At 39.8% G+C, this 72,089-nt stretch overlaps 1 non-coding gene and 1 pseudogene across 1 annotated transcript; both read right to left on the bottom strand.

The window, feature by feature from the left end:
• Positions 1-16,943: 16,943 nt before the first annotated feature.
• Positions 16,944-22,356, bottom strand: LOC128114103 (60S ribosomal protein L10a-like; annotated as a pseudogene).
• Positions 22,357-22,366: 10 nt separating this feature from the next.
• LOC128115081 (U6 spliceosomal RNA) lies at positions 22,367-22,470 on the bottom strand. Its single transcript, XR_008219978.1, has one exon. It is a non-coding gene; the product is annotated as a U6 spliceosomal RNA (small nuclear RNA).
• Positions 22,471-72,089: the final 49,619 nt, after the last annotated feature.

Consider the following 72,089-nt stretch of genomic DNA (forward strand, 5'->3'; position numbering starts at 1 on the left):
TTCTGCTAAAAGAAGCACCCCCAGGGAAACATTTTCATAGTGTCTATTACTGTGATAAATCAGATAGATTTTTTAAGCGGTGGCTATGTATAACTGTAGACTGGGTCACATCCATGAAACAGCTGAGTTTGGCCCCAGGGACATCATTGTCTTGGTCAGCAGCTTCGCCACTGACAGGAGGGAAACCTGGGCACCTTCGAGTCGTCCTTGTCTCTGTACTCACTGACATTCCTGTCAGTTGTAGCTGAGTGAGGTTGCATGGAGATTTTTCCCCCTGCTGGGGCAGGAAATTAACTTTCAATTGGAAATGCTTCCAGTTGCAAAGTGTCTCTTGCCTATTAGCACCTGTCCTCCACTGCCACCAATATGAAGGACTTGTTGTTAGAACAAAAGATAAATTCTGGATGCCGTTACCTCCCACAACAGTCAACTTCTAGGACAGATGTCTCAAATCAACAGAGATAAATTAAACAAAGTATGTACAAGATCTGTACGTAGACGACACCAAAGGTTGTTGTGAAAAGTTGGAGAAAGGGGTGGAAGATGGCAGTCCAAATGCTGAACACTTTCTCAGATCTGCACACGTTGTAAATGAAACACATGATGCGTGGCTGCAAAGAGCAGTGAAAGCCTTCAGACTTTGTCCTATGATAATGAAATCAAATTAGCGAGGATGGGGAGTTCACAAAATCACTCCCACAGGAATGCATGAGAGTGCAACAGAGACTTTACACAGAGAGTCTAGAAATCCTGGTTTAGATTCATAGAAGAAACACTAGACCCTAACATTGCTTCCTAGGCATCATGGTTGGGAAGGGTAGGACTTCCCTGCAGCAGGGCTTCAAGGCAAAGAGAGAACATATGCTTTAGAACGAGTGCCATAGACAAAGAATGTGGCGCTCTGAAAATTATAATCTAGAAGAGAAACTCTGCAGTCTGGAGCCAGAGAAGGATCCCCACACATCCTCCCGTGGTCACTGGTGTGGTAGAACCATCTTGAGAGATCTTCAGTAGAACTCTTCGCTGCTAGTGGTTTTAGGGCAGACAGAAAGAAGCTCTGCCTTTTTTTTATCTCTCAGTCTCAAAGGCTTCCCCTGCCCACTCATTAAGAAAGAAATCACCAGAGGGATCTGTTTGTAATTTTAATGCAAAAACAGCAAGAGCTCTGGTGGAAAGTATGGCCATGCTACAGAAGGAAGTGGAGAGAGCTCATATTTGCGAACTGTAGCCTGACTTCTCAAAAGAGAGGAATGAGACCAAATGAGTATGAGCATGAGCTAGGAGGCTGCCATAGAGACAGGTGAGGCATGGCCAGAGCACCCAGGATAACTCAGTGTTCATATCCTTACAGCCTCTACCTCATGTGTTATGTTATGTTATGTTATGTTATGTTATGTTATGTTATGTTATGTTATTTGTATTGTATTGTATTGTATTGTATTGTATTGTATTGTATTGTATTGTATTGTATTGTATTGTATTGTATTGTATTATATTATATTATACACCCTCTCAAAGCACCAGTTACATTTGCTGGAAGCTCAGCAGCTACTAGAACATTTCCCATGCAGACACCTGCACTGGCAGAGCACCACTTTTGGTCCTGGGCCATCCAGCTGGGAGGTGTGCAGGCTCAGCTGGCAGGAGCAGCCTGTGAGGGACTGCTCCACTCACCGCATCCAAGGACCTGAATATCTTGAATATGGAAAATGCTGGCAAGAATTCAGCCCATCAGGAGTCACTGCGGCCTGAGTGCCAAGGTGAGAACAGCAGAGTGTTCTCAGCCTGTAACTAGTTCATATCTGCCTGCCCCCCAACACCCAGAAAACTGCAAACCAAGGAGTCCAGGGTAAAAGCAAAAAGCCCATCCCCAAGCTCTTAAGAAGGAAGACATAATGACTGGTCTTGCCGAGCTTGTATTGGTTTTAGTTATCTCCTCATCCAAGCTGGTGGCTAGGTCCTAGTCATTATTTCAATGAGTACTATCTCGGCCAGGCAAAGCAAAATCACTCAGAGCCAAAGCCCTTGGCACTCCTCGTAGGGCCGTAAAACTCAAAAGGACCCTTTTCTGGGAGTCATAGTAAAGGAAAATAAAAACATCTTGAAGAAGCGGGGAGAGAGAGAGAGAGAGAGAGAGAGAGAGAGAGAGAGAGAGAGAGAGAGAGAGAGAGAGAGGAAATGCCCTTCTTATCTCAAATCATGTGCTGAAGGTAAAGTAAGCGATCTAAACGCTTGGCAGGAACGCCTCTGGACATCCAAACAATGTAGCTAATCTGCATCCGGAGCCCACGGAAGGGCACTCCTCTGGGCAGACTCAGCCCGGCACATATAACTTGATTAGATAGTCCATTGTCCAGGAGAAAATCAGTCAGTCCATGCCAGGGAACAGGGCCTGGCAAGCAGAGTGCAGAATGGCTTAAGCTCCCCCTGTCCTCTGAAGCTAGCCTTTTGTCTGGTATGTAAGTACACCATCGTGCAACCCCCAGGGAATGTGTCAAGACCCCCCGAGGGATGATGACTCTTCAGTAGACATACAGGGGAGACACCTGAAGTATCTTTGCCACAAGCTTATATATCTCCGTGCCCTAGGGAGCAGAGATGCTGAATGCTACGGAATCACAGATTTTGAAGCAGAATCATGCTATCCATCCGCTGAGACTGTGACAACCCAGCACCGAGAAGCCTTTCTCCTGATCCCACATATGTGATTTCTGAATCCCGACATGATCCCGGGAGAACCGATAGCCTCGGTACTGATGAAGTTTCTTTCCCTGGAAGCCTTGAGGGGTGAAAGCCAAAATCCGTTTTTTTTTTTGTTTTTTTTTTTACCGATGGTGTCCACTCTGAAAGCGTGGTCAGGGGGCCTCTGTGTGCTCCATGTACTGGCTGCTGAACCTCAAGTCCTTTCTTTAATATTTTTTTTAAACTTTATTTTATGTGCATTGGGGGTGAAGATCCCCTGGAACTGGAGTTACAGACAGTTGTGAGCTGCCATGTGGGTGCTGGGAATTGAACCCGGGTCCTCTGGAAGAGCAGCCAGTGCTCTTAACCGCTGGGCCATCTCTCTAGCCCCCCAAAATCCATTTTATCTGATGTAAAGTCAGTACTAGAGCCAAGATGTTTCTTATAACTTGAGTTTACCTCTTATACCTGCCACTACTGAATTATAGAATTATAGTTACCCTTGAGAAATAAGCCTATAAACACAACCTTCAAAATGATGGTAGATTCATTCCTAACTGTGTTCGTGTAAGTGGATTTTCATTCCCTCCATAAGAATGAACATCAGAATACAACCTGAACCTTGATTTTAATTCTGTACATTTTGATTAACAAGATCCCTAATGAGAGGTTACAACACTCACCATATGAAATCCCAGGCATCCATAATCATTAGTAAAGGTTTGGCATTTCCATGTGGCCATGTAAGCAGATTCCTTGTGAATAGTTGATCTTTATTCTGCTGCATTTTTAGCATAAGAAGCAACAACATATGAGATGCTGTGGCTGTTTTATTAACAGATCCTCTGAACTACTTGTGTCTGCAACAGAGATGTTTATTTTGTTAACATCCGATAGTGCTTCATTTAGTAACAGCACAGAGAGCTACCTGAATATTATGTAGTCTGACTTTGAGATGACCAACTTCACCTTGGCTGAAATTAAAGATTAACTTTGTAATTCATCGAGGAAAATAAAAATTAAAAAAAAAACAAAGTCAGAAACATCCAAAAACAACTGAGAAAAATTAAATTAGTTGCCTGTTATTTAATCTAGAATAAATATGATATTTTCAAAAGTGTTTCCTTGTGAATAGAAGTTCAGATAGAAAAACAAATATTAATTTAAAACATGTGATACCTAATATCCTATAACTCTTCCAGGAAAGTTCTAGAAGAAATATTGTCACATTATAACAAATAAAATCAAATACATTGTAAAAATGGCAAAATTTTGATGCGCTATGTGTTATAGATTTTAGTACCATTTCCTCTAAAGAATTCAAGCATATGAAAATGGATTTTCTTCCACATATTCCTTTTTCTAGAATTATGAAAAACCTCTTAAATTCATAAACAAGGAAAGTGGAGCTCAAAAGTTTACATGATTCTATACCACAGCCAAGTACACTTTAGTGGCTTCAAGATTTTCTTTCATCATAGAGTGTCTTTACCTTCTTCTCCATGCCTCAAAACATTTCTTATACTTTCATATCAAACTAGAGCGTTGCTTTTTTCATGACTGCTCCCCACCATCTTCAGGTAAAATGAATGACTGAAGCCATCTCTCCTTCTGCAGAGTCTCAATCCCATTCTTAGAATTTTGAAGGGTCTACTTAGCTTATGTTCAAGTCCAAGCCATGCTTGTTCCAAGATATACCAGAAGTAGTAGTCATGGTAGTTGCAGCATGCATAACTCTTCAATTTCTATATTGTCCAGCTCTTTAAAGGTCACATAATTAATGGTTGGAACAAACAGAGCAAAAATGTGGGAGAACATATCATGACACTATGACAAATGAACACTTTAATTTGCAGCTAAAAAAAATGTCTCAAGACTAAGGCACAGAAAAGGAGGGGAAGGTGATGTAAGACAAAAAGAGTTCAACCTTCACGAAATTCTACTCCGTTTTCACAGTGCATCTAGGTGCCACTGTGTACCCAGGTGACTCAAGGTGTGTCAGTCAGCTTCAGCAAAAGATTCAATAAAGGGCAAGTCAGAGACAGATAGCTACCGAGAAAATCGATCTATCTTCCTTAATCAAAAGGGAAAGAGTAGCAGAGCCTTCTGGAGTGAAGTAAGATTCAGTGAAGTGCCAGCCTCAAATGGTGGAAGCCTGATGCTTCCTGTTCTCAACCATGAACTTAAGAGGGGTAAACAATCTGCTCATGTGCGCTAGCTAGGCAGAAAGTCAAACTTTGAAAAGTGTCCCCAAAACACAGTGACCTAAAGAAAACGAAATTTGTCTTTCTTTTTCATAAGTAGTTTTAAGGCAAGTGGTTTGGTTTGCAGGTATCTCTGCTTTATGTTGCCATTCAGACACTAACTTCTTCCATAATTTGTATGGTAAAGGATGAGAAAAGGACGCACCCCTGTACCCAATCTGCCCGCTATTTTTACAAATACTTTTTATTACAATACATACATGTCTGTTTGTCATCTTCATCTATTTGTACGCTGCAGATGGGGACTGAAAGGTCACAAAGCTCTTGTGATCTCCACAGAAAGTATTCGCATCAGATTTCCGAGCAGCAGAGTCTGGGCTGTGAGCACACTGAAGCTCACACCCGTGAGTGGAGAAGAGCATATTGTCAGCATTTCAAAAACCCACCCTGTCAATCAGCACACCAGCTCCTACACATTCTCCTACAACAGCCTGACTTCTACATTTTCATGTAGTTGGAGACGGTGGGAGTTGCGTTCTTGGCTACACAGCTAAGAGGCCATCCTCAACCACGATGAAACAAAACACAAGGATCTGGGGACAGTTAGCCGTCTCCATGGCATAATATATTTGTTTCGTCTATTTGCTTCAACTTTGATCATTCATGTCATGTCACAGTCAAATGGTCACCTTTTACTGCACATAAAAATATACTCTCACTACACCTGAAATAAACACACTTTCTAGTATTGCCTGTTAGAACCCTGGGGAACAGTTTTGTAGGAGAGGGCACATGGAAGCACTCTAATGAATATTGAGATAATCCAAAGATAGGCCTTTTTTTTTTTTTTAACCAAACCACACAATGACAAAAGCAAGTAGGCCACACACAAAACAGTTTGAGAGCCCTATTTACAAAATATTGACGACATACGAAATACGCCCGGAACTTCCAACCAAGTTCCACATCAAAAGGAAGGAGAAAGGTAGGTAGAGTCAAAGATTTGACAAATAGTCACAGTTTCCAAAGGAGATTATGCGGTCCATTTACTCCACTGTTCCATAAGATTAGAACTCTAAAAGGTATTTAAGCTGATCTTTCTACTAGGTGGTTCCTACAGCAAGTTTTACTCCCTTCTTTGATTTGATTTGAAGAGCCCAAGGCAATGTACATTCCTCATCGCTCTGCTCCAGACAGTTCATAATCCCATGGGAGATTTTCTAAGACTTGTGTTATAAAATGTAATCGAGTGAGTAATGAAGAGTCAGATTTTCTAGTCTTCCCTTCCACGTCCCAGCATACGAACGTGTATTCCTTCCACACACCTGTTCACATTGTATCTCTCCCCTTCCTCACTCAAGCATGCTCTGTGGGGAAAAAGGGCTGGCTATCTGAGGCTAAGCCGAAGTCCCTCTGAAGGTTCTAAATGGACAGAGGAGTCACGGCAAGAGAACAAGAGACTGATCGCCTCCATTTGTTGTGAGCGAGACAGCGGAGGAAGCAAGTACGAAGTGGTCTGGAAGGTGTAAGCTGGAACGTAAGGGAGGAAAGAGAGGGAGGTAAGAAAGCAAGCATCCCAAGGAATTGTGCAAGGAAGTAGAGATGGTCTCTTTCATTGAGACTGCATGTCGTTGTCTGGAGTATAGGGGATTTTAGCTGGGAAAGTGTGGAACCCAGCCTGGAAAATGAGCAAGTCTCTCTAGTAAGCACAGTAACTGAAGGTTTCTGAGAAGAAGGGTGATTTGATGTGAGAGCGTCTTTAGAAGGATTGTGCACAGAGTGCTCATCACTTGGTGAATGGGTTGGTGGCAGGGAGCCTACTTCAGCTCGTTAAAAACCCTGAGAACATGACAAAATTGAAAGGACGGGTATCGTGAGGGACAACTTGAAGGAATTATAGTCCGGGTGCTGAATGAGATCTCATTGGTAGTTTTAGAGATGCTATAATCAAACAATGATGAATTAAGAAAGAACACACCAGTTAAAATGATAGTCCTGGGGCTAGAGCTAAGACGACTTGGTGGACTAAGTCCCTGCTGTACTAGCTGTTCAGATCCCTAGTGCCCAGACCATCTGGTGCTGTGGCTCTTCCTAAATTGATTCCTTATATCCCTGAAGAAATAGGACACTGAAAAAGTGCTGATTTCTCAGATGTTGGAGACATGCAGGTGGTTGTTTTCAAGCAAGTAAAAAAAAAATGTCATTTCTAGTACAGTACATCAAAGTCCTACACAATCTGATGGATACTATGGAAAGGTCAGTAGATGATGCTGTTACTGCTTTCAAAGTTCTCCTAAGATATAAGTATTCTAGAGCTGGAGGTGGAGCAACATAAACTGAATTGGCCAAACAGTTCATATCGTAGAAAGAGATGTCCTGGAGTAGGGAGTATGTTATTATGAAGTCTACTGAGGCACAGGAAGCTACTCTATGGCGCTGTCAGAGAATACTGGGGTTAAGGGCAATAAAGCAATCTTCAGATTTTATGCAGTGCCCTAAGAAGAAAAGGAATACTGGATTAGCTATTGAGGCTGACGTTCCTGCTGTGAAAGACATTGTAGAAGCTAGTACTCTAGATATTCTCCTGGGGAAGTATTGGACCTTTAAATGGGCCAGGAACCCTACAGTCACTATACTGAGATTGGTTCAGATAAGACAGAACCAGCCAGCAGGTCCAAATGGCCAAAATCACTGAATGGCTTCATTTCACTGTAGCTGGAGATTGTATTTGTAGTATAGGAATTGCCTAATGTTTCCATGGTCTTCTGAAATCAGGAAATGGTTTTGTGTTTGCAGCCTCTGCTGAATGATGCAATAGGCATGTTACTGTTTGAAAAATGGCAAGGAATACAGCTAGCTATGTGGTTGTATGTACATTTGTGGTATGAATATCACACTTAAAGAAAAATTAAAGTCTGAGAATCAGTTTAGGTTTCTTGGGTTTTTGTTTTTTGAGACAGGATTTTTCTGTGTAGCCCTGACTGTCTTGGAACTCACTATGTAGACCAGGCTGGCCTCAAACTCAGAGATCCATCTGCCTTAGCTTCCTGAGTACTGGGATTAAAGGCATGCACCACCACCACCCAGCAAGTTTAAGTTTTTGCCATACTTCATAAATTATCATTTTGTTCTGGCTTTTAAAGTAATATTTTGGAAATTATAATTACATAATTTTCCTTTCTTCTTTTTCCTCCCACTAACCCTTCTCATGTGCCTACATTCTTTTTCTCTCTCAAATTCATGGATTCTTTTTTTTTGTTTTTTTTTTTTTTTTTTTTTTTGGTTTTTTTCGAGACAGGGTTTCTCTGTGTAGCTTTGCGCCTTTCCTGGAACTCGCTTTGGAGACCAGGCTGGCCTCGAACTCACAGAGATCCGCCTGGCTCTGCCTCCCGAGTGCTGGGATTAAAGGCGTGCGCCACCACCGCCCGGCGAATTCTTTTTCTTTAATTGTTGATGAGAGAGAGAGAGAGAGAGAGAGAGAGAGAGAGAGAGAGAGAGAGAGAGAGCGTTCTAAATATATACACAATCTGCCCAGTTCGTGTAATGTCATTGATATGTTTATGGTTTTAGATAACCAACTGGAGAAAGCCATTTCCTCCCAGTTTCAGAAGTGGGCAGAAATACTGTGAGAACCAGAGGAGCAAGGAGTTTGCTGTGACATTTCACCTCCTAGAAATGTGAGAGAAACTTCACTTGTGAAGTCCCAACTATGATGATGCTGATAGACATGAAATGGAGATGTCTCACGAGGCCTCAACCCTAGACAGAGAACTACAGGCAACTAAGCAAGGCTGACAAAGATACTGGTTTTTATACAACTCTAATTCCCTCATGAAAATACTGAGTCCTGAGACTGAATGATAGTTTATTATCTTTCCCAGAATGCTCTGGCAGAAACAAATGAAAAATACCATTAGTTGAGGACTGTGAAGAAAAGGAATTGCCTTTCAAGAAAGATAACAACATCAGGTATTTCTTACAGCACTGCAGATATTCTATGCAAAGATCCTAAGACATCATTTTATAAATGGTGAGTTTAGTGGCTGGCATACATACAGTGCACCATATTAGTGGAACTTCACTATTTAAGGGATCTACACGGTCCCAGCAGCAAGGCATACTTTCATCAAGAGGATATGTTATTGCAGCCCATCTTTACCTGAAGCCTGGGTAGATTGGATCCTCTTCTTTTGTTTTGGGGCTCCAATGATAGCTTGCTGAAGTGAGTTTGGTTTTTAAGGATCTAGATGAGTGGAGAGTCTGGCTACATTTTAAAATCTGTGCTTCATGCTTGGCAATGAACAAAACATATTTGCTTGAGGGGGAAGAGAAATAATACAAATGGGGCAATCTAGGGCTCTGGAGAGCAGGCCTAACATGTTGGTATTGGATAACAAGGCAAATCCTAGATTACTAGATTAAGATTTCTTTTCAGTTGAGTGATCCTCATAGACGTCTTTGTATTCATTTTCTTCATTTTTGAATCTTTGAAGTAGATATTATGTTTTAAAGAAGAGAAATCAAAGTCACAGAAAGGTTAAATAATTTTCTCAACTCCACTTAGCTAATAAAAGGTATAGGTACCTTCTATGTAAACAATTAACCTTCCAAGAATTTCTAACAGAACAAGACTTTCAACATCAGTGTATGAGCTAGAAACAGATGAACAGCCCTCAAAGTTTCTTGGTTGGTTCAGGAGAAGATAAAAAAAAAAAAGTTTGGCTTTTAAAAATAGTTGATTCTTGATGAGATTCATCTGAAAAACCTTCATATACATATTTGAAAAGCCCATCATTCCATTTATTAGCAAGTGACTTTAAGAGGCATTTAGTGTTATTGTTTAAAGTTGCCTTCATGAGCTGTGAATGTAGTTCTGCTGTAGGGTGCTTATGATGCTCAGAGCACCTAACTCCATTCTTAACACTCTTCCATCACCTCCACAGCCGGACGAGGAAGAAGAAAAAGAAAAGGAGCCCCACTACTGTCACTGTCACACCTTCATTACCTTCTAAAGGCCTCTCAGGCTCAGTGCTGGGTGGCTGAGTAGCCCACCTGTCTTTTGATGTAGTATGGCGTTAACATAGATACTCGGCCTCTTTGCTCTTTTCTGATTTCTTGGTTTCAAGCTCCAGAGATCCGATTAAGCTAGTTCAAGAACTAATAGACTGATCTTTGGTGTGACGGGGTCACATGGAATGTTTCAAGTACCAGAGACCCGATCAAGCTAGTTTAAGAAAAAACAGCACTGATCTTTGGTTTGACTGGGTTCCATGGCATGTAGAAAATAAAGCAAACAGAAACTGCTATGCCAGGGTTTTATTTGGGAGGTACAAATTGAAAAAAAGTGGATGAGAAAGGGGAGCAAGCACGTGGAGGCTGGTGGGCATTAACAGGATGTGAAATATTGCATCCTGGGCCCTGGGAGCTGTGACAGGGACACAGCTGGCCAGGGATCAGGTTCTGGGGCTTCTGATGGGTGACGCACTGCAGAGGCTCAGAATGGAGGGTGTTTCATCTGCCTGACTCTTTATCAGGGATCATAGCTTCTTCCACAGGACTTTAGCTCTCTTGCACTGCACCTTCAGTGTTTGCTTAGATTTTTCTAGTTCAGCAGCCTGGAGTGGCCAAGGAGGCCTCCCAGCAGTCAGGGCTGTCTGGCGGGTGAGAGACAGAGAAAATCTAAGGAGGCAGACAAGATTTATGTTACAGCGACATTCTGCTGAGTGCTAGGATTTGATTATTATATTACAACTTCATCAAAATCCTTTGAGACATCGATTAGATATGACTTTGCAGGTTAGAGGTCTGAAAATTAAAATAAGGAGGAGACTGAGATGTTTATGGGAGCTGTTGGACCCAAGAGCTTATACTTTGGTAGGCAGATCTTGATTTTGAAAGCTCTCAGAGAGTTTAGAGCAGTGGTTCTCAACCTTCCTAGTGCTGTGACTCTTTAATATAGTTCCTCACGTTATGGTGACCTCCAACCACATTCCATTGCTACGTCATAACTGTAATTTTGCTACTGTTATGAATCATAATGTAAATATTTGTGTTTTCGGTGGTCTTAGGAAACCTGTGTGAAAGGGCCATTTCAACTGCCAAATGGGGCAAGACCCATAGGTTGAGAACCACTGGTTTAGAAAGCTTAGTAAAGTGATATAATTCCAGGAAAAATATACAGTCGGCTGTCCTGAGAAGTAGGACTGGGCATTTCCACTGCTTCCAGGACAACTGGAGAAAGCATTCATACTTTCAGGGGATCTCTGGTAGTAGCTTGCCCACAAACAACAAAAAATTCTGATAAATATTATAAATGAATTGATTAGAAACTATCTGTAGACCACAGGACACATATTTGAGGCTCAGGGAATGTGGGTATCTAGAAATCCTTAGGAGCATGCTAAGTGTCTACCGGCTCTGGAATGTTCTGTTTCTGTTTTTCCATAACATGGTCTGAAATTCAAAGCTGCAGGAAAGAGAGCAGGTTGTCTAAGAGTTTTTGAGGTGCCAGCCTTTAGGCTGCACACAATAACAGAGACATCAGATGGAAGAGCCTGGAGTGATGTGGGAGTTTGCTTTCCCAGATGTTGGAGTTCACCAGATGGAACAGACAGTTACACAGGAGGATGTAAGATGCTGTAAGGACTGGCTGGGGAGGAAAACTGATCAGACACAACCACAAATGTTCTCGTACCCTTTTCATCTGTGTGCTTACCACAGCACACAGATCGTCGTTTGTTGACTGTTTTTGTATTTGCACATTTCTATAAAGATGTGGCCAGCCTCAATGCATTTCAAAGTAAAATATAAATGACTTTCAGGTCTTCTGTTCTGAATTATTTATAGCATGACTCCCTTCTTTTTGAACGGTCTACATCTGATCATGGAAAATGACAGTATTATAACCTTCCATCAGACAAAATGTTAGCTCTGTATTCCTTTATTTACAGACACTTTGTGTGTGTCTGTCTCGTATTTACCATTGTAGCGGATGCTGTGGGAGACAGCAAACCCCTGGGCAAGATGGCATTACCATTTTCTGGTTGGTATTGGATGTAGGAAAAAATAAAATAGAACAGATAAAGGTTTATAAAATTGCATAATTAGATAAAAGTATGTCCACGTGAATAAACATAGTATGGTTGAGAGGATAACTTGTGCTAATATGTGGAGAGTAAGATACAGAATACATAATTAGATCTGAAAGGATATATTTGATCTGGAAAAGAGATAGGTTTTGTGATTGGCAGCTAGTTGACCTACATCTAGACTATGTTCATCTAATTGACAATGTCTGCTATTCATTTGTTCCAGGAGATAGGACAGAGATTGATTTAGGCATCAGTTGCTCTTCTGTGTATCGCATGAAGGATTCATTCCAGGGTCGTTCCTCTTGCTCACGGCCCTGTTCTGTGGCCTTGCAGAGAGATGCTGTTTCTCTGCCCTTTGTCACAGTCACAGACTCAGTCCACCTGTCTACTGCTCTCTTTCCACCGTTAATGTCATGAAATGCCTCTGGCAGCATAAATAACTTTATTACCAAGCTGTAAAGTAGAGCAAGAGATTAATATTGTATGAACTGCATTCCATTCAACATTTTTTCTCTAATGGGAAGAGACCTCAGGATAGTCTAGAAAATACATCCTTAAAACTGCTGAGTAGCACGTATTGAGCGAATGGCATTAGCACGCCCTGTAGCTGGGGGAAATTTTGATTGCAAGGTTGTTTTTAATAAATTCAGGTTTACTTCTGAGGTCCTCATTTTCTTCAGGAATTCAATTGATTAAGGCAGCCTAACTCTCAGGAGTAACTACAAGAAATTAGATTTGACTGTGAAGTCTAAGCAAGGCCCTGACTGATGATATGACCCTCTCAGCGTCATCAGGAGGCCAGCGTGACCTGCTTTGTTATGGGAGGTAATTGACATGGAAAGCTTTTGAAAACTGAGGTTTATAGGAGCCAGTACAAGCCAATGATGTTTTGTTTCATCCCAGGTATTTCAATAAGATGTTAGTTGTCAGGTCTTAATGCTGTGTTACGAAACCCAAGTTTAGGGAAGATATTAACCTCCTTTGCAATAAACAGAAGTTAAGCCAGAAAGGATAAAAATAAAATTCCCTCTAGATCAGTGTGATTGCTCTTTAAGGAACAGAGGAAGAAAAGGCTTTTCAGAAATAACAGACTCAGCTTCGTTTGATGTGAGTTTATTTCTCCTGGGCCATTTAATAACTACGTCTTAAAATTTCTTCTTCTTCTTCTTCTTCTTCTTCTTCTTCTTCTTCTTCTTCTTCTTCTTCTTCTTCTTCTTCTTCTTCTTCTTCTTCTGGCTTGAAGATTAGAATTCACTTTACCTTTTATTGTAAATTACTTCAAACAAAACCTTCATCAAAATTAAAGATACTGGGGTCCAGTCCTGAATTTTCCTGCCCAGTGAGTTTTAGCCTTGATATCCCCAGTGGAAGAAACACTTGACTGGCAATATTGATTTGTACAAGACCTTTCCTGAGGGCTTCCCAGGGAGTGCTCCATTCCTGGATCATTAGCCCGGAAAAAATTCACCCTCCTCTCTCCTGCTGGAGCATGGATTCTGCAATGCAAATGAGCATAAGGTTTTAGGGATAAATCAAACTTCTGGTCTAGTTTATGAATAAAGTAATACTTCTCACTTGTTCCCGTGTCATTATCAGAAGCACACCATTCATGAGACAGTTCTAAGCACTGTGACCTACAAGGTAAACACCTGGCGTGAGTCAGCAGCTCTCAGAAGAAATGGCTTTGCTTAGTGAGACCAGAGCTTTGCTTTCAAATTCTGACTTTGGCAATGACAAAAGAGTATCACTTGGAGGGCATATTCTCACTGGCATTTCGTTGCAGGGTTATGGCTTGGAAGTACTCTAACCTTTAATGCCCATGTTGGATCTGTCAGACATTATTAATGCATCATGAATGAATTATAATACAAATGTTACTGTGATACAAATATAAAATTCCCATTTGCAGTCCCTTCCAGCCATTGGGGAACTAGGCTATAAGTCTTAGAAAGGTCTGGGCTGTGGTCTTGTTTATTCACTCTTCTGTCCTCAAAGCCACACAAGGAGATGTCCAAAAATTTAGTATATTATTATATATAAGTATTTATATTATTGTTAAATGTGTTAGAAACTCAACTTGTAGGTACTTAAGCAAAAAGGAAGTAAGCTGTTGGGTGTGGTCAACCCTAGAATGAAATGTATGTGCCTGGCCTTAGGAGTGACATTGAGGGACCCGAATCCATAGTCCTTGTCTTCACCACTCAGTGTCTTTTATGAGGTGAATCACGACCATAGGTAGCTCATAGCTTTTATCAGTGCATTAGCACCAAGGAGCTGTCACGTCCCTTCTTTGGCTTGGGGTTTCTTTAAACTGCTCTTAGTGAGTATGTGGGTTAGCTCTTAACACAAACTTCGAGGCACAAGAGAAGAAAGAACTTCGGTTGAAGTATTTCCTCCACCAGATTGGCCTGTGGGCATGACTGTGTGGTGTTTTCTTGATTTATTGTTGATGGAGGAAGGCCCAGGCCATCATGGATGTTGTCATCTCTGGGCAGGTGGCCCCAGGCTGCAGAAGGAAATGAGCTGAACAAGCTTGGAGAGCAAGCCCCCAAGCAGAGTTCCCCCGTGGCCTCTGCTTTAGTCTCTGCTTCCAGATTCCTCCCTCACGTCCCTGCCTAGGCCTCCCTGGATGATGGACTGTAACCTGTAAATCAAATCAAGTCAGCCCCTTCCTTCCTATGTTGGTCTCGTTAGTGTTTTATCATAGCAATGAAAAGTAATGGGGACACTGGGGGCGGGGGTTAGGGACCCAGACAAAGCTTGTAAGGAGTTCTTTTATCAAGAATTTGTTAGTTTATGTTTTAAAAGTCAGTTGTGAAAAGTTTAAAAAAGAGTGTTCATAGACATTTAATTATACTTTTAGCTTGCTAATCTTTTAATGAGAAACAAGACTTAGGGGCTGGAGAGATGGCTCAGCAGTTGAGAGCACTGACTACTCTTCTGGAGGACCCAGGTTCAGTTCCCAGCGCCCACCTGGCAGCTCACAACTGTCTGTAACCCCAGTTCCAGAGAACCTGACACCCTCACACAGACATACATGCAGACAAAACATCAATGTACATAAAATAAAAATAAATAATTAAAAAAAAGACTTTTCCTTCTGTTTGGAGAACCGTCTGATCCTGCACTTTCTAGCTATGGTTTCTTGAGGATGGAGACAAGATATAAAGGCGCTGGCAACCAACCCTCATGGAGATCCTTTCTAGATGTTTAAAATTGTCTCCTTAGCCGAATATAGTGGCATTGCCTGTGATCCATTTGACAGGCTTGTTTGGTTATCTTTATTTGGTGTTACGATTTCCCATTGTGAGGTTTTCCCAAAGCTTTCAGGATACGTTTGGCAAGAACCAAACTTTGATTTCTGTCGCACTCACTTTCAGATTTAACGGAATTGTATGCTCACCCCAACTGGTAAAATTGGCAGTAATATGTGGGAATGAGGCGGTAAGGTTGAGGAGCAAACATCTCGAAGGGGTAAGTGGGGTTGGCAGATGCTCTGAACAGTGATGGATAGCCACCGTGGTCACTGTGACCTAAGTGTCGCTGGTCTTTGAGACAGTTTGAGACACAATGTGGTGGGCTGTGGTAAAGACATGGGAGCAAAGGAGAAGAAGTCGAATTGGAGCTTAGGACAGCAAAGGGTGGAAGGTTCTGGTAATAGATCAGTTCAGATCCTGAGCCACTCCCAGTTGTCCAGGGTTCCAGATGTTAAACACCAAAAAAAAAAAAAAAAAAAAAAAAAAAAACCCACAAAGTTCATGTATTGTAAATGTTTAGATCAAGACCATTCATACACACCAGATGCTACTCATAGGTCACCAAAGGCCTTATTCAAAAGCCACCTAAGCAATAGGGCTCATTGAAAATTGCATGAATGATGAACACCCTGTGAGAATATTTATGTGACTCTATGAATACATAGTGTTTGAAGATAATGCCAGCATCTCAGCATTGAAGTAGTTCTAAATGTTAAACTATGGCCAAACGTTTTCCCCCATGTGAGCCTCCCCACTCATGTGCACCTGGATAGGGCATATTAGGATGAATGAGAAGCAACAGTAACCAGGATAGATCAATAGATCATCTCATCTCATCTCATCTCTCTCTCTCTCTCTCTCTCTCTCTCTCTCTCTCTCTCTCTCTCTCTCTCTCTCTCTCTCTCTCTGTGTGTGTGTGTGTGTATTTTAAAGAACTACAACAACTAAACAACAGTGGGAACTGAAAAACATCATGCAGGACCTCACAGAATTTTAAAATAAATGTGACAGAGAACCCACAATTCTCCTTTCTGAGAAAAGCCACTGGCAATGACCAGACAATGCTTGCATTTTTTCCATTCTTTATACTGCTTTCATGTAAAGCTGTTATCCTGTCTCAAGGCATTGAGTGACCTTAGATGTAAACACCAAATTATTTGTTTGCCCATCAAATCCGATAATAAAACACAGAAAAAAAAATGTCCTTAGTTGAGGACCTTGGGATATTGAATGATTTAGCCCTAAAAATGAAATTGTGACTTATGTTAAATATGAAAAATGGTTAAAGAGAATACCCACTACAGGAGATTTGCACAGATTCTGATCTAGATAAAGCATCCTAGCATCCCACAGGTTCTGTGGCTCTTCTGCAAGCTCCTGCTACCATCACTCATTCTGACATAGTCTAAAGGGATTTGACCAGCAATGACTCTCCCTCCTCTGTGTTTTTGTCCTGGCAGGTATGGCTCTCAGTGATAGATGTCACAAACATGCACAGCCAGCATGGACGTAAAAAGGCTGTGGTGTCTCAGAGGGAAAAAAAATAGCAGGGAAAGTGATAAAATGTGATGAACAAGCTTATTTTCTCACAGTTACTAGTCACTTCACTCTTTTAAAAGAAAAAAAAAGGAGTGTATGTTGGGAAACATTATTAGAAAGAATAACCTTTAATTGAGGGTGATGTATTTGACAGTAAATTGTGGGTGGGTTTTAAGGGGGATGGATGCTGCTTTAATGAGCTCCCATAAACTGGGAGGAAAAAAATCATGACACAGTTGACAGTTTTCCAGCATGAAAACTTTCCTTTTAGCCCAAACCACGCAGTTTGATTCTTCGGGCTTGACCAGGCACTGACAGGACTAATGTGTTGGCTTAACACGATTGACTGGGTGGATTAAAGAAGATTTGAAAATATACTTGACATGTCCAAGGGTCGTGCATACATAAAATTTGTTTGCAATGTTTATTTTTAGTTGTCTTTTTTTTTCTCGACTAATCTTGCTCTTCCTATGGGGTGAAAGCCTTTATTTAAGTTCTAAAATTATAGGATTAGTTATTGATCATTCACATGCAACAAAATAAGAAAGCCAATGCAAAATGGTAGATGAGGTAGAAATGATGAAATGTGAAGGTCACTCTTGGAGATGTAGCATTAAGATTTAGACTCAGGCAGCCGAGGCGGGCCTAACATGACAACGTGCTTGGCTGGGCTTAAGAGATGCAGCTGTACACCTGTCCTCAGCATGACTTGTCTGCTTCAAGCTGAGAGTTTTCTGATTCAGCCCAGTTCTGCATCTACTCTGCTGTCTTGTGTTTGGATCCCCAAATGGCATAAATGGAATCACAGAGAAACATTTTTGTTATAGATGTGTTTTTCTTTAGTCCTACAAGTTTGAAGTTATCACTCTCATTGAAGTAATGCAATGTTAATGTTGAATGAGAAATTGTATATTAGTGCTTCCATTCTCCAATACTGGTTTTGGTGTTAATTCATCTGTTTTTAGGTATATGTAGCAGTTTATTGAAGAAAGTATTCTTTTGTTGTTGTTCTCTCATATATTAAATCCTCACTGTATTTTCTCCCCCCTCCTCTCCTTCCAGTCCCTTCTCCCCATCTTCCCTCTTCCCCAGATCCACTTCTTCTCTGTTTCCCTTCAGAAAAAAAGAGCAGGCCCCCCAGGGATACCAACTGAACATGGCATAGCAAGCTACGATAAGACTAGGCACAAATGCTCATATCAAGATCGGACATAAAGGACCATAAGGTATATGTAGAGGACCTAGCGCAGGCTCCGTGATTGTCGCTTCAGTCCCTGTGAGCCCCTATGAGCCCTGCTTAGTTGATTCTGTGGGCGGTGTTCTTGTGGTGCCCTTGACCCTTCTGGCTCCTACAATCCTAAAGGAAGTATTCTTTACTGTGACCTCTAGTAAATAATTTATCAAATGTGAACTTAATACATTTAAATTTATAACAGATGTTTATGAGATGTCCGTATTATATATTATTATGTTATATATATTTATACAAGTATTTATATAATATTTATATTAGTTATATAAAGAGTTTCATTTCACAATGCAAGCTTACCTTATTACCACTAGTAACATTGTTGAACAAGGATCCATAGGGTGTGTAGAGTTCCTGTATTAGTGTGTGGACACTGTTATGACAGTTCAATCTCACACAATCCCATAGAAGAAATATAATGTCAATTAACAAAAGTAACGTCCTCATCTGATCACTTTGTGAAATCAGAGTCTGGTCACGGGACCCTAATACAACACCATAAGTCTGGGATGCTGTGGGATGGTCTGTATGTCAAGTGTGTTGCTAATTGGTCAATAAATAAATCACTGATTGGCCAGTGGCCAGGCAAGAAGTATAGGCGGGACAAGGAGGAAAATAAAGCTGGGAAGTGGAAGGCTGAGTCAGAGACACTGCCAGCCACCAGGATGACAAACAGCATGTGAAGATGCCCGTAAGCCACGAGCCACGTGGCAAGGTATAGATTTATAGAAATGGATTGATTTAAGCTGTAAGAACAGTTAGCAAGAAGCCTGACATGGCCATACAGTTTGTAACCAATATAAGTCTCTGTGTTTACTTGGTTGGGTCTGAGTGGCTGTGGGACTGACAGGTGAGAGAGATTTGTCCTGACTGTGGGCCAGGCAGGAAAACTCTAGCTACACTGGGACTTAAAGGTTTTTGAGGCATCTGATTGACTTTAGGTAGTAGTGTAAGGTTATAGAGTATCTCAAAGAGAAGAAATTTTAAACAGGTCCCTATCCAGGGCTCTTGGTAGTCCCAGGCACTGCAAGGAGAGGCATCTATCATGGACAAGGGAGGTGTTAAGAGCACTATTCACTCATTCCTTCCATTTTATTCTTTAACAATGTAAAAATCTCTTTTGGTGTCTCTAGATTGACAATACCCCATCTTTAGGTTCCTTTCTTTCTCTTTCTTTCTTGTTTTCTTTTTCCTTTCCTTCCTTCCTTCCTTCCTTCCTTCCTTCCTTCCTTCCTTCCTTCCTTCCTTTCTTTCTCTTTTTCTTTACCAAGGCTGTAATTGAGCTCACAAACACCCTACCCCCAATCACAAGCAGACCAAGGGGATGATAGCACTAAGGTTTATTGGGGCATCCTAGTACAGATGCTGGGGCTTTCCCATGGTGCTAGTTCTTCTTAAGCAAGGACACCAAGAAATTGGCAGCCAGATTATCATCAGTCCTCTTCATGTGCCCAACAGCAATGGCCAGACACAGCACCTTCTTCATCTGGACCTTGATCATGGACTTCACCTCATTGACTTTGGTCACCATGTTTTCATTGCATGTCAACAGGGAAGAGAACTTGCCAGCCTTGCTCAGGTCTGGGTCCAGAATACATGGGATTTGCTTGATTAGAGACTCAGAGGCAGCATACTTCTTGGTCAGCTTTTGGACCAACTTCTTGTTCTTTGTAAGCTTTCTTCAGCACTTCAATGTCCATGCAGGGGATCTCCACAGCCTTGGCTTCATCACAGTGCTGGTGGTCCCCAGGACACAGAGAACTTGGAGTGAGAAGTGTACTTAAACCTGATGGTGCTCCAGAAGTGTTTGTCCTTCTGTGGGTCATAGCTCTTCAGGCTGACCTGCAATGCCACCATTTCCAGAAACTTGTGGCACTTGCTCTGGTTCCTGTGCAGGACTTCCAGCACTTGTCTAGTAAAGGGTATTGTGAGAGGCTTTGCTGTCCATGGCTGCTCAAGCCACAAAACCTGGAAAAGAGCCTTCCATCTTTTCGTTCAATGTCCTGGAGAGAATTTGGTCAACTAAGTTTGAATGAATTATCTAGCTCTATAGTAATCAGTTATGGACAAGGAAGAAGAAAATAGGATTTTATAACCCAGATATGAACATTTCCATTTCAACAGCCTTCGTCAAAACACAAATCACAACAGGTGGACACCCCCATGAGGCAAACTGCTACTCTTAAGTGGCGTTGACTCTAGGTACAAATATCTTTGGGAATTTGAACCCCAGTTTTGAGCTCAGATTTCAAGGAACATTGACAAGTAAAAGTCTGAGAATCCAACAAATGAAAGTATGATTACTCAGAATTGCATGGGGAGTTTCTGGAAAAAAAATAAGGCTAGAGCCAGGTCTATAGCATCACGATACTTATTCAGTGCAATAGACTTAGAACCCTATTGGTGTTAAAAATTGGCTCAAAATGTAACAAGTCTCTTCATCATCCTCATTAATACGATGCTCTCTGAAAAGGAAGGCTCCCTGTTGCTCATTGGGCACTGAAATGGCTTGTTTGATCCTTGGCTCTGGAGCTCATCGTCAACCAGCAGTCTGCAATTTCCTGTGATACTCCTTTTTCCTTTTTATTAGGAAGGAGAAGCATTTCCCTTATTTCATCTTCAGATATTTTTTTGTGTGTGTGTGTCCTTTATAATTCTTCAACGTGATTGAAGAGTGGTTCTGTGGTGACAGCTGTAAAGCAATTTGTGAGCCTTCAAAAAGATGCAGTTCAAGTAAAATTTATTTTTCTGTGTTAACAAAGTAACACACGACACCAAATATATCCTGCCCAGGTCTCCTATCCAGAACCCTGGCTGTTCCAGAAAGATGTCTCTGAAACTGTATGTTTAAAACATAGAAAAGATACTGGTAGCACTAAAGAAAAAAACTTTTATTTATTTATTTTTTTTTGTAAGAGCTAGTGGGATTATGAGAGCTATTGATTGGGAATATTGGTCCGACACTAAACATAGCATTATTCTTTTTGGGTCTCTGTCAAGACCCTGGTGTGAAGACTTTGCAATGAACAGTTGAGAACTCTGACTTGGCAAAAATCATTGTAGTAACCATTTTCTACATTTTCCCCATAAAATTACTGCAACAAGCAAGAGTACTTCAAGGAGGCATAATGATGCAAACCTGTAATCCTAGCACCAAGTAAGCTGAGGCAGGTGAATATCAAGGTCTGGGCTGTTGGGAGGCCCCACTGGTCAGAGGTTGCAGTCTACAGTGGCCTGGCAACTCTCTCCGAGCTTGGTGCAACATAGAAGGACTCCTTCCCAGCAGCGGAGGCTCCCTGCTCTCTCTCTGACCTTATTTGGAGAATGTCTCTAGGTCCAGATGCCTGACTTATCTCAAGTATGACCCTTGACACAGTTCCCTGTGGAAGCTTGCCCCCTGCTGCCCATATGTAATTAGACTTTATGACAGGCCGGTGTTTCCACATATGATAACTAAGACTTGTACTAGGAATCTTATGATAGGTGTATGCTGTTTAATGCAGATTAGGTTGTGCCCCAGACACTGCCCTCACCCTTGAGTAAAGTTGAACTGCAACTCTAAAGCAGAGTCCTGGAAGGCTATTTCCATCATACCACAGGCAGGACGAGGCCCTGCTTATCACTTCTGCCTTTTCTGCCCTTGTGGTCTGGCAGTCAACAGACTACAAAGAAAGAAGAAACCCCCACAGGGCCAGTTTGGGATACACATTAAAACCCTGTATGAAGAGATAATAAAAGAAAAGAAGAAAAAGTAAGCTCTAAAAGTCTCTCTTCTCTCCCTCCCTTCCCCCGGCTGTGTGTATTGTGTATATACATGCACATCTATGTGTGCATTCCAGAACATGCATTTTGTTTCCTGATATAAAGTATGCTCCTTTCAGCAAAAGGAGGTTCCAGGAGACACTGAGATGTAAGGAACTCAGTTACTGGTCAGAGAGGAACTTCTGTGGAGGCACCAGTTCTGTTTGGTTAGAAGTTAGTATCTGGTCGCCATCATCATCATAAAGAAATCCCTGATTTCTCCTTCAAAAGTCTTAGTTCAGTTTTAACTCTCCTCTGATGTTTCTTCCTAGCATCCTGCTCCCGACAGGAAGGGCTTCAAATGATTCTTTATCTTCCAAACCTAACTGGATATAATTCTCTCACATACACATTGTTGTCCCTACACAACTGAATCTTTTGAGGTTTTCAAAAATTAACTTGGGCTGTTCTCTCTTTAAACCATCGTTCAGCCTAATGAGGCACCGAGAGAGATGATAAAGGTAGATTTTTTTTTTTTGTTAATGAAAATAAGCTTGATTACATCAAGTAATAAATACAAAGATACAACAGTTTCGGCTGTTTAAAAACATGGAACGCTTCACCAATTCGTGTATCATCCTTGCGCAGGGCTGTCCTAATCTTCTCTGTATCGTTTCAATTTTAGTATATGCACTGCCGAAGCTTGGCAAGGAAGATTTTTTTTTTTTAACCAAAGAATGGTCCAAACAGACTCAACACTTTGCGGGGGAAAGGAGAGAGTTCTGAAAATGTTCTTAAGCTTTTGGGGGCTCACTGATCTCTGTCTTCAGAGAAACTTGCTGTTCCCTCAGAGGCCTCCTCAAGCCTCCCCTGGATTGTAGGCAGTTTGTCATTCAACTAGCTCTCTCTGTGGAAACGTTCTCTCCCCCGTTTAAATGGAGCAGGGACACAAGACAACCTGCTTGAGGAAGAACATAGAGCACGTGGCTGAAGTGGGTACTAGCAGAATACAGAAGTCTGTAGGTGTCCAGACAAATTATTGATCCCAGTTCACCATAAATATTCCACTAGATTCAGGGGGTAAAGTTATTGCTTTTTGAGAGTAGCCTCCTAGAGGGAGCACACCATGAGGGATTGGCTTTTCAAAGACAAATATTAGATGATTCCCCAGGGTGGGGAGGGATGACTCCCTTAGGAAGTCATTACTTCCATGTTAAGCTCTCAACAAACCATTCCCGGGCTTTAGTCTAATTAAAGTGTACACATTTTAGGGGGTGTAAAATAGAGATGCTGACATGCCCGCAGTTATGCTGCTGACACAATGTTCCGGGTGTACTTGATATAAATGGTGCTGACATAAGCCTTCTCCTTGAGAACAGCTGCTGGAGGTGCCTTCTGGCCAAATCCCCAGGGGTTAGCTCAGAGCACTGTCTAGGTTGAAAAGGGAAGCATCTTCTACCAAGAGTTAGTACCTAGTCTGAAAGTTTTACCTACTGATTTCTTGGTTACTTAATTTGCTCATATTAGTGAGTCCTTCTGTTGGGGTATAGCTTCTCTTGATGCCCACCACTAGATGAAGATAACTCATTATCTTTACACCACAGGCTTCTTTTGCAGAACTTCAAAGGTGACAAGTGCTTACTGAGTTTGGGATGGAAAACGAAGCCATAATTATTATTGTGTAAAATGTGTTATTTTATGCAGATTCATATTACTGTCATTTGAGATCTAACATGTTAATTGACATATTAGCCACCACTGTTGATAATTTAGCAGATGAAGGCAATGAAATGAAAGGCTAGGATCCTTGTAGAAATTCACAGATTCAATATAGTACACACTTAGACAAAGGGTTTAAGACGACCTGTCCCTGTGAACATATGAGTCTCCTCCACTGACCCATTATGTGACTAGAACCTGCATTTGACTGCATTTGGAGGCGCAGTGTTTGCAATTAGGCTTTTAGAAAGTGACACCTTCATCCACAGTATGTTCCTTTAGTGCCTCTCATTGATGATTTTGTAAGGTAGCCAACTTTCGAGGTGTCCCTTCAGGTTCTCCACAAAGCTAATGGCAAGATGGGATTTTATATGGAAGAGATTTATGGGGAGAGCCCCACGAGGCATAAAGGAGGCAGAAACAGGAGGGACAAGTTGAACCGGGAGATCCAGAAGTGTTAGGGGTTCCACTTTGAGTGGGATAAGGAAGCTCTAAGATCTCTGTATGCTCCATCCTTGCCTGCAAGAAGCTCAGAAGAAGCACAATAGACTTGAAAGAACTGGACCCAACCCTGTCCCCACGCAGGGTCTCTTCAAAGGAGATCCAGGTAGTCATCTCTATAGCCACCAACAGGGGTCTTTCTGTGTACAACAAAAGTGAAGTTCCTTTCCTCTGGCATGTCTGTTGTGCTACTCTGGGGCCATTAGGAATCTACCAGGCAATGTTTTGGGGACAAGTCATGGGATATTAAATGTATGGCTTCACTTCTTACCTCTTTCAGAACAAGACTGTAGCCATGGTAACTGTGTTGTCAAGAGGGAGATCAGATGGACATTATCCACAAAGTTTGAGTAAATCCTGAGACAATGTACAAAATTGGATGAGCAATAAAAAACTAAGACCAAGAGGACTATATCCAGATTCTCTGCTGCTCACTTCCTGAGGGGAGGATGGGCGCATGGAAGACCTGCTTCTCTAAGCAGTGGAGCAGAAAATGAACCACTATCTCTGGAAGTCAGGGAGATGTATTACAAAGGCATGGCGTGGGGGCAGAGGGAGGTGTTCTGAGGAGAGGAAAAAAATGGCATGAACAGGAGGAAGTTCTAAAGAGAGGTTTCCTGGGTAGGAAATGCAAAACTTCAGAAAATGAGAGTTCTTAGAAAAATCACTCACTCGTGTAACAAACAATTGTGAGTCAGTTAGTGTGCCAGATACTGTTGTGGGTGCTTGGGACATGGTAGAATCAAAGCAAAGATCCCTTCCTCCAGCAGCTTAAGTTTTAGCAGGAAGATACTAACATATACATAGAATATAAAAAACACGCAGCTAACCTATCTGAAGAGGTTTCACATAAACTACCTTTGTTTTTCAGCAGGAGTTGCCTTGTGTGTGATTACTGGGAGCCAAGTCTGTCCCCAGTTCCCTCGGCTCCTCTAAGGTTTTCCCTGAGTTTCCTATGGCTTCCCTGGGGAAGGACTCACTCCATTTGCAGAAATTCATCAACTGTAATTCCCAGGAAGTCACTAGCAGAGTGAAATGACCCCGGATATTTTATTTAGTTAATATATTTGATCTCCACTAAAGCCCCGCATTTAATTGGATTTTAATTATCTTCCCCAAACTGCTTCAGAGGCTATATTTAAAATGACATGATCGACTATTGCGAAATCAAAACACACAAGTCTTCAGTGGTAAATTTAATGGAATAAATCCACTAAGATGGAAATGTCACCAGCTAAAAAGAGCCATGAGCCTTCACCGTCATGACCTAAAATCCATAGATCTCCTTGGTCATAAATAGTGGATGACACAATAAAATGTACTTCACTGCAAGGGTGGAGACATGTCAGTTCTCCCTTTGCTGCACTAAACAACGCCCATGATCTTTGTTGACAGGAGGAGAAAACCACATGGGAAATAATGACTTCAAGTATGAAGGGTCACAGTCAGACCCTGACCGCGGCCCGGAGCAGCAGGCATATACAATTTTTATTAGCTTTAGTGATAGTCTGTGTCTCTTTGGAAGGGATCTTTTAAGATCTTCTTGGTTTATCTTTTTAGGAAAAAAAGCAAAACAAAACACAGAACAGATGATTCATAAGAACTGTGACATACTTTAAAAGAGAGTAAAGATGAACTCTCAAACTATTTCCCCAGCCCAATCTCAAGACTATATTAGGCCCTGTGTGTGTGTGTGTGTGTGTGTGTGTGTGTGTGTGTGTGTGTGTGTGTGTGTGTGTTGCCAGCAATGATCTCAGGACATGGGGCACATTAGCAAGTGACCTGCCATTAAGCTCTATCTCCAACCCCATATATTACATTATTAACTTCTTAAAGAAGCAAAAGTTAGTGGCTCTGAGCAGCAGAAACTTCAAATGCAGCTGAACTACACCAATCACTCTCAGTTATAAGATGGCGGTGGTGACAAGTTACAGAACTTACAGCAACTCTGCCCATGCCTGTTACAACGGCCACTTGAGGGAGCACCATCCCCACTCACCGTCTTCACCCTCCTCTGTGGCTCTTCTGCATTCTATTCCATCATCTAGTGAAGCTGCGTTTGTGGGGGTCACCATGATGAGGGCTCCACGGCACTTCTTCAGTTTGGACTCAACCTTATACAACTTTGGTCCTCCTTCTGGGATTCTGTGACATCTCATGTTCTTGGAGCACGCCATCTGCTTGCTTCTCCGATCCTTTTGCTTCCTTCTTCCCAGCCCTTTGTTTTTTACATAGAGGTAGTACCTGGTCTAGTAATTGTCATGCTTCTCTTCAGTATCTCTTCGATAGCCTCCACTCTGTATTTACCACTGCATGCCCTTAACGTCTATAGCCTTTCGGAAAGCTTAGGCTTTGAATACACTACTGTCTGCTAACCATCTGTTAATGGTGATCATCTGCCTATCGGGTCCAGAAGCCTGAAGCAGAATTCATGTTCTTTTTCTTCTGTTCTTCTCATGTTTATTATAGCCTCTAGAGTTTCTCTGTCCTTTTAGCTAGGAATTGTGGCTGTAATAATCTTCCAGTTCTTATTATCTCTCATTTCTATATTTCATAACTCAGCTAATTGAATCTATTATATATTAATCATTTTCCATTTCACCCATAGTTCCACCTTCTGAATTTAGGAAGACTGGACTATCCCACTAGCCTGTCAGCTAGAATCTCTCTTTTGCATTCTTCAAGAAATGTTGATCTATTTCTTATTATATGCCAACACTGTGCTAGGAGCTGGGGGTATAAAAGGAATTAGACTAGCCTTCTTCTAGAAGTGCACAGTACTGTGGAAAAGAAGGATGTGAACTTAGTTCACCTAGGTGTACCATGGTGAACACCAGATACATGGTCCAAAGTGAGGAGTGGTAACTTTGGCTTGCAGGAGGTGAGCAGGAGTTAACGAGGGCTTACATGGAGAAGGTAGTTTAGAGGCTAATGGTTTGGGTCAGATAGGGAGTCCCCAGGTAGAGCGATGGGAAAGCGCATTTTGGTCCCAGGTATACTACATCACAAAGACTCTAAGATTTGTGGAGTATTTAGCTGTCCATTGAGCATGAACCTAAGGCAGACAGTAGATAGACAGGAGGCAGATATGTGGTGTGGGCCAGATAGTGTGATGTGAGGTGTTCAACAAAGCATGGGGGCTGTGCTCTACAGAGTTGGAATGATCAATTTCAGCTCTTACATTGGCTCAATACTGGTGGTTTAGAAGACTCAAGAAACTACTATTGAACTGCATTTCTACAATTCCTTTGATCTTGTCTTATTTCTGGCCCTGGTCTTAGAGTCCTTTAGCCAAAGTCCTTCTCATAAGAATGAACAAATGCTTAGATCTCACCTCTACCATTTAATTAGTCATCTTTTACCTTTCTTATTAGAATCATATAAGACTGACAATACAAGATGTGCGCAAACATCCTAGAGGATAATCTATGAAGACAGATATTTTGGTTTTTTTTTCACTTTTACTAAGTTCTTAATAAATCTCAGTGTGCAGACTTTTTGCTTGTTTGCTGTTCCAGTTTGGTTACTAGGCAGTGGTAAGTTATCTCCAGATGGGACTAGCCTTAGGTAACATTATGAGTGGTAAATCATTTTCTTCCCTAGGAACGTAACGGAAGTAGGTAGAGCCCTCACCACTGGACTTGGATGTGGGGGGACAGCAAGCAAAGCTCTCCAGTCTGTCAACTCTGGAGGAGCTCCTGTGTCTCACCAGTGAGTCAGCAGCAACTCAAACTGTTGAAGTACTTCACATAGGAAGGGTATAAGTGCAAGACTCCAGATAGCCAGCCCAGACTCTTTACTATTGTCTCAAGTGGAAAATGAATAGTTTATGGAATTGTAGAACAAGCCTTTATTGATTTGAAAATGTTCTTTAGTGTCTTACAATTTATTGCTCACTTTGACCCAAGAATATCACATCGACTTTTTGTACTGGGCCCCCAGATATGTAGTAATTGTGTAATTTGAACCTCCTTACTAACTCTTGACATGTGATTTGTGGAATCTACTGATTGATTTCTGAAGGTCCTCAGGCTTCCTGAAGTAGATGCTCATTTTGAGCAAGATATACATTTTAGCAATAGCTCCATATCTTTTTATCAAAATTCAAGTGGCTCTTTCAACCTACTAGAATAAGATTCTTGATAAGTCTGCTGAGAAGTAGGGCACAGATCATTACATTTGCTAGAAAAAATATACAGAGTAAGAATGGATGACATTGTTGTAGAGTTGATAACAAATATAGAACTTCTTTTATAAAAATGTTAAAACTGAGGTCCAAGAAATTGTAATGATTTTCCCAAGGTCAATTATACATGGAACAATATAATTTAGATTTAATTGTGTATTATCTTCTTTGACGAGTTTTCTCTCACATTTTCATTTTTAACTTTAATTTTTAAGTTAAAATACAATTACATCATTTCAACCTTCCCTTTCCTCCTTCCAGCCCCTCCCATGTCTCCTCTTTGTTCCCTCTCCCCTTCAAATTCATGGCTTTTTTCTTTAACTATTTTTTTTTGTTGTTTTTTCGAGACAGGGTTTCTCTGTGTAGCTTTGCGCCTTTCCTGGATCTCGCTCTGTAGACCAGGCTGGCCTCGAACTCACAGAGATCCGCCTGCCTCTGCCTCCCAAGTGCTGGGATTAAAGGCGTGCGCCACCACCGCCCGGCTTCTTTAACTATTTTTTAAAACATAATCCTTTATTGATTCTTTGGGAATTTCATATCATGCACCCCCATCCCATTCACCTCCCAGTCTCTCCATATCTTCCCTTCACCCCTACAGCAACCCCTGAAAAGACTCCCCCCCGCAAATTAATTAAAAACAATATAAAACAAAAAAACCACTTCACTCCTCCATTTTTCCCGACTCTCCAACACCTCTTCTAGTGGCATTGAGAGTTTTGGCATGCCACACAGTATACCCTTTTGTCTAATCAACCCTGCCTGCACATGTTTCTTGCAATGAGTCATTGGTCTGATTCAAGACCTCTGGCCTCTGGCGCACCATTAATACTGGACCTCACCAAAACTCCTCTTGGATATTCTACTGTGGCCCTGAGTCATGGAGATCCTGTGGCTATCATTCTGCAGGACCAATCCCTTCATGTGCTCCAGCAAGCCATAGATGGGGTAGATGTTAGGGTAGGGCAATCAAAGGCCCAGGAAGTGGGTCTGGGTGGTAGTTAAGCTGTCAGTCTGGGCCTCTGGGGACCACACCCCTCAGATGAGGGGAGGAGTCAGCTCTCCTACATCTGTGGTGAGGGATGGGATCATCTCTCCCTAGTGCAGGGAGGTCTGTCTCTCGTGGGACCAGCTCTCCTGCTGCAGTGTCAAGTTATCCCATGGCCAGTGAAGGGTGGGCCAGCTCAACGTGGCCCTCAGATTTCAACATGCTTGGTTTCTATGGGCCCCTGTGGTAGCATGGGCCATGGATATCAACACAGACCCCAGCTTCAGCAGGACCACGAACCCAGACATGGTCCTGGGCAGCAGCTTGGGCCTGTACATCACCATAGCCCTGGTGACAGCACAGGCATCCCAGATCACTATGGCCCCAGTAGCAGCATGGCCCTCTGACACCAACATGGTCTAAGGTGACTGACCAGATCCTAAGCATCCACACAGTCCTCTGTTGGTAACAGGAGTCATGGACATCAACTCAGTCCCTGATTATGGAGGGCCAAGAGCCCAGATATGGCTCTAGGCAGCAGTTCGGCCCCGGACAACACCATGGCCCTGGTGGCAGCACAGGCCACCCAGATCAGTATGGTCCCAGTGGCAGCCTGGCCCTCAGACACCAACATGGCCATGGGTTGTGGCCTAAATCCTGGGCATCTGTGTAGCCTTCGGTGACAACATGGGCCACGGACATCAACACAGGCCCGGGCTGCGGTAGGACCACAGACCCAGACATGGTCCTGGGCCCAGATGTCACCATGGCCCCAGGTGGCAGTGCAGACCACTCAGACTGGCATAGCCCTCAGACACCAACATGGCCTCAGGTGGTGGCCCAGACTCCTGGCATCAGCATGGCCTTTGATGGTATCAGGAGCTACAGATACCAGCACAGACCCTGGCTGCTATGTGGCCATAGACCTAGACATGGCCCTTGGCAGCAGCCAGCCCAGGGCCAGACATCACCCTGGCCTCACGTGGCAAGCAGGCCACCCACATCAGCCTGTTCCTCGCCGCCTTCACTTCTTCGGTTCTGCCTCTTTCCACAGCACACGAACCATTCTTCTCTTTCTCTTCCATTTCTCCACCATATATTTGCTCATCATAATGGCACCTACCTACCCGGCACTACAAAGCCCTGGGTGGGCCTGTGGATGTCTTCAGCCAGCCTGGACTATGAGGACTCAGGCTGGCCTGTGGGTGTCTTTCACCTGCCTGGGCTGAAGTGGTACCAGGCAGGCCTGTGGATGCCTTCAGCCAGCCCAGACTCTTTACTGTTGTTACATATATATGCATAAATGTATAGATACACTCCCATGAGTCCATATAATATTGCTGGTGTGTATATAACCTTAGAATAGATTTGTAGGTGGTACAAGGAAGTCACTGTGCTATAAAATGATGACTTATGACCAAAATGACAAAGGAGATAATAAAGGACGATTCTAGAGAAAACCGAACAACATTTCTAAATTCAGGCCAAAGGTTAGGAGTGTCACACCAACATGGAAGAAATGTACACAGTTACTTACCATTACTGCTCATGCAGTTGGAGCATGCAAATTATGTCTTAAAATTCTGGATAATGTCAAGGTCATGATTAGTTTCTGTTAGCTTCAGACAAACCTTGGTTTACTTACACAGAGGGAATCTTAAAGGAATGGCTTTATCAAATTGGCCTGTGGGCACGTCTGTGGGGCATTTTCTTATTGCTAAGTGATATAGGATGATGTCTCAGCCCAGTGAGGGTGGTGGCATCCCTAGGCAGGTGGGACTCGGCTGTATCAGAAAGGTAGTTGAATGGACCAGCGGAACAAGCCAGCAAGCAGCATTCTTCCACTGGATTTTGTTTCAAGTGCTATTCTTGGTTATCCTGATGATGGACTAAAACCTGTAAGCCAAATAAACACTTTCAGCCCTAAATTGTTTTGGGCTAGTGTTTTATCACAGCAAGACACAGCAACTAATGGGCTTACCGATTTTATTTATTTATTTATTTATTTATTTATTTATTTATTTATTTATTCTGGTTTTTCAAGACAGGGTTTCTCTGTGTAACCTTGGCTATTCTGGAACTTGGCTTTTCTGGAACTCGCTCTGTAGCTGGCCTCCGAACTCACAGAGATTCGCCTGCCTCTGCCTCCCGAACTAAAGGCACGAGCCACCACCACCAGCCTTGAGCTTACTGATTTAAATCAGAAACATTTACTGTGCCAGGGAATTTAAAAATGAATGCCAGTTGTTGTTGTTGCTTAATGAAATCTTGAAACGATGGAACCTCAATTTGTAGTCCTCAGAACACTTGTTTTTCCTTCCACAGGGCAGCCAATTTCTTTATAGGCTGACTAAAGATACTTCAGTTATCCTGAGCTATCTTTGCTTTGGCTACAACAAGTGAAAAGTCTTGTTTTTATACCTTTGTTTATGCTTACCATGTTGCCCAAACTTTATCCCTTATTTTGCTGATTTACAAAAGATTTTGGAACAATTTATTTTGTTAGAGAACCAGAGTGCCCTCTACTGTTTATTTTCTATCATTACAGTCAAATGTCTGGTAACATTTAGATGCTCTCTAGAAATACAAGCAATAAATTTATTTTTGATAAATTATGGATATTTGTGAAAAAGGAAACTACTAACTAAAATTCTGTGAGGTATTTACATGTGTTATAATTTGATCATTAAATAAAACCCAAGTGTTTGCCTTAGTGATTTTCAATCATGTATTTTATTTTAAATTTCTACATTATGTATGCAAACGCTTTCAACTTTTAGTATCAGTTTCACTTTATACATTTTGTTTTCTTCCTGTGTTACTTGACATATTTTAAAAATGAAAAAACAGGCGTTTCTAATTTAAATTTCTAAAAACATAAAATTGTGAAGGCTCAATTATGATTTTCTCAATACAATTAATTAAATTTATTGAAAAAAAGGTCTTACAGTGTCACATGGTTTACAAAACTACAGAGAATCAAGGAATAACAAGAATGGGAGAAATAAGTCTCCCCAGAGAAGAGCACACCAGCATTCCAGCTGGTCCTCCAATCCCAAGTGGTCAGCCCTGAAGGTGTACATACAAGTAACATTATACAGACGGATCAGGCTGTACTTATGCAATTAGGAATATACATATACATACATATATATTCCTAAATGCCTAAGTATATACATATTCTTATATGTATGCATATATATTATATATACATATATAACAACAATGAATGAAAAAAAAGAGGTCATGAATTTTAAAGAAAGCAGCAAAGTAGGTATTATAGGAGTTTGGAGGGGGGAGAAGGAGAAATTAATGTAATTGCACTATAATCTCAGAAAAGAAATAATTTCAAAAAGATGTCATGTGATTGGCATTCTGAATAACGTTCTAGTTACATACTTGCTCATTGTGAACATAAAATGTTTATTTACTTATTTTACCAATAATCCCTCTCTAAAGGATTCCAAGTTACTTCAGATTTATTTCCTCTGCCCTGTACCTGCAGCAGCATGTAGAGAGTAAATAAATATCTCCTGGTCTTAAAATTTCAGCCAACTAACACTTAGAGGCCCAGGATCATGAGAAAACATTCTTTCCGAAGCTCATAAATCGAATTAATTCGGAGGCATTCTCTCTTTCTCACTCTTTTCATAGGACTCTTGCATCATTGCCAAAGCTTTAAAAAAATTTTTTTTTTCTAGCTTTTTAGTTCTCCCACAAAGAGGCAAACCTTGGCGCTGGCCTTTTGGCGTCTGCTGATATTTTCATAGACCTAGGCTGAACTTTCCGGCTGTTCCTGGAACTTCAGAGGCTGACAATAGAAACAGTGTCTATTTGTCATACTCACCCTTTGCTTTTAATCCCTTTCACAAGCCACTTGAAAGTACAGTAAGAGGCAGTTTAGGGACAGGGAGGAGAAGAAAACGGGTGTCCCCTCCTCAACTCTTTGAGTCTATTTTCAACAAACAAACAAAAAAAAAACATGAAGCCAACACACATTAAAACTGGTAGTGACAACGTGCCTCTGAATGGATTTCCGGCCAGAAGAGCCTTGATCTCATAATGTAGTCACTGGAACTTCTTTCCCTGTGCTGGTTACATTGCAGAGGCAGCCACACAGGTTCAAGGAAACTGGGGATGGCTCACACTTAACAAAACTGCAGGACTCAAAATTCTCTTGATCTGTGGTCCTTCTTGGGCCTTTAAACAGCACTTTCACTTTTCCTCAAGCCCAGGGGAATCAGCTTTCAGTTCCTCTCCCCTACCCTGCGGACTCTCCTCCAAGGGAAGAGGCACTGGCTATGCTGCTGGGTAAATGCTCTGGGCTTTTGTCCCAAAGTTCAATCCTTCTGAATCAGAGCTCCAAGGCCTCAAGGCCATTGGCCTTGCATGGCTGAGAATCTGGGTAACAGCAACTCCCCTGCAGGGCAGGCAGGTTGCGCTATCACGGCTACCGATCTAAACGGTAGTCATCATTTAAATCCAACTGATAATAAAAATGTCAGGTGGGTTAGCCGGATGATCACAGGATAATTTATTGTAATGGGGTTTTTCTGATAGACTTTCATGTCTTGTTTTTTATTGTGACATAACCTAGAATCACCTGGGAAGCGGGAACATCAATCAGTTGAAGAATTGTCTAGATCAGACTGGCCCATTCCCATGTCTTGGAGAGATTGTCTTGATTGATGATTGATGTAGGAGGCCAGCCCACTGTGGGTGGCACCACCCTAGACAGGAGAACCTGTTCAGTAGAAGAAAGCTGACTGAGCATGAGTCTGTCAGTAAGCAACACTCCTCTATGGTTTCTGTTTCAGTTCCTGCTCTCACTCCCCTCAGTGACAGATTGTGACCCCGAAATGCGAGTTGAAATGCCCTCCCAAAGTTGCTTTTGGTCATTTTTTATCACAGCAACAAAAAGCAATACAGAACATTGTGTAAGCTCTGTTTTCAGCTTGTTAGGTATATTCTTGGCTGCCAAGTCTCAGCACATCCACAGTGTAGATCATCTCGAGTTTTCCCGTCAGCTACTGAGAGTTTTCTACAATGTGGGTAACTCATGCTGCTGTCACTTCTCTGATATTTCTAGCAAAACTTTCATATTAGTTACTTTTCTTGTGACTAAGACAAAATATTGACAAAAGTCATCTAAGGCTGGAGGGCTTTATTTTTGGTGCACACTGGTCTGGGAGGCACAGTGGCGGGAACATGGGGCAGCTGCTCATACTGTGCTCAGTCAGGAAGCAGAGGGAGAAGAATGGTGGCCCGCCCCCAACAGACCTCTTTCTCCTTTTGATCCAGTCTAGGACCTCTGCATCTGGAATAGTGCTTCCCAGAGTTGGAGGCTTTCCCAACCTCAATGAACCCGATCTATGGAGTCCCTCACAGCCATGCCCAGAAGTTTGTTTTCATGGTGACTCTAAATTCCATCAAGTTCACAAACAATATTAACCATGACAACATTCAAATTCATAAATGTAGATACACACACAGAAGTAGAAATGCAGAACCAACTGAATATAAGGAGAGCTGCTATTGTGAGTATTAAAATCCTACTTTTACATGGCCTTTGAAGATCATTTTGCAAGCAAACAGGATAGAAGTAAATGACAATTGTAATTGGTGAAATTCTTTAATGTCTTGAGGATCCATATAAATTTGACAAAAGTGCTGATTTTGTTTTCATGAGAAGGTACAGATTTGAACATTATGCAAAATACACATTATCACAGCATAACATACCTCATTAATGTGGATCATTTTCATGGATTGGTTAGAAATAAATTGAAGTAATTGTGGGTGGATTCTAGGCTATAAAGGCAATGCCAGTGTTAGGAGCTATAGGTAGAGCATGTTTTATGAGCTGCCCTGAGTTGTGGAGTCTCATTTCTAGATTCCTGGGTTTTTTTCACTAAGGATCATCAGTCTAGTTCTAGGCTTGCTCACTGTGACTCTGGTCTTTGCTCCTTGGCCGTTTAATAGGGGGTAGGGGGTGGCACACCAACAGAATACATAACCATGTATACATGTACACAGAATTTCATACACAGATGGAATCAGATGTCATAAAATCACAACAAGGTGCCTGGTTCGAAGCCACCCCCACAGTTTGTCTTGCTTTCTATCAGTCTCTATTTCTGTGCTTCTTTTTTCAGTGAGAACCCAATGACCTCACGGCATTACTCATTTATTCAACTATCTAATGCATTTAAAATAGGTTAGGAATGACTTTACACATGCCACTATGATAACAACATGTAAGCTGTTGGCAGCTCTCCCTTCACCTCTAATCCGAGAATAAGGGTATGCAGTGAAATAAGGTGTCTAGAAACTGTCCACTCATTTCCTTCTTCCCTTGTCGTGTGACCTGATATTCACTGGAAAATCATCTAGGTATGTGCATTTCATTTGTACTCCCTCCTTCCTCTCCCTGATTTTATTTCTACAATATATAGAATATTAATTAGCATGATTTCAAACCCAGCTATGTGAAGTGCTATAATCAGAGTTCCTCCTTCCTGTACTCTTTTTGTCCAATTTCTCCATCCCTCATAAGTAGCCAACTGGACTGTCCCCTGCTTTGTTTGTATGTGTTAAGAATTTTTCCCTTTTTACAATAGTTAATATACTTTACATGCTTTTTCTAACTTTCCCACTTAATTATATTGCTTGTAAATCATTCTTTATCCTTACATAGAGTTGTTTTTGAGACAGGGTTTCTCTGTGTAGTACTGGCTGTCCTGGAACTTACTCTGTAGACCAGGCTGGCTGAGAACTCAGAGATCACCTGCATCTGCCTCCTGAGTGCTGGGATTAAAGGTGTGCGCCACCACAGCCAGGCTAGAATTCTTTATTATTCTATTTAAGTGCTCTGTAGTACTCATTTGCTTGACAATCACCAATAGTATTTTATGAGTAATCTTGTACAAAGGTATTTTCATATCATGTTACTGGGGAAATGTGGTCACGCTTAGAGATTTGTGTGTTGAGATGTGGAGCTTTGTCCTTTAGGTCCCACACAGCCATTGCCACCTTGAAACCAGAGCAGTGGGGTTAGGTGTACAAGACCCTTACACTAACTTCTCCTTGTGGAAAGGAGAAAGGCTCCTGAGGCAGCGCAGCTGGATGGCTGGATCATGAGTGGCACATGGCACATGATACTCGTGCACAAGGCGTGAATGTGTCTTTTCCTCCTATGTTCCTGACAGTAATCCCAGTTAAACTAATTGCCAAGCTAGACTTGGGAAAAATTGTTTCTTTGGTCTGTGGTTCGTTTCCTATCAGGGATGAATGGTATTTGTTGATATCTCCCCAAAGATAAGTAGTGCACAGTTAGATGAGGTGGGTTAGAGACTGACAATATCCCCTCTGTACAGCCATTGCCCACATCTCCTGGCCAGAGACCTGTTTCTCTATCAATTCACAAACAGAATGGATTGTAAAACTTGGGGATTTTTTTCCTTTCCAGTTTGATGTGTGAAAAGTAGACCTTCCTTGTAGTTTTCATCATTTATTTTGGTGTGGATGTAATTGCCGATCTTTCCATGTGATTAAGGACCATTTTTTTTTTTTGTATTTTTTAGTTGTTTGCTCAAGCTATTTGTTCAAGTCTGTCCATATCTCCACAAGACTTCTTTATGTCCTTATCTATAAGTTTCAATCTCAATAAATTTAAGAGTAGTGGCTTGTTGGTGATACATGCTGTAAGTACCTTTTCTCAGCTTCTTTACTCTGGGGTGTACTGGAAGGACTACACCTACTTCAGCAGCCCCTGTACTGCATTAAACAGGGCATCTTTGTTCATGGGAGTTGAGATAACATCTACTATTCAATGAATTCCTCTGTGTAGTTCAGCTGTCCTCTGTAGGTTCTTAGTAATTTCTTAGCTATGCTTGTCTTTACCTGTTAGTTTCTAATTTTCAATAGAACTAAATTTTTAGCCAACACAAAGGTCGATGGACTTTAGTATATTGTTAGTATAATAACTCTGAATCTTGGGACCTTGTTTTTTATTTGTTTGTTTTGGTTTTTTGAGACAGGTTTTCTCTGTGTAACCGCCCTAGCTGTCTTGAAACTTGCTTTGTAGACCAGACTGGCCTAAAACTCACAGAGATCTGCCTGCCTCTGCCTCCTGAGTGCTGGGATTAAACATTCCCTACCTAACAGGGACTTGTGAAATTCCTGATTGTGAAAAGCTTTTTAATCTCCATACAAATTGAGTATTATGAGATCACTGAACATGACTGCAATTTAACAGTCGCTTCACTGTTATTCCAACTCCCTGTCCCTGACACCAAGGAAGGGGGAAATGTGACACTGCCATAGAATTAGCAGCTGAAAACGACCTGCTGCCCTATCACTTTCTGGATTATTTTCTCAGTGGTGTCTACTCATGACCATATCATTAAAGACAACTACAGCCAAGGGGATCTGGATTTAAAAAAAAAAAAGACAACTGCAGCCTACTGTTTCTACCTTGGGGTGGATATACACTAAAGGGCTCCTGGCTCCTAGAGAAGGACCAAGGGAAAGGGACCAATCCTAATTACACTATGGTAATGCACATGGGTTTAAATTGGGATAAGAAAATCTTAGGCTAATTTCACTTCTTTCAAATCTGATTCCAAAACAGTACTTGGTTTGGACTAGGGATGTAGTTTGCTTCCCTTGTGTGTGAGGCCCCAGGTTCGGTGCCACCACTGAAAAAAACGTCTAACAACTACAGTGGCAATCATGTTTATCACAACAGACGTATCTTTTCTTCCTCGCAGGTAATAGCATTTTAAAACTCATTTTTGTAAGAAAGGTTTCATAAAAACCAGAGCCATTTTCTCCATTAATTCTGATTAGTTTCCTAATCTCAAGGATATACAGAGTAGTTGATCAATAGGATTGTGGACTCCATTGGCACAGTCCATTTTTTTTTTTAATGCAATTCAAGTATGTCATGTCAACTCAGATTTGAAACTTTGTGGTTATGTGAAGCCAGTGAACTGTCACTTGAAGGCTTAACCTTCCAGTCAAGAGCCATTGCCCTGAGTACTGCACAACTTCCATTGTGGACAGTTTTAACATTTTAATAGCTATCTGAATGTCTTTTGTAAATTATTACCTCATGTATTTGTTAAAGTCTGTATTGTGATAAGTCTTACACACAACTGTTAATTTTCTCTGTAAGCGTCCAAAACTCCTATTCTCTTCATAGTTTATCTCAATGTGGAGTCTACTCATCTATGCTTATATGGTTCTTCACTGTATTTTTAAAACCTGTAACACTTGGCAGTTGCCCCTCCATTTGCAGGTAATAGGTATTCCACATTTGACCTTTTAAAAATATTTCACTCTTCAGTATGCCAATTGTCACTTGCCCTAGAGAAGCTTGTACAATGTTCTACACCCTGATCACCAAGAATAAGAATGCTTACAGGGACACTATAATATCCTCAAATTAGGAACTACTAGACAGTAAGATTCACGAATGGTGGCTTATTCATATAATGATGGATTTCTGAGTAATCAGTTTTGAACTTCAAATTTTCAAATACAAGTAGATTTCCACCTTCAGAAAGTTTCTGATTTGGTGAAGACAATTGTTCTTTTTTTCTAAACATATACTATAGTGAACCGTATAAAATTCTTCATGATTATCAACTTGGCTCTTTGGTCATGGACAAGAATTGAGGTTCCTGTCCCTAAAAGTATCTGACTACCCACCCATCCTCATCAGGATCTGATTAAATTCATGTGCGGTGTGAGTGCATGCGTATGTGTACACAGGTGCTTGTGTGTTCACACTTAAGGACAAGCTTGACTGTCAGTCTTCACCTTCTATCTTGTTTTGAGACAGGTCTCTTGTGCACTGCTGCCTTGGCTCTGCCTCCCATCTTACCACAGGAACACCAGGGCTGTAGATACCCACTACTCCACCAGGCTTCACATGGATTTGAACCCAGGTCCTCAGGCTTGTGAAGCAAATGTTTCACCAGCATTGGCCATCTCTCCAGCCCCATGATTTAGAATTTTAATGTTAAGTCAAAGCTGAGAAGCAAGCCTGGCTTCTGCTATGGCATTAACAGTTATCATAGTAACCACTAGTCACAGGAGACATTACATTCCAGAAGCCTTGATGGGGTCAAGAGCAGACATTTGAGCCCTTACTGTGTAGTGTATATTAGCAATGTGGCAGACGCCATGACTCGGTCAAGCATAAAATCGTGGAGTGGGTTGGGATGGTACAGCCTAGCATAGCTGCAGAGTGCAATGCAACCAACCATGTCTTATCAGACATTAGGCAGTAACCGGTCTCTTTATGCATATACATGTCTGGCTTGCAGCTGCATTAAAATTCTGCAAAAATTAAATGAGATTTCAAGGAAATTTTATTAGTTCTTTGAGAATTTCCTATTTGATCTTATTTACCTCCTCCAATCCTGCAACTCTTCCCAGACTCACCCAACCACCCCACTTCCTTCTCTACATTGTAGCCTTTTTCCTTCCGATCAAGACCAAATATTCTTTAATGTGTGGCCTACACTGAAGTTGTGGTTGCCTTACCAGGCACTATGTACACACTTAGAACAAATTTACCAAGCTCCACGTCTGGGGTTGGGATTTGATGGCTCACTCTCTCCTCTACGCTGGGATTTGGTCTGGCTTAAGCTTGCACAGTTCCCATTCACTGTGACAACCACTGAGTTTTCAAGAACAGACAGATGCCCTGCTGTGTCCAGAAGAGTTTCCTTGTCATCCACTGAAGGTTCTTTTAAAGGAGGGTCTATGCCTAGTGTTGAAAGCTTTTTAACACTGCTTAGAAAAGTCACAGCTTTTTAAGAACTGAATGATGACACTGCCACCAAGTCCTGAGTGAGTGCTGTCAGATTCTCAAGCGATAATCATGATCAGACTACACAATATCTGGGTTTGCCCTCATAAACCTTGGAATTGAAAATAGCATTTTCCCCTGAGCCAAAGAAGAGCAACACTTTAAGAAACACAGTTGAAGCTTAAATATCTAAAGTTTTGAATTTCTTTTATTCTCTTAGCAAACTTGTTAAGAAGCTATATATCAAATTCCTATATCACAGAAACCAACACATCAGGAATTCACTTTTAAAAACACAATCTCTTTTCTTTTTCCTAAGATAACTGCCCCTTAAACTGAGGTCACTATTAAAAATTAAAGTTTTAATTCAAACAAAACAAAACAGCACTTTAGTGACAAAGCCTTTGAAAAATCTCAACATTGTAGGATGTGTGGAGTCATTCTAAAGGCACACAATCTACTCAGGAAATTTTTAGTCTTTAATTTTGATTATTTTTAGATGACCCAGATCGTATGTATCTTTTCCAGGCCTGGAGTGTCTCAGGGGTACAGTACAGATAGCATGAGAAGTTCCAATTCTTCTGGAATTAGACGATCTGTAAGACTGTGTATCTTGTTCTACTGTGATTTGGGCTGAAGTGATCTATTGTTGAGTGGCACTGTCCAAAGCGTAATATCTCAAATGACCTACACATGGAGCTGCACAGTTCCTAGATGAGAAGTATTTCGTGAAGCCTGGCATTTGATCTATAAAAAGGTCAAGATTATTTTTTTTCTTTTGGTTAAATATAGGATTAAAAAAATTAAAGTGGTGTTTGATGAAGAAATATTTCCTTAATGAAAACTTTTAAAAGACTATTTCAAAAAATCATAAATCATTCTCCTTCCCAGTAAAATTTCAGCTACAATAACCATTAAAATAAGAACACTAAATGTACAGTCTATTTGTATCCCTGTCTTTAAAGAAATTTTTATTTCAAAAATTTACCGTGATGGTGGAGGACTAATTTAAATTTTTATTACATTTATTATTCAGCATGTGTATGCACACATCAGTATGCACATGGAGGTCAGAAGAGAACTTGTGGGAGTTGGTTCTCTCCTTCCAATATACAGTTCTTAGGGATTAAACATCAGGCTTGCTGGCAGATACCTTCGTCCACTAAGCCATGGCAAAGGCCTGAGGATGGCTATCGAAATCCCTTGAGGTATCACAGGCAAGGAGCAAGCTAGCAGTGGCTTCTGTCACACCTCCCACAGTTGAAAGCCTCCTTCCGGCTAGGTGAGCAGTCTGCCCTATCTTCACTCTTCTGTGCAGTGGAGAAACATGCCAACCCCCATCCCCATTTTTGTTTGTTGTTTATAGTAATTGATACTATAATAACCTACTTTCTATAGTTTTAAAATGAAGAGTTTGAATATACTCAAATTGAGAAATTTAAGTCAAACTAGTTTTATAGAAATAGATTGCCACTAGACATACAATTAATGTATTAAAGATTTACTCATTTATACAAGAGTAGACAAGGAGATAATTGATAGATGAATGAAATATATAAAACTTATTTTTATTGAGTTTTAAACAACACAGGCTTACAATAAATTGTTCATTAAAGCTTATTTTTCCAATAGAACATTTACCTCTACTCATAGTTTATTCTTTTAAAGTGTTTACAGCATTTTTAAAAGAACATACAAATATAATGAAAAGATAAAGCTACAAATCCAAACAAAGGTTCAAAGTAATTAAGTTTACTTGTACAATTACAATATTTGCATTTATGTAACATACACTAAATATACATACTTTTATATAACTGGTTAACAATCTTTTCAGCAAATACATGTGATATGTATATATAATATATCAAAACAAACCAACCAACCACTGACCTCTCAAGCATGCTTACTTATACAAGCAGGCGATGTCACATTCAGCACTGTTCCAATGAGAACACAGGAGGAAGAAAATGGTTTATGCCTGGAGGCAAACCTAGAAAGGTTAATGACCCATCCAAGCTGAGTGGCTTAGCTAGTGCTTCATCAGTGTCTGTAACAGATTCAAGACCAGTTTGTCCAAATACTTCCTTGAACTCACATGCTGAAGTCACTGTACTTATACATGTTTTTACTAGACCTACATGAAACAATACTTATTGTCTTATATGCTATATTTAGGGATCAGGGAAAATAAAATGTTCTTCTAATATATTTAAGGCAATAGAATGTCTTTTAGTTTAAATGACTGAGGTATGCTAGCATACCAAGGTTATATTATGTGAATAAATATGTATAACTAAAATTTAATATAAGCATTAAGTATGTTAACCTCTTAAGAGCTTGCTGTATAAGAACATACTTCATTTACATCACCTCTGAAAAGAAGACTTTTTTTTGACAGTGATTAGAACAAAAGCAAAACTTGGGTTGGGAATGTAGCTCAGTGGCAGATGCTTGCTAGAATGCCCAAGGCAAAAGACTCAGATTTTAGAGAAGTCCAAATTCTAGATGAGGTTAAATTACTTACTGGAAAAAGAAACAGGTTGCTATTTTTTGGGTTAAAATTGAACCCAGAAGTTAGCTCTACAGATTGATTAAAATTCTTTTCCTGTATGTCCTCTAACTGTACCCCACAATCTTACCTTTTCAGGAAAAGTATATTTATATTGTCTTTTAATAGCAGGCTTTAGTCATATTGTTTATCATACCATTCTTTCTGTATGAGGATCTACACTGTCTCTGATCCCTGATAAATTAGCAAGTCCCAGTCATGAAAACACAAACTCAGCGGGCATGTAATAAACCTTTTATAAGATAAGGTTTTTGGATACAGTTCAGGCTAGCCTAGAACCTGGCATGGTAGCCTAATCTGGTTTTACATCATTACCCAACAGTCTCAGCTTCCTGAGTACTGGGATTTTAGGGACACACCATCATACCTGGTCTTCTTAAAGAGTTAAAAAAAATAGCCCATCTCGCAAAGTATCATGCATTTCTTACCATGAATGAGTTAGTTTACCCTTTTACCTCTTAGAGTTGATCTCATAACAGACCAGTGACAAGATTAACTATAAGACACAGGCCATCTAAAATTCATTTCTCTTTAGTTGATTTCCAAGGCAGAGAGAGTAAACAGCCTTCTCCCAGCTTTCTTACTTTTCACAGCTGAGAGTGTAGGATGTTTACAGTATCTGTCACTCAGTGCTCTCCAGAGCAGGTTGGTGGTGAGCAGCAAAAACCTCAGGAAGCCCAGCAGCATTTGGAGACAAGAATGTGTTACAGCAGAAGAGCTTCTAGGTCTGGAGCCGGTGAGAAGGCTGCAGACTGCTAACTTTCCTGATGACTGCTCAGTTCCTGTTCTGCACACACCAGGATTTTCCTGGGGTCTCTGGGGTTGGCCCTAAGCACTTGGGCATTTGACTAATTTTGAACTTTAACGTTCTATGCTTTCCCAAAGTATTCTCAGAAGGTTCCTTTCTACTTATTACTATGTCTTTCAACTTCAGGAAGACAAGTCCACCTTCTCATTGTCTCAGCCAAATGACTTTGTTCTGCTTTACTCCTGCATAGAACTGAGAAAAACTGTTCAACTGTGTCTGCAGACAGACACCATTCAAAGGTTTAATTACTGATAGCCGGTTATCTTAATTATGGGTTATAAAGTCATAAAGCAATCAAATGAGCAGAGTAAACATGTCGGTTGGGATACAAATTACATGCATTAAAATGGCACACTAAGCCGGGCGGTGGTGGCGCACGCCTTTAATCCCAGCACTCGGGAGGCAGAGCCAGGCGGATCTCTGTGAGTTCGAGGCCAGCCTGGGCTACCAAGTCAGTTCCAGGAGAGGCGCAAAGCTACACAGAGAAACCCTGTCTCGAAAAACCAAAAAAAAAAAAAAAAAATGGCACACTAAATATTCTAACATGATGCTGGAAATTTAAAGTCTTATATGTGGAAGGAAACAAATCTCTAACTGGCGGCATACACATAAACAGAGCAGGTCAGTCCCTAAATTCTTCCCTAGGAATGAATGACTCAAATGGTTCTTGGAGGTCATTTGCTAAATTCACCTGTTGGATAGTGAAGAAGAAAGTCATCACTGATACAACCCACTAAAAAAGCAGCCTACATACATGATGAGACTCCCACCTATGAACCAGAGTGGCACACATCTCAGGAACAGACACGAATCCCTCATTCATGCATTAGACAAACATTTAGAGGTACCTGCCACACACTAGCAATGTTATTAAATAAAGTGGTTAGACGAAGGTGTGTTGTGGGGACCTGAGAGGGCTGCACACTGAGGAGGACAGCATATATTGAAATTGATCAGAAAAAAGTCATGGAGAAAAAAGTGTATATTGAGACCCTCCAGAACTCACTAGTTAGAAGATGAGGGTGAGAAGAGAGGCTAGTGAGACAGGTGCTAGGGAAGGGAGATGGGGACACAAATGGCAGGCTGTGTACCTGGGAAACAGCATAGGATGTGGGTGACTGTAAAGCAAAGCTAGAAAGAACAAAGAGGAGAACACTCAGAGAAAGCAGAGATGGGCAACTCAAGTTAACTCCTCACACAGGTTTTAGTGACAATGCTTCCCAAGGAGAAGTGTGTACTGAAAAGCCACACATCAAAGCTGACATCCCCCAGAATCTGGATGGAAGGCTCATAACCCCAGCTTGCTGCATATTGGACTTCTGGTGCACCTGAAGGAATGGCATCTCAAAGAACTTCAAGAAGCGCATTCTTCACTCAACTGTTTCTGTACTTTTTGATTACCCAACTAGCTAGTCCCATACTGTCAGATCCTAAATCAAGAATCTCTTCCAAAGCAGTCCCCACTGATCTTTGTCTAAATGTGTGCCCTGTCACCCTGGAGGAAGTATCTATTCCATCCTTTTCACGTCACTATTCTCCGCATGCTTGTCTATCACCAACTCATAGTACATTACCATCATTATTATAACTTTCTATCTCTTTGAGAAACCAAGTTACTTGACAAGTTTAGTTTAGTTTCACTCAACTTCATTCTGTTTGAAGAAAATCCACAATATGGAGCCAGGGTTTATTTGGTATAATCAGTAAATATTTAAAGAATAAATATATGAATGTTGCTATCTAATGTCTGGTATTTTAATGACTTCAAGGTAATTATTTGAAAACACTAACAGATGAACTAGTTATAATTGATTCATAAATATTTTAAAACTTCCTTTTAGTGTTTTAAGTGTGGAAAATCCAAGTTAAACACACACAGACACACACTTTGGGATCCTAAGGGTTTGAATGATGCTATGTATGAATTTTCAATGATGTAATGAAAAGATGTTCAAATAAAATTTCCTCATAGCCAATTTCAGTCATCTTTCCATATGAACACAGACCACTTTGACACCGTTAGTCACAATAAACAACTGTGGGTCTTATGTTGAAAAGTTAGCTAATTCTGGCTATGACCATGGTGATGGGTATGTGGCAGTGGCCAAATAGAAGGTATTTTGACCAGTGTTAAAAATTGGAACATTTATTAGACAACTGTACAAGTAAATCACTGTTTTTATAGTACTATCAATCTTTGAGTTAAATCTTGTACATCTACTACAGGCATACTGGAACAACTTTAGAAACAACTGTCTTTAACAGAATATCAAATTGTTAATGGCATGACTTAAGATACTGAGACTATTCTGTCTCTCTAGTGAATGCTTTAATACAAAGTAGCTTTTGACAACTAGCCATTGTATTTCAAGTCTACAATCAAGCAACAAAGTATGTGCATGTGCTTTTGGGAAAGGGTATCTGGCAACCACAGAGAAGTGACAGCAGTAATACAACCAGAGAAAGAAGGGGGAGGCGTTGGGTAAAGATGATTTTAACCTTCTTGTCAGTACTAATTTTTAAAAAGAGAATCTATTCCTGCAACATTTATACAAGTTTAAAAATTGCATCGGTGTACTGTGATTGGAAGTTCTATCATTGTCCAGCATTCATTTGAAAACTCTGGCTTCACCAGAAATGGAATAAAACTGTTAACCCAGTCTCTGAATACCCTCAGATGATATAAAATGATAAAATAACATGGTGACACCTCATGATGTGTCAGGCATGTCCTCTCAGAGTACCTACCCTCAGAAGCCTTTCCTGTGACACTATTAGACAGGTGTTCCCAACTTTAACACATAACCATGTCTTCATTCTTTTGGTCTAATCCCCTCAGTAGGAAGAGGTTAGCTCTTTCTCTCAAGCCAAATGTAAAAACCAAATGTTGGTTGCTGTCTCCACCAAAGCCACATGTTACACAAGATCATGTGGTGACATTAAAGGGAGGTCTTTTATGACATTCTAATGGATTAAATGGTTCCTTCTCAAAAAGTGGTCTAGAGAAAATAAAACACACCAGCAGGTGTCACTACAACCCAAAGCTCCTCCGCTTCTCTGCCCTAGTGAGGGAAAGGGAGCTCTCCATTACAGCAGTGAGCTCAAGCGGACTCCAGTGCTGCTGGATGACACTGCCACACAGTGGCTGCCTCATCTAAACAGGAGAGAACAGGCAAACCTCAGGTAAAACATTCTGTACAGTACACAGGGAATGGATGCTAGAAATGACTTCAAATGCACTGAGTGGACATTTTGGGAGGTCAAAGACCTTTTAGTAGGCAAACCTGAGGGATCACTCCATGGTGATGTTTGATGGAGACAGACTGAAAGTGAGTGAGCCCAAGTGATCACTCAGCACTAAACTCTCCACCTCCCATACTGAGCTTGCCTCCTGAGGAAGTAAAAGCAATTGTTGGGGATATTCATAACTAATAAATCATAATGTACAAGATTTACTTTAGAGATGAAACTACTCAGGCATTTAGTAGCATTTTGTATCTTCTTTTAACTTCCTAAACGTCTATGACTACCTACTGAAATGTTTATAACACTATATTTGAACAGTTAGCAAGAAGCCTGCCACGGCCATACAGTTTGTAACCAATATAAGTCTCTGTGTTTACTTGGTCGGGTCTGAGAGGCTGTGGGACTGGCAGGTGAGAGAGATTTGCCCTGACTGTGGGCCAGGCAGGAAAACTCAAGCTACAAAGCAGTGGCAAGATAAATGGACCTATATATAAATGCACATAATTATGTGTGTATAATTATTTTATCCATGTTAAAATTGGCAATGATTTTAAATTGATTATAATACATTAAAGAGGCATATTATAGCCACAGAATAAAAATCAGCAATACCACTTCTTAGGGCAAGTCTAAGCCAAAATTAAGGATGTGGCTGCACAAAAGCTAGACTTACCTATACGCCTCCAATGAGGAACACACTATGCAGCCTCTCGTCCATGGCTGCCATATTTCCTTTTGTTTATGCTTTAATCTATTCAGCTTACTTTCCATTATAGCAGTTTGGTTCTTATCAATTTGTGAATGACAAAACAATTATCTCTGTATTGTACTGGCTTTTAAATTTTAAGTCATAATGAGCAACAATCAAAGCTTATTTATTGCATTAGATTGCACAATCTTCTACATGGGTAGGCACTGCATGTACTTCTCAGGAGATCATGAAATGTCTATAAAGCGCTGTCAATCAACGTTACAACAGGCAATTGTAGAATCAAGAATGCCTGCTGCTAGGAGCTATAATATGACTTACAGAGTATAAAATAATAAAATGCAGGGATCACTAGGTTTTGGTAGTGATCAAAATTAAGGTCAATAAATACTTTGTGTAGCAATTTTGAGTTAGCATTTTGCAGCTAATAAATTATATACGTATACATATAAAATCGTGGCATGGCTCACAAATCTGTTATGCTTAAGCAAAGTGCCCCGTCCCCAAAGAAAACAAGCAAACAAACAGTAAAAACAAAAAAACTTACTTTTTTTTTTTAAACTTGAATATTTTTAAGATAATTTATCATGATAGCAGACTGGTAGAAACAAGTATCTACATGAGAATTATCAGTCAAAATGAAAGCAATTTCGAGAGTAATTTGGCAAATGTATTGTGTCAATGTAACACATTCACTTAAGTCATCCACAGGATATCTATTTATGACACTTTTTTAAGTACACTGTTACTTTCAATATAACATAATTGCATGGCTACAAAAATGGACCAGTACTGAATATGTAAAAACATAAAACATTTATGTTTGAACACTAGGATGGTAAGGCATTCCTTTGTGAACCTTTTGTTATACTTTCTCAATGTTTCAATAACTTTTTATGACAAAGAAATACTGAGATCTCACAGACTCATGATGCTGAGTCTATGGTAAGAATTCTTTTTAAGGAGATGAATAAAAGACATTTGCTGCTGCCCAATAACCCGTTGCTTTGAAACAGCAGCAGCAATGCACATATTTCTCAGGTAACCTACTATATTTGGTGAAAACAGAGCAGAGGGCGTTTTACACTTTAGGCAGTCTGACAGTGATCCTTGTCACAGCACCAAGGGCAGTATCCCAGGGCAGGGTTTTGTGGCTATTGTATATTAACATGACACAATGTTTTCTTCTGATGAAAAACAGAACCCAGGAGAACCAAGTGAAGAAAAATGTGCTAAGCTTATACAACAAACTAGCACTGAAATACTTTGGACACTGTCTCAGTGTAGAACTAATTTTTAAGTCTTTCTCATCATATTGACAAGCATTAAATCTACCAGTTTATCTTTTCCATTATATTAAAGATGGAAGCTTATTTCCACTGGAAAAATTAATTTATGAGGAAAGGAACTGTGGCAAAGGAATATGTTTTCTTATTTTTCATAAAATAAAAACTTCTATCCTAGTTCACTCTTTTTCCTCATTTTAAAAAAAAATCGGAGAAAACTGTAATCCTGTCACTGAAATTCATGTGAGAACTGTATGTTTCCTTTCTAACCTATCAGAAGACAGAGAAGTTTGCAAGAAAAGCATGAAGTCCATATACATCAAATGCACACACAGAACCCTGCCTGGCTCAAAATCTAACTGCTTAAGCCCTGTGCTAAAGTGTCTTTGGGCAACAAGAGACACCTAAGAGGATGTAAGAGCAAATGAATAAATAAGCAAGCTATGTGTCCCTAACTCTCCTCCCACAGGGATTGAAGAAAAAGCAACACTAATCACATCTTCAGGAATGAGCGGTTACCTTAAAGTGGGCCTAAGAAAGAAAAATAAAACCAAATTGGTCATTTCTTTAACTGGATGAAATCAGAAGTACAGGGGAGAAAGGAAACTGCCTGACTGACAAGGAACTTCCACATTCCTCCAGGGTTCACCACACTTGGTGTGCTATCGTAGCTTTCTTACTCTGATACAAGGCTGACACACTTCAGGAAGAGCTGCTTGTGGAAAACTTTAATGCATTGTCCTTTATGTTTATGTTATTTCCTCCGTAAAAGGCATACTAGTAAGTATGGATACTGTTCTCTTGCTGTGCTGAGTCACAACAAGAACAGTCTAGAGACTGAATTTGGATTTGGGTTCCATTTGCTATTTGTGTTACATTGGGAAACAATAAACTTTAGCACATACTCAGCTTTAAAAAGAGACATCATGATCAACTTTCATTAAGATATACCTCAAGTTTCAAAATTTAAAAGTGCTTCTCAATGTATAATTAAAAATTAAGGACATATATATGGCAGTGTTCTAGGTAATAGAGATCTAACTGAATTCCTGGCATCATAGTACCTACAAAGAGACAAATATAATTACTTATGAAAATAATATACAATTTTACAGTGAGATGGTAAATTCCCCATATTATGATATCAGTTGTAGAAGCCCATTTTAGATGGATGGATGAAGTCATGTAAGGCCATTCTTACTAAAGTGATAGCTGACCAGAAAAAATAATTGAAACAAATATTTATCTGGCATTTTTACTTATATGCCTAATTGCATCTAGACATTTCCACATCTCTATGTGACATGCATACATGTGTGTGACCTATGTATATATTAATAAGAGATTGAAAGAAATCCGGAAGCAAACAGACCACCAGGAAACACAAAGAAGCATTTAGACGACAGCAGTGTTGAGAAAAGGAAACATTTATTTTCCCTTGGGTAACTGGGTGACACACAGACTTTCTAAATTTGAACAAACATACTCTAGCCTGGCATCCATAGGAGACCCGGGAACCTAGAACCAGGCTTCTGCAAGCAGTAACCTCCAAGGGACCAGACTTTTCCTTTTTCCCAGTCTTTTAAAAGGGTTACAACATTTTAGACTAAGGATAAGCTGCACCAGATAAGGGAGAATGAACTGAGATAGGGTTCAATAGGAGTCCTGGCCCAGTTACCTTGTGGTGTTCCACCTACAGACCTTTTGAGACCTGTGAACAGGACTGATTAACTCAGAAGTCGGCTCAGGTATAGTGGACACCTAAACAAAGAACTTCCAGAAGATGATTACTATGAACCCTCTGAGGCAACAGTGAGCAAAGTGGTATTGCATAAGCAACTCTCTGAAAACTCTCTAAAGAGCATCAGACTTGGGCAATGTAGTAAGACTGACACATTGTTCTCCTAGGATTTTCCTCTTGGTAAAATAATCAAAGTTCATATACGGCAGTTCTAAGTTCAAGGACATTTACTTCACACGACAGTGCCATTTTTAGAGTATGTTAACCAGACTGTGAAAGCTATTGCTAGTATGCACCTGAATTACTGACATGAGAAGTCTAATATTACTAATTAATGCTTTAGAAAGCAAGCTGTTCCAAATTTCAGTTTCTTGGGGTTTATTTGCTTCACAGTTCTATCAGTTTCCCAATCTGTCTAGACCTTGATAAGACATTTAATTTTAGACTCTCAGCAACTTGAAAGGCTTCCATTTTAGCATACACTATTTCTCAGCTCTGATCGGGCCACCACCTATTCAGCAACTGCTTCTCACCCACTCCTGACAACCTGACAATGTCTGGTGGTAATGGACAAGAGAGAGCAGGGAGAGCACCTGACTTGTTCACAGCTGTACCAATAACCTTTGGCACAGAGTCCTACTTAGAGTAAGAGATGAACAAGTATTCATGAGTGAACACACATCTGAAATCCTCTGTCTTGGAGCAGTAATCATGTTTTTAATTTTTTTTTAAAGGTATAAGAAAATTTGTGTAATTTGGGTGTTGGTTTTTAATTTCCTCTTTTTGAATATTTAGTATTTCCTCTTTTTGATTAGTGGATGGACAGATAAAGAAAATGTGTTATGCAACACATATTTGACCAGGTCTCTCAAGATGTCCTTGTGGAAACATTTAGTCAGAATTCTAACAGTTGTGGAGAGTCTCACGTGTAGAATGAATGTGTCCTAAAGGAACTGGTAGCAACAGAAACCAGCCAAGCAGAGTGGTGAACTCCAGTCTTCACTGACTGGACTTTGGATATTTACTGTGTAACATGGCAACTTCTGTTCAGATGGCCAATTAAACTAGAGAGTAAAGGTTTCCTAAACTGGACATATACCTTAAAAAGCTTATGACTTGGGGTTCACAAAGACATGGACTAAAGATTAGCACGATGAACCACATTGATATCAAAAGGCAGTGTGTTCAAGAAATTGCCTGTGCAGTACAGTTAAAGTTATCCTGTGAGGCTTAAGGATAACTTTAAGTACCTATTCAAATTCAGGTCATAGAAGAACAGAAAAGGACCCACTGAGGCAACTGAGCAACTCAAGAGAGAATAGGACGGTGTCTTCATGGCTATGAAGCCCAACCTGAGTAATACTGACTGAGAAAGGCAACAGTCAGGAGAGTCATGCTATCTTTAGAAGTCAGTCAAGTATTTATGGAACCTTTTCTGGCACTGTTCTAGTGCTGTGGGGATAGAGAAGTAGTAGGCACAGTCCCCACGTTTTAAAGACACAATTCTGTCATAGGAAGACTAGCAGTTACAGTCCCAAGCCCAAACATCAGAGGCCTCAATGGAGTCAACAGGCACAGCACAAGTGTGGTCTCTAACCACAGCCTGAATTTACCAAACACTGCTGAAAAGGGGCTGTTCTTTCTTTAGAGAAACCAACAAGTTACAAACACACTTCAGAAATTACCTTTTTGATTTAGTTGTTTTAGTTTTAATGGGATATAATTCACTTATCTGGAAAATGAAATTATGGGGATTAATTCTTTCCTAAAAGCACCCTCCCCATAAGCTGAAATATACAGGCCAATCTACAACATCTGAGAGAAAAGGGAAAAATAAAAATAAAAGGTATTCTAGATCTTTTGTGGACTTGAGTACTTTAAGGTCATGGTGTAACCAGACTCGGTAGATATGACAGGATCACAGATAAGGCAGAGATTTGTCATTAAAAAAACCAACATCCTAGTATACTTCATAGTTGTGAACTCCTATAGTGAGTTCTCATCGTAAGTGGGGTTCCCAATATACAATAGTCTTATTTTTTGGTGCCTTTATTAGGATTTTATATAAATACTAGAAAAAAATGCCTGAAAAACGAATATACGCCACCCCAAATTTGTGACCTTTTAGCTGGTCCCCAGTGAAGCAGAACACTTTTCATAGCCAGGTTTATGGTCTCCATGCTTTCTGAATCTCTGCCTCTTCGTTCCCTTCCTCCCCTTCAGCTGTGCCTCCCTCCCTCCTGTGTTACTGACAAGGATTTCTGGCTAGTGAAGACCTCCATCATTCTTGTGTCCAAAACCTGTAACTACTCAGGACTTGGAGGAAAGGACTCACCTTGTTCCTCGGCAGATGTCCTCTGTACTACTAACCAACTCTCTGGTATCAGCCCTAAGAACCTTGTGTCCTCAACTGCCCTGGAGAACTTGTGTGACTGGGTGCAAGCAGGAGATGAAACAGGAGTATCTTTTCCTCTAGTTTGTGTAACTAACTTTTAATGTAAAGCTGTTTGTGTGCAAAGCTTTTAAAACTATCAGGTCTTCCAGTACACGTGTGAAAGAAAATAACTCCATTGTTTCTGGCCTAGTTGAAGGCATTATAAGACCTGTAGTTATTGAATAAAATCACCTTCCGAAGAGATGGTTACTTCCTCACTAATTCCCCTCAAGCAAAATATTTGAATCAGTATGAAGAGACTACATACAGCTCTTTCTTCTGCCAACTCCCTTTCATGGACATGACAAAATGGAAAAAAATATTACACAGAAGTCCAATAAAGTAGACAAATGCTCCCAAGTCCACAGACATCCTCATTCTTAAGTACCCTTCCTCTATTGGGGGGAGAAAAAAAAAAACTTCCTTAGATCCATTCAAATAAAAAAAACATTCATTACTACATTGAATTTTATAAAATCCCATTGTTAAAATACTTCCTGTCTAACTCTTGCCAAATGGGAGGATTACTGCTGAAAGACACAAGGCATTATGTGACCTCCTCCCCCTCCCTGATGAATGTCAGGGTTACACTCTGGCACACATACAGCTCTATTTTCTACAGAGGATGCAGCTTTCCAGAGATGTGAAGGATCTGGAATGAAAACACTGGCCTTCATCAACTCACTTCCTCTATTGGAAGGGAGTCTCCCAAATAGCTGCCTAAAGGAAATACTGAAATGAAGTCACCACTGTTTAATCACATAAAAGTAGCTTGATGATGTGACTGTCTCACAGTGGTGACTCAGGTACAGCAGTCAGACCTAGGAGTAGAGTCTCTGTGATATTTATTGCAATACCTGGGAATGAAACCCAGGGCCTTCTACACGCTAGATACTGAGACTTTTGTTAATGTAATTTTAGATGAACATCTGCATAGGTGCACACAAAGTAGAACTCCAAGTACTAGTTTAAAAAAATATAAATGCTGGGAAACTTAGAATAATGACTAGAAAAATACAAAAATTATTTGCTAGAGTTGAAAAATGTTCATTTAATAAAAAGGTACAAAGCTGTATACAAAAAAAGGAGCAAAATTTTCTAGCAAGCAAGGCTAGTTGAAATTTAGTAGTTCATTCTGGAAGCCATTATTTGTTTAGTCAGCAAGCGAGTACTCTTACTGTGCTATACAGTGCCAGGGACAGTCTTCATCTTAATGCCTACTCTGTTAGAAGAACAAATGTTTATAGCTACAAAAATATTACTTCTGAAGCAGCCCCTGAATATATAGCATTACATATCTCTAAGATCTGTAAAGCATAGAAGAGTCTTACTAATTCAGAAATGAATGTGACTGAGATGGCAACGGAGTTCTTGAAAACATGTTAAGCAGTATTTCCAAGTGGCCCATGTGTCAGCTGACGTTCTTGCTACAGAGCACAGAAGAGCCTCCAGACTATAATTTTAACATATCCTTAATAACATCAACATAGACTAAGTCATGGAAAGCTTGCATGGCATCCTTTTTGACTGGGGTGTTTCACTTCTTATATTTTTCTCATCACATATTGAAATTACTTCCCTATCAAAAGGTATGTAAAAATGAAAAGATTGTTAAAGTATTCATATATTGCCATAGTTTTGAGGTAGATGTATGAGCTGTGATGGTTAATCTTAATTGTCAACTTGGCAGAATTTAAAATAACCATAGAAACAAACCTCTATGCACTTCTGTAAAGAGATACTCTCCCCCCCCCCCCCCAGATTCAGTTAAATAAGATGGGAAGACTCACTCTGCATGTATCCGGCACTATACCATGGGCTGGGGTCCTGAACTGAGTGAAAAGAATAAAAGTTAAGGGGTAAGGTCTAGGATTCACCTCTCTCTACTTTCTGACTGTAAGTATAATGTGACCAGCTACCTCATAGTCCTGCCACCATAATGATGGACTATGTCCTCAAACTGTGACCCAAAATAAGGCCTTGAATTTGGTCCTTGACTGGTATTTAATTACATCAAGGAAGAAAGTAACTAGTACAGTGACTGAATAATCAGAATAGCACTACTGGATTACTCACACTTAATTTTGCTAACAGTTAAAATGTTTACATAATAAACCACTGTTCATTTATGGAAGATCCATATGGAATCAAGGATGTAAATAAATAGAAAATCAAAGACCAAAAGGTGTAGTTGTATGTGTGCATCTGTTTATAAAATACCTTTGCTTCCTGTGCTTATCTTCTGGTTTTCTTAAGTTTTAACTCTGAAATACAACTTAATTGGTTAAATTAACACTTCACTGAGGTTTAGAAAACGTCTTTTTCTTATTTTTTTTTAAATACAGTAGGCAGTCAAATATGTCTACCAAATATTTTTCTTATGGAAATGTATGCAGAAATATTTGTGGAAAAACCTGAAAGTATTTTTGTAGTGGAAGAGTAAAGGAACAAAATGCTTTCACTGCAGAGCGGCATTTACCACATGTAAGAGCCCAAGCTTCGCTAACTCCTGTGCCTGGCCAGAGCTTGTGCTGGTTATGTCAACATGGAGTTCTTTTGCCTCTAACACAAAGCACTGGCTATAGCCACCAGCTATATCAAGGAGGCAAATCCCAGAGTCCAGCCCAGGACAGGTAAGCAAAATGAGCAGTTACTTCATGGTGACACCAGGCAATTGGCTTACCTTTCTAAGAATTAGAGAAAAGTGTTTATCTCAGAGAAATATTTAAGGAAGACTAAATGTTAAAGTTGGAATTCAGGGCTGGGGATAGAGCTGTGATACTTGTCTACTGTGCACAAGGTCCTGGTTTCAATTCATAGTACTGAAAAGAGAAGTTAAAATCCCATTTAATTATAGATGGGAAGGCTACAAGCCTATCCAAGAAACTCCAAAATAGGGGTGCAATAGAGAAATATCTTAGAGGAGAACATCAAGTTCCATTCACACCCTTAACTCAACAGTCTATGAAGGTGAAGTACACGAAAACTCAACGTTCCTGCACGATTTGGCAGATCATGATTCTGTTTAAGAAAATGTTTTAGAAAACTGAACGGTTTCCCCCTAGAATTTTTTAGAGATCTTGGTGAAGAGGAGATTTATGGAATAGAAAGATGACACCCCACTATGGCTAACTTTGCCCAAAGGGCCTCCCTCTCTACAGGTACAGTATGACCCAGCCTCTGGAGAAGAACCTGGAGAAAGACACCAAGGCAGACAGGAGATGATGGCAGCATGAGAAGCCCGTACTGAACAGAATATATGATTTCATTCAACAGCTGCCGAAGCTCATTAACTGTGCTGGCATGAATGATTCTTTACAACCACAAAAAGAAAGGAAAACAGACAGCAGCCTATTTACAGATGCAGCAAGAGTGCTGTCCCTTGTTTGAAGCTTTGAAGGGACACAAAACAAGTCTGCATAATAAGTTTAACCTATAATTCAACACTCTTTAAAAGTGTAGCTTGCCATTAAGTTTGGAGAGCTATTTTTGCACATTTTCAAACTTCATAAATATTCTAGCTTATTTCCTCACCATACTGCTTCCAGATACCCTTTTACCTGCAGTAGGCCAGCAAATTTAGGCAATCTCTGCTGCTAAGCACTCACCTTGCACCCCAACATTTCTCTCCACACCTTCCTTATATTTCATTTCTTCAACCTGTGGAGAGTATGCTTCATATGCCTTCACAGCCCTTTCAGCTCAAACTGGTTGGTCTTTATCATGGGAGCCTCAGTAGCTTATATTCTTACTTTAAGATTCCTTGCCACTTACTGAAAAGCTTTAAGTAACTCAACCTGTCTAGGTCTCAGTTTCCTCATTTGTAAAAATGTAAGATTCCACTTATATCACAATACTTTTGTGCTAATTCAGCTGTGACAGATACAACAAAGCACTCAGAACAGTGCTTGCTTGGCACATGGCATCTACAATTTTAACAATGCCACCAGCAGTCCAGGGCACCAGGCAGCAATACATTTTTGTCATAATCACTTCCATGCCATCACCGGGAAAATTGCTGAAAGGCAAGTAGTAGCACTCAGGGGAAGAAAGGTGTATGTAAGCATCTTTCCTTGCCTGTCTTTCTCTCCTTCCCTTTCTTTCCTCTCCACACCCTCCAGCCCCATGGTGGGTTAGGTAAATGAACACTGAAGGCTCAAGAACACATGGACATGGTCCTTATCCCTTTTGTACAGACTTCCTCAATGATGCTCTTCTGCCTAAGTTTAAAGAATTTGTTATGGACAGGTCTTAATTTTTATTTCCCCTTCATTATCTAAAACTTTCTTGTTCTTTAATAGCCCATATACAGAATAAAGGAATGTGAACAAATTATTCCAACCTGGCTCATTTACACAGTATATTAGGGTTGGAAAAAATGCCCTGCTTAGTGGTGATAGTTTATTGTTTTTCCTCTTCTTGGCATGGAATTCTTGTCAGAACTTTTCTGGGCGGACTGACTGGTATTAGGTCGGATTCAGGAAATGCTGGTCACTGGTCCACCTAACATTTTCTCACTCCACTTATTAGTACCACAGTGGGCAAAGATGTTTTTCTATGTATAGCCTCAACTAGCCTTCCTATACGTGAGGCATTTACTAAAGCAAACTGATAATCATTAATTTTAAAGTCACATTCTGGTAGAATCAAATTCTATGTCTAAGGTCTTATCATTAAACTAAATTCAAAATCCAAAGTATGTTTCATAGAAACAAACATTAATCTAGTGTCGATTAATATACTTTAACTGACCACTATTTCCTACAAGGATCACCTGGCTGCTGCTTACCTCTCTGTGACTCTTACTACAGTGAGTATCCTTGAATACCTCCTAGTTTTTTATTGACACAATTTTTGATCATTTACTTGCTGTTTCCTCTGCATTTACACGGTGGACAGCAATTTGTAGACAAATGAGGCCACAGCATAAAAAGGAATACAGGAATTCTTCCCAAGGAAATGGTATTTAGAACCAAAGATAAAGTATAAGTGGGCGTGCATGTGCATGTGTGCAAGTGTGCAAGGAGTTATGTGTTTGGGAGTAGCAATGAGTGACATAAGAACAATCATCTGTCAGCAGAAGGAACTGAGGCAAGAGGAAGGGCACAATGGACTAGAATAGTATAGCTGGGGTTTAAGGAGGCAAGGATGGCAGAGGATGGGCACAAGCCAGATCAGAAACACCTCTTCAGAAGGGTCTCTCAAAAGGAGGCAATACAGTGTTTTTGCACCTTGGTACTGAATTACATCTACATCTGACATACAATATTTCTTAAAACTCTAACTTCTCTGGCTCTAGTTCTACTACTGTTTCAGATGATAACCTGAAAGATACTAATTTTAAGTGATGTTAATTAGCTCGTCAAATAGAAACATTCAATAATTAAATTTATACCAACAACATGAAGAGATCCTATTGCATAAAAAAGAAAAGAATAAATTATGCTTTAGTAGATTGCATTCTGATTAACTGAATTTACATTTTAAAGTCTCCTTAAACTTTGAAAATTTCTAAGAACTCACTATGATTTTTTTAAATTATTCATAGATTTAGCCTGAATTGTAAGAAACCAATGAAATCAACCCAGAATCTAAAGCTATAGCATGGAAATTTGGAAGACTGTTTCAAGATACAGTTAGACATTATCCTATGAGCAATCTATGCAGATTTTCTACTTCTAGTTCAGTTTTAGACTGTTGGAACTTATTTTAAGTAAAATATTGGTTACTGGTTAAAATTATGTAGCTGATATGACTAAAAAAGCCACCAAAAACATAAAATTATATTTCCTAGATACGAAGTCCATACTTAAAAATTACTAATTGCCAAATAATTTTAATCTAAGACAATAATTAAAAATTAAGTAACTTAGCAAAATGACTTCCTTGGTATATACTTAGAAAGATCTACTGTGTCAAAACGAGAATGCTCAACAATGAACATCTGAATTTGCAAATTCTACAAATTCTCTGTCTTATTTCTGTACAGTTATATTCAGAGCAAATAAGTCTTCATCCAAACAGGGCCAGGATGTTTTGATGACATTAACTCACACATCCTGCCAGTAAATAAATACCTACTAACTGGGGGAGTTATGACAAGTGATACTGTTTTATGACATTGTGTATTTATTTACTGTGGCATTTCTTAACTAGTTTATGTAAATTTCCTTTACTTACAGACTTCTCATATAAGCACTGTATTTTTCAAGAGTTTCATTCTTGTGCTAAAAACTCACAAAATCCAAAATTTAGCTCTTGTGGTCAGCCTTGCAAGAAATCACTTCGTGTAACAACTTAAGATACAGTATCACACTGTTTTGTATTTTCTAACAAGAAAGATTCTGATATTACCCAGAAGTGAAAGGGAGCTTGATGGACTTTATTCATTAATCTTGCTAATCATGGGAGGCTGTGAAGTCTGTGGAGACAATAAGTGCACATTTAGTAATTGTGCTGAACGATTCCCCAGTCCACTTTGTTTTAATTTGCATTTTGCAACAAAAAACTTTTATTCTAACAGCACTGCATTATTAAGCTTATATAATAACTGAATCTAAAAATTAGAAGGGTCGATTAAGTGTAACTTGGCAACACTAACTTACTCAACCACGTTCACAGTGCCAGACTTTAAGTATATATTAGTGACAGATAACTTGTCATTAATAACTGTTAATGGAGTCTATTAAAGAATATTTAATTCATCAAATACCATTTGCAAGATCCAGTTGTCAGGATTACAACAGTCCTTTTCTCAAATGCACTGCACTGTGCGTCCACAAGTAAATGTGTGTGTGTGTGTGTGCAGTCTGCATGAGGAAGTGAGAGAACAACTGGAGGGTCGCTCCTTTCATTCTGCCCAGTGAGGCCTGGGACTGAACTCAGGCCACCATCAGGCTTGGAGGCAATCACTTTACCCATGAGCCATTTGGTTAGCTCCACATTTAATACAATTACAAAAACAAATAACAAAAGAAGCACCACCCCCAGAGTAACCTTTATTTACTGAATTTCTGTCAATAAGAGGAATAAAAATGAAGAAAAATAATAATCATAAAAACCTCAATTTCAAATGGCTCAGGTTTATATTTGCCTAGCCACACATATAAACAACTATAACATATATACTATATATTATATATGTATAATACATATATGCACAACTAGAATATACACTATAATATATAATTTATATAATTTGTATAATACATACTAATAAACCCACTTTCCCATCTATTTAGAATCTCTAGTACTTTTTCTGTACTACTTACAGGGAGGGCCATGTGAAAAAAATTTTCAGTTCCTTTAGCAAGTTTTTTAAGATAGCTCACTAGAAATCATCTTTAGGATATTATTAAGTCACTTCAAAAATTAAAAGAAACATTTAACATCCTACTACTTTCTCAATAGACAAAAATAACTGGCAACTTCAAATTAGTGTTATTAAACCATTAAAACCTGACAATACTTATGAAAGACTTTTTTCTTGATAGGTAACATTTAGTTAATACTTTGCATAAGAAAACAAGACAATCTAATAGCAATGCAGGCAGAGATGGCACTCACCGGTCTAGGTACGAAATCCACAAAGGACCCTGTCATGGTCTGTGGTGACATATTGTGTACCCTAATAAAATTTGCCTAAAGGTCAGAGGACAGAATAAGCCACTAAATTAAACATAGAGGCCAGACAGTGGTGGCACATGCCTTTAATCCTAGCACTCAGGAGGCAGAGATCTGTCTGGATCTCTGTGAGTTCAAAGCCACCCTGGACTGTATGAGATTGACTCAGTCTAGGAGAGAAACAGAGCCAGGCAGTGGTGACACATGCCTTTAATCCCAATACTTGGGAATCACATGCCTTTAATCCCAGCACTAGGAAAGTTGAGACAGGAAATGATGTGGGTGGGCAGAGAAAGGTATATAAGGCGTGAGAAGACAGAAAGCTTTTCAGGCTGAGGAGTCCTAAAGGTAAGAGGTGGCCTGTTCCTTTGTCTCTCGGATCTTTTTCATTATAAGACCATTAGAAATCAGAACAACAATGTTCAGTTTTGCCATCACAATCCTCACAGACTGCAGCTGTCCTCTCAGGGAGGAAAGGAGTTACACATGTATGCTATTTATGGAACATCCCATAAACGTAAGTGTGGGTTCAAGTCAGAGTTCAGGAAAAAATAATATCATTTAAATGAATCACCAATGTCACTTTCAGCTCTTACATTCGTCCTTTAAAAATCTCCTTTCAAAGGACGTTAAAATTGCTATTTTGGAAAATTACAAATAAAACTAAATATATACTACTTAGGGTTTTTAGGCATGCTGTTCATTTTAAAAACATTACTAACTTTAAAACACTTGTTTTATGTTGTAGTTCATGTAAGATGCTTTATTGAGCAGACATGGATGTGAAATTTAAAAGAAATATTAATACAGAAAAAATAATGAGCAAGCTAATTTATATAAAATGGTACTTAATCTTACTGAAGTGCACAATAACTTTGACAATATAGTTATATAAATGTAATACTAAGTTTTAAACTTAAGTTTATTTTTATAAAATGAAGAAAAAAAATCCAGATCTTATTTCAACTATAAATAGCACATTGTTGATATTCTAAAATAGCATTTTAGATTATTACTGTGGAAATGAGCACAAAATATAACAGGTATTAATTTCAAAATGAACCAAAATAGCTAATGGAGTTTTATATCTGCTGGCTTAAAGGAATATCTAAGAAAATTTACAAGTTAAAAAAATTGCAGTAAGTAATTTCTTATATGAAGGAAATAACCAAATAGAAGTGGAAAGTGGAAAATTTAGAAGTCAATGAAGCAAGGAAGGGAGTGTGAAATAACACAGGGAGAAGATAAAGCAAGTGAAGGTCAAAGACTTTCTTCAAACCTACAGCCATTTCCCTGGGAAAGACTGCTAGTTTCCCTAGGACATAGCTGAGTTACTTACACTGAATGTTTTCAGTTTACCTATTAAGCAACATTGCACTCAGTTTCAGACCCGAGGGCTCTCTATCCAGCCCCGTGTTCCAGAGGTAGTCAACTAACTCTTCATGCCTAGCATGACTAATTGAGTTTTCTCACTTGATGGCTTTATGTATGAGGGAAACTCACTTCTATACACCCACCTCTCCATCCAGCCACCAACATGGCCAGCACTTATGGAATGCAGCACAGCCCTTCAGTATGTCCCCCTATTAATAAGACCAACGTATTAAATGAGAGAATAGAAGCTGGAGTTTATAATGAAAATACTATCTTTCAAAAAACTGTGTTTCAGAAGATAAAGACACTGCCTGCTTCTCTTTTTAAGGTGTTTCATTCCCACAATTTAACTAAACATTCACATTAAGCCATAAGAAGAATATAGATTTTCAAAAAAGGCAACTTAGAAAACGTGTCCTTCAGAGATCTGTGATAGACTTCCCATTCTGAAACTGTCTTCATAAAGAATGGAATTTGATGCATTGACTATTTTGAAGAGAGATGGTTACTTTACCAGTTCAGCTAAAAGGAAAATCTCAAAGAAGACCATACAGTATTTTTGATCAGCAAAACAAAGCCACATATACTTTTTAAACACTTTGTGAAAGACTAAACCAAGAAGAGATAGGTAGTTTAACTCAAGTACTATGAAACATGAATTAATTCTCTACTTTGGATTTTACTTTCTCTTTTCAAATAATTTAACTACATTAACAGAATTTTTTATGAATGGCCTACTCTGAGAATTAATATATAAAATAGTGGATCAAAGAGCCCACATTTTAGAATGATTTTTTTTAAGCATTGCCCTAGTATACTTAAAAAAATAGTTAATACTATATAATACATTACTTCAGTTATCTCAAGAACACTGTTACTTTTTTTTTAGTTCATATACTGCATATTCTACGCATAGGAAGAATACTTCTATCTGTGGTTTAGAAGTTGCTTAATTTATATCTTTTCCACCCAAGCTTTGTAAAAATAAATCAGAGAAAACAAGGTATTGGTTTCAGCAAACAAGATAATTGCTCCTTGAAGTTGGAGGCAGTAGGCAGCTGCAAACATCCGACTGAAAGCCCATTTGTGACTTCACAGCTTCCAGTCGAGGATGTTTACAGTCGCTCACTGTCAACAGAGATAGGCCTTCTTCAGCATTCTGTCTCACTGACCTGAGAAGTCCCCTGTAGGTGTTTCTGAAATGTACAGGCACCATTTCTGTAAACTGTAAAGACTCGTTCACACAAATAGGCCCTAGAAAATGACTGTAGTTCCAAACAGATAGATGCTTCAGGAACATCTATTATTCATCTACTAAGTGTGAAAACATTTACTAAAACAACATATGTAAATGGATTTCATCCATTACTGTTGGCCATAAGAAACAAACAGGAAAGTGGTGAGGTGACTGACTAGGATTACAACATGTACAAGTTCATCAAAATCCTTCTCGGAGCAAAAGTAACCAGGAAAAAGCGTAATTATCAACACAGCATAAAATGCACATTCGACATAAACACTGAAGTAGGGGAGCGTAGACCAATAAAAACAGGAAAGTTATAAACAGACAAAAAACTTACGTGCTGCTTCTACAGGTCACCTTTGTTCTGAAACCCGCTTTCATAGAGGCCTCGTACAGTCAGCTGACGTTTGAAGGAGTAAGCAACAACCAGGAGGAAAGCAGAAAAGGCAAGGAGGTGCCGGTCTGCAGATCAGTCCGAGGATCTGAGTTTCCCACTGGAAAAACACAGAACCTATCGCTGGCAGCAGGGGCTGGCAGCAGTGACGCACATTAACTCCACATCTGAATGTTCTGAATTCCACTCCCATTCTCTAATGAAAATAAATGAGGAAAACGGAAGGTTAAGCTCTATCAGTCACTACTTTTCCTGAAGTAATTCAAAACCCTTCTGAGTCTAGTGAAAGATTAAGCTGATACCGCGGGTGTGCCCTTTCCCTGAGATTGGGTTTTAGATGAAGTTACCACAAGGTTAAGCTGCCAATGCCTTGGGATTTTATGATACAAAAATCCCCACAGAGAGCTTCATGTTTGTGGAAACTAACAAATGTGATGAGCTCCATAAATTTCTTTTTCAAAGCAAAGGGTAGTTCTATCCCATTATGGGTAAGAAAGTTAATCTTTGAGGCAGCAGGTGAAAACAAGCTGAATTATGTTGTGGCCATTCTCTTTATTAACTAAACACTTTGAACTATTAAAACTTCCTAGGGAATCACAACTTCTCAATGGGTCAAGTCACATGAGGGAACAAAGCAAACCCTATCAGTGCTGGCAAGTCTACATTCCAAACATTCTTAGCACTTGGCATTCATAGACCACTGCTGCCCCAGCTAAGTCAATCCTAAACTCAGCTACAGCCACCAACCTTGTGAACTTCTCACCAAGACACCCACTCCTTTTAAGTGGCCCACAAATAGAGAGGCAGGGTGCTCTTTAATTAAAACATAAATACCAGAACTGGCACCCCAGAGGATATTGTATATCAGCAACTGTTTACAAAAAGAAAAGGTTTTCACTCCCATAAATTTTTCTCAAAGTAAAGGATCTCTTAGTTGCCTTGGAATCTGTCCACTTGAGTAGTAACTTTAAATTAAAAATGGTAAAATCATTAATTTCCTGGTATATACTAAGCAAACAACTTCCAATAACAATTCTTTGTGAAAGAAACATAAAACTTCAGCACCACTCCAGCCTTTTACTCAACACTTTATGAATAAAGAGGAAAAAAATCTTTAAAACATGAAAGACTAAGATCATACATACAAGAGCTTAAACATGCAAGAGCATTTAACAAGGAGCAGCTCAGTGTTTCACAGTCTCTACATGTAGGGTTTTTTAGCAAGATACAAGCATAGCAAAACTTCACACAAAAGCTAAGTCGATTTATTCAAATGGATGCTGGATAACTTGCCACGTTAGGTGTAGGTCTGTGTTAGGTAGTTGTTTCAATGACTTAGGATTTTATTTGTTGTTGAGCAGCAGAGATTCCACTTGGAACCATAATTCTTAAAGTTTGAGGGTTGAGATAAGATAGATTATCCATTTGGCTTCTTCTAACCCCACATACCTGAATTTCAGTTTGCCCCACTGCTTCTCCAACTCTTACTCAAAGATGGGAAGCTGCTGGGTGTATACACCTGGCAAAAGCTACCAAATGCTTCTGCTACACCTTTCCAGCAGAGAACCACTGACGTAAAATATCTGAACTAAGTAAGTTTGCTTCTGACCAAAATCTTGCCATTATCTGGAAAATATGAATGTTTTTAAAAAGTGCTGCAGGCCGCAGAAATATATCATAAGAACTCAGCTGGTTATGGCAAAGTCACTACCTGGAGGGATCAGGGATTTCCTCCAGAGGAAGCCAAATTCCAAGGAGCTTTTGGTGTTATTTGGCTTGTTAATCAGCTGTATTCTGTTATGAAAATCATGCGTGCCTTCATAGTTTTCCCAATTGACTTTTACCTAAGAAGGGCTAACAATGTGGACTGATCACTCTCTGGACATACACATTCCAGGTATTTGGAGAACAGCCTCAGGAAAGGCTTTCTCTGGGATCAGATCTCTCCCTTAGCCACTTTCAAGGACTACAGGAAACCCGCCCAGGTGGGTGCCCAACTTCCAAGGATAACAGTGATAACAGCCCACATGGGAGTCTCCTGACTTAAGGTAAATTCCACAAGGAGACACCGCCCAGGTGGTCGCCCAACTTCTGAGGATTAACAGTGATAACAGCTCACATGCAAGTCTCCTGACTTAAGGCAAATTCCACAAGGAGACACTGCCTAGGTCAGGTGAACATTAAGCAATAGCTTTACACAATTTGGCTTGGACCCTCCCTATGTATACTGGGACTTCCAGGGCACTTCCAGGAGTGAGAAGGGAAAAGAGAATGGAAGAACTAGATGGTTAAGAACTTGAGAGGAACAAACTGAGATGGGGAAGAACTAGACTGAAGGGCTAGAAGAGAGCACTAGAGGAACGAGATGGAAGATGAGGAAGAGCCAGATGGGGAAGAACAAGATGAGGAAGAACAAGAGAGAGAGAAGGAGATGGGAGAGGAGCTGATATGGGAAAGTCCTAGCTGGGTAAGAACAAGGTGAAAAGGACCTAGATGAGGCAGAATTCAGACGAGAGAATTAAGATAGAACTTAAGAGGGAGCAGTAGATAAACAGAGAGAAATCAGGCAAGAAAGGAGCTGGGCACGAGAACAGAACTGAAGCTGTGTATATAGGATGTTATGCCAGAGGAATTAAAGCAAGTGGACTATAGAGCTTGGTGTGCTGAGATTCTATTTCCTGAAAATAGTCCTTGCCTTTAGTAGTTCTCTCTCCTGAGCCCCTGGGATGTATAATATTAAGGCTGGTCCCTCTAATATTATACAAGAAAAAAGCACGTCTTAACAAATATGAAGGAATAAGATTCAATTTTGTTTAGTACATCAGACCCTGATCTGCCTTATATAACCCTGGAACACAGAAAACAAACTTCCAACTTCAAAACTATGAGCACTCCATGGCTTCAGATCTGTGAGTCAAGGTCCCTAAGTCTGCCAGCCCAAAGGTGTAGCTCTAGTGTCTTGGAATCTACCACACATCCTTTTTGTTTTAACTATTTAAAGGATTAACTCATTCAGGTGGAGGAGACTGGTCCTAAAATCTTTTAAAACGTTTTCTTAGCTAGGTCAAAGAAATGAAAAAGTACAAGGTGCCCTACCGCTCCAGAAAATGACACTTCTCCTTCCTTCCATCTTACTCCTTCCTATCCATATAACCTCCCAACTTCAGGTTTGCAAGTTTATAGGAGTATTCCAAGAATGGGAGGTCCCTTGTCAGCCCAGGCTCCTGTGCCTAGGATCTGCATCTTTCTGCCTGGGAATCCTAGGGTCTAGGAAGCTGCATGAACATTACTGGAATTCTAACTATCTTGTTTTTATTTTGACACACCTGTAAAGAACAAACACCAACTGGTCTGTTTCCTTTTGTTGAAAGCATGCATAGAACTCATCTGAAACAGAGTAAGTAAATGTACAAACAGAATTCTGAACTTCAAATCCAATCTTCACCTTCTCTGACTCATTCAAGGTATAGTTTTTCTCAGTTTTAGCTAGCCTAAGGGTTTGTATTAACCCTCATTACATTTCCTGTTAATCACGACACCAGTCAATCTTCTCTTGACTTTATTGCTGTTGAAGTAATACTAGTAAAAACCTACCTACTATTCCTTGCTTTGTGGAAATTAATAGAACCATGGGAATTTACTGGGAACAACTTCTCATGGAGTTTGCTCATGCAAACAACTGTTAAGAAACTCAAATTCTAGGAAGAAAACCATTATCTTGGATAGTAAAGAGTTTAAATTTATGAAGATTAAATCCTCTCCTAGTCTAGAAGTGAACATAATTATTTTATTGAATTATCATTCTTTACTAAAGTGGCAGTACAAAATAAATAAAAAATTAAGTGTATGTACTCGTCTTTATGACTTTTTATTTTGGAGGTAAGGGGGTCCAAATGTAGCCCAGCCTGGCCTTGAACTATGTAGCAGAAGTTGACCTTGAAATCCTGATTCTCTTGCCTCCACCTACCAAATGTTGTGTTGTGATTACAGGCATTCACCATGCTTAGTCTTGTACACATTTACAACCTCAGTTCAACTGAACCTCACCTAAGTATTTCTTGCATGTCAATCGATATCTACCATGCCACTTTCATCTTATCCCTGTCACAGCATGATAAGCAGCTACCAAGACAAATACATCATCAACATAATGCTGATGAGGACACCAGACTTGCAGCACTGAAATGGCTCACTGCTCACTTCTCTATTCTGGGGTTCTAGAGCATTTGTGGAGTATGGGAAGGCATGCATTTGAATAAGAGACAGTTAACAGTTCAATAATAATTGTATTTTCATTATAAAATTAACATAAAATATTAACCAAAAAATTAAGAGTTAAGAACACCTTTTATGATGAAATAGAATTGATTTGCTCTCCAAGGCAAGTTTTCAGATATTCTCAAAGGCATCAGGACCTTAGTCTTATCATTCATTCTCCACTCACCCCTCACCTGCCAGTAGCTCTCCTCTCTTACTTTCCCTGGTATTCCTACTAAGGTGGGACATTCCAGAAGGTCAGGGCCTCCTAGCCTTCAGGCTAATGGGGGACTTTCCCACCCCATTCTATCTACCTCAGCTCCCTTTTTTTACCTCACTGTCAGCAGTTCCCAGGCAACCTCCCTCAGACCACAGGCTGCTAGCTCAGCTCTTTCTGCCAGACTTTGCTCAATTAGGCTCCTTCCAAAGAACAGAAATACCCTCCTGCTTCTGCTGAAATACAGAATGCTTCTAAAGGAATATCAAGTACATTTAAGTTTTATTATTAACAATCACATGGCAGAAATGAGCTCAAATACTGAACTACTTTAAAAACAAAACTAAAGCTGTAATTCCCACACTATAAAAACTCAGCATGATCAGTATTATTCCTTCAGGATAATATATTGTTTCAGATGTGAACCATTTTATAACAAATGCTGCCTTTTAAAAAAATATTTATTTTACCAGGCATGGTGAAGCACCCTTGTAATCATAGCACTCAGGAGGCAGAATCTGAGGCTAGCCTGGCTACTAAGAATATATAAGGTGTTTCAGGTCAGGCAGGGCTACACAGGGAAACTGTTTCAAACAAGTATTTGAGTTGGGGCTGCTACACACTTCTAGTTTTAGAAGGACCGGAGTTCAAGACCAGCATGGATAACAGAGTAAGACTTTATTTAAAAAAATGAAAATAATAATAAAAAAAGTCTGTTAACCAGTATCAGTAACTGGAAAACATGTATTTTTAACTTAGGCCAATTGTTCAGAGTGTGTGTGTGTGTGTGTGTGTGTGTGTGTGTGTGTGTGTGTGTGTATACATATATATATATATGTATATATATGTAATTATATATATGTAACTATATATATTAGTAACTTAAATGATTTGGTATTGTTAAATATTATAGAGTAGTCTACTACTTAACTAATTTTCTTTGAAAGCATTTAAAAGGTAAGGTTGTTTAGAGTTTTTAATAATAATCAATTGCCATAAAATACCCAGAATGTCATATTACCAAATTGATTCATTCTGTAAGCACTTATGACAATGCTTTCAAAGTTATGCAATGAGAGTATTAGCTATGTTATCAACAAAAAGAAAGTCAAGACAATAACCAAGTCATGTAACTGTTACTATGAAAAACTCACTTCCTTGTTTTTCTATATGATGTACATTACTTTAATATGAACTTTAATACAGAAATTTAGAAAGAGCTGACCAATTTCAGACACAGGGACTAGTATCTTTCACACTTCCCTACAAAGGCAAGTCTTTGAAAGGAAAGAAACTACCTTTAGTCTTTGCCCGTGACCATGATTCCATCTCCTGCATCTATAGAAGTGCCCCAAGAGGTATCCTGCAGAAAGTGGGTACTCAGTATATGCTAGCTGAATCTTCAAGACATCAGTAAGAGAATTCTTAAGATGCATCTTTTTAACAATTAGACAACATCTTTTGGGAGCTTACAACTCAACAAAGAAGCAGAAGTCACAATATGAAGATGCTGTTCCCCACTCTCTCCTGTGAGAATTCTCCAAGACCAGCTGGTGAATCTTAAATTACAGGAAGAGATGAAACACAGGGTTACCTAGCAGACACCTAAGGGCTAGGGGAGATCTGTGACTTTGAGACTGAGCTGCTTTCTCTATGAAAGGAAACAGTAATACCTGCTCATCAGACCTTCCTGGAGAAGTGATCAAGGTGTATGTAAAAAGACAAAGAACATATGTCCCTACTAGTAGTTATGTTCCTGTACTATCCTTTTCTGATTATTAGAAGGTTAAGGAAGCTTAAATAGAACAGTATATACTAATGGAAACAAACTACTAAAATGTTATTTAGGCTTTTAAACCAGCTAGTTACCTGATTTCATTAGACTACACTGGATGTCAATTTTCTCAGTTAAGAGGGTTAATAAAATTTTCTATAAAATCCTTACAGCTATCAAGCGCCATGATTAATTTCTTGATTTCTTTTTTTAATTTATGAAATACAGTGGAAACAGAGTAAAGATGGGTTGAAAGATTTTAAAATTAAAGATATATAAATCATGGAAGCAGATTTCTCTTAACCAGTGATTTTTTTCTCTTAATACAAAGTCACCAATCACCCTGAATTCATTCACCACCACTTTCCCACCCACATTTTTTTTTTAAAAATAGCAGCATTACACAGCTGTTTGAAAGTATAGTTACAGACACAGCAGTTAGAAGCTAACTTATAAAGCTTCCTGTAGAAGAACTTGTCTACAGTGCCATTTGGTAAGAAATACAGATGCAAGCAGGGAACAAAGGAGGATCACATACCTTCTGCCGAAGGCAAACAGCAATAAAGCACATAGAAAATCAGGACAAAAGTCTTATTCAGAGTCCAACCTTTGAATCAGCTTTCACAACTCTGTATCGTTTCATAAGAGAATAAATAGCTTGCTTACCTGAAAATTAGGAAAGTTTTATGGGAAGTTAATATTTGATAAAAAAAAAAAGTGTTTGTTTGGGGTTATCTAAAGCTAAGTGGCTTTTAAGTAAGAATTTTTAAAATTTCCATGAAATAACTATAAACCTGCAAGATTAAAAAAAAATACTCCTATTTAAAAAATAGTTACCCACTTAATAAGTACTCAGTAGATCTGTGATGAATGTGAATTGACCCACTAGGGATGGCTGACATTTCCAGTGTGACTGGCTCAAATTTCACTTGTAAAGTTAAGCATTAAGAGTGGAGGCTAAAAGACAGCTCAAGCCAGGCAAACAGCACAGACACAGGAACAAACAGCAGCAATAAATAAGCAGCACTATGCAGCTCATGCTTCTGGGAGAGGAGTCCAAGAAAGCTGGGACCCTTTCTACACGCTTGTAGTCCAGGTTCCAACTCTGCCTAATGTGGAAAACTGGGCACAGGGGCAATCTAGAGTGTAATGAGAACAGTGTCAGAGGAGGGGGAAAGTTTCCATGACAATAGCGAAGAATGGACAAGTACAAGAATTAGATACAAGGAAAAATAAGAAAGAAAATCTGCCTGCCCCTTTCTGTTTCCTAGAGTCCATGAATGCTTGAACAGAATGCCAGGGCTATGCACTGACTGGGAAAAGCATGGTTAATTCACATTATTTCACAGATGGAGAACTAAACAAACCCTGTCAGATGCTTCTCTACCTGGGAAACAACAATCACTCAGCAATTACTTTGTCCAAATCAACAGTTTACGATTTAACTTGACATTTTGTTACTCAAAGAGACTATTTTTTCATAAATGTGAATGAGTAATCTACTTTTTATACAACTAGTAAGATAAAAAGTGAGGAAGAGGCATAAAATGAGTTACCAGAAAGTTTAAAAGTAAGACTGGCAATGTATCTTAGATTTTGTGAAATGGTCATAATTTCAATTACTCTGTCCTATTACAATCATAAATCAGGAAAAAATAATTTGAGACCCATGATCTGATCAAGGATCTTTATACATGACCAAAAATGGAACTTAAAAATCGGGCTAAAATCCCTCCAAATTCTTTCTAACTTTAATCTCATATTCTGTGGAACAAAAGTGCTGCACTTTTATCTAAACAATTAAAAGGTAATATTACAAAAAAACGATTTTACATTTAAGTTTTAAAAATGCTGGACCCTAATTTATGTTCTCTGAAGAAAAACTTACATGTCGGTCAGCACTAAGTCTTAATTTCCTTTCTTTCTTTTTTACTAAAGCTATTCTTAAAGTTGCCTCCGGTGTTTTCTAAATGTGCTCAGAAGTCTGAGGGCTCTGGCAGTTTTTTAACTAGTAAAATAAACACAGCAGTGGAGTACCTGCAGCCCTCCTAACAGTACTGTCTGTCTTATAAGCCCCTCCACAAAGGCCACACAGAAATAGCCAGTATCAACAAACAGTACTTAGACACCAGTGGCATCTTAGCAGCACACCCAAGTCTCAAAGTGCAAAAGGAAGAAAATTTCCACTCCCACGATTCTCAACTCCCTGGCTCAGCACACGTCATGAAAAAGAAAGTGACATTGCCTGTTTCTGTGAATTTGGGGAGGAGGTGTGGGTGTGATGCAAATCAGCAATTCTCTCCTTTCCTTTCCCATCATCCTCCTGCTCCCAATTTATCTCTTCATTTCCACACTGTTTCTTTTCTCCCTGTTTTCTATTCAACTGCTCTCTCACCTTCTCCCCTGAATTCAAACAGAAAAGACTGCTTTGCCCT

The sequence above is a fragment of the Peromyscus californicus genome, unplaced genomic scaffold (assembly GCF_007827085.1).
Source record: "Peromyscus californicus insignis strain IS unplaced genomic scaffold, ASM782708v3 Scaffold_19__1_contigs__length_69161282, whole genome shotgun sequence".
In the NCBI taxonomy this organism is placed as follows: domain Eukaryota; kingdom Metazoa; phylum Chordata; class Mammalia; order Rodentia; family Cricetidae; genus Peromyscus; species Peromyscus californicus.